Source organism: Magallana gigas, chromosome 5 (genome assembly GCF_963853765.1).
Source record: "Magallana gigas chromosome 5, xbMagGiga1.1, whole genome shotgun sequence".
Lineage (NCBI taxonomy): Eukaryota > Metazoa > Mollusca > Bivalvia > Ostreida > Ostreidae > Magallana > Magallana gigas.
The window spans coordinates 16,059,229-16,131,317 of NC_088857.1; the positions used below are offsets into that span (position 1 = coordinate 16,059,229).

Here is a 72,089-nt window from a genome sequence, read left to right on the forward strand (position 1 = left end):
ATCAATATTCATAGATAAAGTGAAAATCACAATTTCAAGGATACGTAAATTTGTGGCCAATGATCCTATCAATACAAAATGTTAGTAAAAATTGCACTTCAATGAACATTTGAATTTATGGATCAGCTTAAAAATGAAATACTCGAAAAATTGGTATTCAACGAATATTGATGAAACCACAGTAGTAGGTTAACCCTTTAGCTCATTCGGTAGAGCGAGTGTTGTTAAACAGATGGGTCTGCAGATGAGTCACTCATATTCTCTTATACTGTTAGTGTTACATAAGATTACTTTACAACTGATCGTATATATTTATTGTTTCAGGTATTAGGTAATCACCCAAATTATCCCAAAATAAGGAAAGAAATCCTAGAGAAGGCTAGAGCATCCCTGCGAGTGTGACAGACTGCACTGTTAAAACAAAGACATTGAACAGACACCCATGACTACTCATCCAGTGAAGCGTATCACTTCCTGTCATGTGACAGCCACTGCTGTGATAATTTTAGAGATCTTGAGAGACAACTCCGTCCAGTCAAAGAGAACTTAATATTGTAACTTTTTTTATGTATAAAATAAATTATTTATTGAATTTATCATCATTGTTGACTTTAGAAATACCCCTTAAAGAGTATATTTTTAAATTTGACTAAGCCAGACCTCTATTAACATAGAAACAGTTTGTTGTACAAGTAGTGTAAAAATGAGGCTTCTTTTTAGTTGGATTATATATATATTATATATATTTTATTTCAGAATGCAGTATGCACCTTTGAATGTTTCTCAAATCTAATGTTTAGACCTGTAAGTTTTAAATATCCAAGGATTGTGTTATATATTTGTATTCTTATCGGTGCAGTGTATAATTCTTATCAATTATGTCATTGACTAAATGAACACTGCATGATCTTAACTCAAGGATTTAGAGAAAAAACACTAAAGCAATATTGCAGATAATAATCATATATTATTTGATACATGTAATAAAAGAAGTCTTATTTCCCGATCAAATTTGGGTCAATGCTGCCACACGCCATGGTACAGTACAGGTATTTGTCATGGCACTCTACCCCACAGTGATGGTGGTAGGCTAATTGTGAGTCGGCTGACTGGTTGAAGTGGCAGTGTAGTGCGTACAAAAAGCCTGTTACTTGCATATTTCCATTACAGAGGGATACACAGCAGTCCTCAAATGCATTCCCACACCTCGCCCGACACTTCACCACCCCAGCCTCTGTAGTGGCCAAAAGTACCAGCAAACTTACCAGGATAAAATTCTGCATCTAAAAATTAAGGGCGGGACAAAATTGCTGTAAAGCTGTTATAGTGACAAACTTATCTCTTTATTTTATATATTTTTGGGGATAAGGATGGAGGGGATATGTTATTCTATTCTCCTCCCTTTGGCAACACATAGTACCATTATTTAGAAACTTTATCATACATTTCAATTTAGGTGTAATTAGCATTACTGGTATGTTTTTAAATGGTTGATTCATTAGTCATGGACTTAAACCTCCCTGAAGAGGACCAGGCTTAGTCCATCCCAGGTTAAGGTAAGGTTTGCGGTTACAGGGAGATAACTCACACATTTTCATTGTGACGTAACACCAACTACCCTTTATTTCAGTTATGACGTCAAAATTTATATGACGTCATAATTGATTTCAGTTTTTTTTTATTTCGCGGGTTTTTTTTAGTTTCAATGAAAAAATAAGAGGACACAAGCAATTTGTCGATTTCCACGAAAACGAAATCCGCATCATATGGTTTTGAATAGTGTTTTAGAAACATCAGATTACACATGTTCTAAGATACGTTTTTCTTGAAATCGTTGGACTTGGAAAGGTTTTAAATAAGATGTTTTCGTTTACATAATATTAGTCCAAAATTAAGACTTTTGTTGCATTTTATTCTATTTTTAGATAGTTCATCAGAAATTAATAAAAGTGATTCATGATATTAATAGTGATATTATTTTCGAACATTTTAAGCATAAATAACCCCCATAATAGTCACATATAAAATGTACATATTTTCACGAAATTGTTGACATTTCATCAAAATGAAAATTGGAAATCATGAACTTTGACCTTTTGTAGTTATAAAACGGGACGGGCAAATTTCATTTGAATTTCGTGAGAAAAAAGACTTTAGTATAGTGAACAAAATGGTATGTAACTTTGGTACAAACTCTAAAAAATGCAAGCCGCAAACCTTACCTTAACTCTTGCCAATATTTTAAGCCAGTTCGTACCTTAATTATTTCAGCTTGATAAACTAAAGCTTGCAAGTAAAGTGATTTATTCAGTTACCGTTATACTCTACTCAATGTCAATTGCCTTAAAGGGATTTAAACCAGCAACCTTACTTTGCCTATGACATGTATGTGTGCCAATAATATGGTGTGCAACAAATTTAATCGTTCATTATGCATGGTTCTTTTTTTTTTATTATATTTGGGAGTAGTGAATTAATGGCAAGAAAGGATGTATTCAACAGAACTAAGACATAATGCTGTTAATAGATGTCATATTCAATGCATGTGTGAAATTATATACATGTATTTAAATACAAGTACTTGCTTTGTTGGTTTTAATGGCTTTAAGATTGGATTCGTTTGGAAAAAATATTGATTCCTTTTAAAATTGTGATATACAAACAATACTTTATGAAGTGTCTTGTAGGAATTGGAGTTTTATGACCTAGGTACAGGAATAATGGAAACTTTATTGATTTAAAGAAAGGTATAAAACTTACCTGTTCAAGTTGGTACAGTTTGTATTGATTATCTGACGATCTTGACCTTTAACAACTGTCGGAGAACAGGGTCTTACTGATAAAGATTCTTTGTTTTAAGAAAATTAGCGGTAACGCAAGTGCCATTAAATGGAAATAAGGTGCCATGGGTGGCATTATGTCTCTTTAATTTTGCAAGGACAAAGCTACCATTTTGTTGAAGAATCTTGTGTTTGAAGTGAAATCTAGATCCTAGATCCAAATATTATTTTTTTTTTAAAACCTCGTGTTTTTCCTTGTTGCAATAAAACAACAAAAATCGATTATCAAAGATCAATGATATTTTGATTTATTGAGAAAAAACAACAAACATTTTCAAAACAAAGACGTGAACACATACTTCAAAAGTAAAACACAAGTCATTAAAAAGAATCAAAAGCATTAAGTTACGCTATCAAAAGTTGCAATAAAGTATAGATCTAAATTCTTAGAATTCAACTCTAAGATCCATATGACAGCTAGTGCAGGCTAACCTAATTAAGTGCACTGAAGCTTTCAATTGGAATTGAGTTGCTGTATTAATTATAGTTTTTGTTCTAGCAATGTTTTGCTTAGGCATACAAGGGAAGGCTTTAAAAAATGATTTTAGAAGTCGGGTTAGAACTGAGCATTTAATGAAATGATGCTAAATTGTGACTGTTTAAAAATTTTTTTTTATTAGTTTCTAAGAAAAAATGATGGCATTGCTGATATGAATAATTTCTTAGTAGTAAAATAAAATTGTTCATGATGTCTGTGTATAATTATAAAGATCTACATTTCTGTACAAAACTCATTAGGTGTATCGGTAATCAATAAAATATATCCATGATTACACTTATGCAAAGCATATAAAAGTACTACAATTAACACTGTTGTAATGATGTTGAAGTCATACCATAATTACCGTAATTAGGTAAAATATTTCAAAAAGACAATGTAATTGTTGCTGGATTTTGATGCATTATAATACCAGTAATTAACATACTTACATAGAAAAATACTACAAAATATTTCTCCACCAAAAATAATGCTGAATTCAAACTGGTACTTCTACAAACAATTCCAATAAGAAATTATTTAAAACCTTATCAGAAAAAGGTATATAAATGAAATGGGTGAAAAAATGTCATATATTTCCATGCATGTACACTATATATTTATACTTAAAATCCAAGTTAATATATTTATTTTGTTTCCTTCTATAGATATTGAGCATGCAGTAATAAGTATATCGTATATATTAAAGTTTACCCAATAGAATAAACTGAGGTATTCATGATTATATGAAAAGAGGTTTAAAAAAAATTTAATATGAATTATTATATAGATATGTGTTAATTGTTAATTAATAGAATAGAGTCATCTAGTAATCCACATTCATCCACATCCTCCTCTTTCAAGTATGTCACATTTACGGCTATGTGGCAAAAAGTATTAAAACAAGGTAAATTCTCGGTTAGTGAGGCTCATTTCATTCACAAATCTGAAAGAAAAAAAACCATGCTGTGTATGAGAATTTACCTAGAATATTGTTTACTGTAGATTCCTTATTTTATGTGTCACTGAGTATACTTAATTCTGTGATTCAAACATTTTGCATCAAATTGCGAGTCAGAATATAAAATCTTGAACACCAAATTTCTATCAAAGTTTTATTTAGTTTACATCTGACAGAAAAAGAAAAGCGAGGTTTTAAAATGCAATTTTACACGGATATTAATTCCCAGCGTTTATTTAGGAATCTACAGTATTGGTTTCTTGACTTTTAATCTAATGACATATATACAAGTATACAAAAATTAAGGGATTAAGTAATCTTGGCATGCATTCTTTATTTTAATTATTTTCATAATAGCCATATAATCAGTAATTATGAAACAATACATGAATAATCTACCGGTACTAATAAATACCTTGTCATTTCACTGTTGACATGAACATGGCGAGGCACATAGGTCCAGGGCTGGTTCTTTCTCAATGGCTCCTCTTTACTCCACCATCCAACTTGTCTAGATGTTTGAACGGGGAATCTGTATATCTCAAAGGGCTCTAAAATTATTTGATGGAGATAAATGTACTATATATAGGTCCTGCTTTTATTTTATTTTCCTCTGATTTTATTTTCTTCTCCCATTCAACATTTTGTTGAATGAGAGAGGAAAATAAAATCTAATGCTATGAGTAAGATTTGTATAAGGATTGCAGTGATTAACTTATTAATATAATTTGGATCATGAAGCAAACACATATCTGCTTGAAATCCACATTCCTCCCCTTCAATAAACATAACTGTGCAACATGGGTGTTTGGATTCCTATATTAACAGTAGTAAGGGAGAACAATTTTGAAAGCTACATGTAGGAATGTTCTCTGTGGTATTATCATTCAGGTTCTTAATAAAGAGACACCGAGTTTGATAGTCAGAATTTATAACAGTCTGAAGTACTTTGAATATTGGCACCAGATAGTTCAATTGGTTGAACACCTGACTAGAGATTAAGGGGACCTGGGTTCAAATCTTGATCTGGTCTGTTATTATTTCTCTCATCCCTTTACACAGTTGGAAAGCACCTAACTATAGAGATCCAGGGGGCCTGGGTTTGAATCCTAGTCTGGCCCCTCATTATTTCTTCTAGAAAGAATAATCTTACCGTGACCAACCGGGTCCGTTGGACATCTGTCATTTTAACGATAGAACATTCTATCTATATTTCTTCCATCACAAGCATTAATTTGGTGTTGTGACCAACCCCCTTGAACTGACAGGTGAATTCCTGCCAGATGAAGAGCCTGGGGTGATCTTCGGGGATGGAGATCATTTAAGTAGGTGGGTAGGAATGTGATATATGCATGGTTAGACTGGTTTGAATACCGGCGCCAGATATCTCAGTTCGTAGAGCAACTGACTAGAGATGCAGGGGGCCCAGGTTTGAATCCCAGTCTGGTCAGTCTTTATTTCTCCCATCCCTTTACACTGGCATCAGATAGCTCAGTTACAGCTAGAACACCTGAGATGACCCGGTGTATCGATCATTATATAGACGTCTCCCACCCATTTACGTGTGTAAGAATTTAAAGCATATTATGAACCAGTTGGTTGAGTCAAGCAACTAAATTTCTCCCCCTTAATTTTTGCATATGGGCCTACACTGTCAAAAACAGATACATATATAACGTTATGGAACGTCATATATGTGCATGCATGCATGCATGCATGCAGGCATGCAAAAGTTAACGCATGTCGCTCTTATTAACAAACGAACCTTTTGGAGAACGTATATGCTTCGTTCTCATCCTCGTGTATTCTACGTGTGAGCCCTGTGGTCCAGGTCCGTAACCAGACACCTGATCAATCGGTACGATGGAACGCCTTGGGGGGTTCTTCTCTGCCAGCGGGGGTAGTGCAACAAATCCGATTTGTGTTTTTGAGCGAACAGGGTCCATTTTGGCTTGAATTGTTGCCTCACGGAGTGTATTCTGGTAACCCAATTGGGATATTCCAAAAAACGACATCGCTACTGTCTTTTCTTTTTGTAGGTTAAACGATTGAAACCTTTATTAGCGGCATGCACTCGAAGTTGCTATGAAGTTTGTTGACATCCACGACAGAGGATTAATAGAAATGGAATTTGACAAAGCGATAGAAGTCACGTCAAATGATAAAATGTAATTTCAAATAATGAAACAGACACAAACACATTTAACATGCATATTTTAAGAAATATAAAACATTTTTTTAATTTAGAATTTTTTGAAAAATAAAGAAAAATCGTATTTAATTATTTTTCGTTTCGTATAAAAAATATTGGATAATCGTCTGGTCAACTTCCGGTTTCCAATTTTCTGTTCCAGCACATTCTATATGAAGTAGAAATTTATAAATCCGGCATCATCGACATTCAAAACTCCTCGTATCAATCATGAGTGGTTCGTTAGCTTTCGACGAATATGGGAGACCTTTTATCATCATCAGGGACCAGGAAAGGAAGTCACGATTAACAGGAATCGAGGCCCATAAAGTGAGAAAACAGCATGACTATATTTGTTTACAAATTTATGTTTATGGAAACTTTGGCAACTGAAAGAATGTTGATTTTTGAATGATCCAATTTTCTCAAAACTACGCCGAAGATTCATATTTTGTTAACTGATCATTTCATATAATTTATCTTAAGTTTTTTTTTCATAATTCCCTGCGTCATGTTATGACAAGTTTTGACAATCCTTTTATTCAATGCCGTGTCTAATGTGTACTATTAATGGCATTATCCTGTTATTAGCATCGTGATGCTGATAATTTTTGACGTTATTTTACGTAACGTCAGAAGCGTTAAAATTATCAATGAATACTCTTTATACCTTTTTTATACATCAGGATGATGCATCTGTGTAGAATATTACAAAACATAATATCACTTATGTGCATTCCAGTACTTCATCGCAAAAACACTAAATATTCATACTTTGGCGAGAATGTTTCGTCTCTCTATATATACTCCTGTTATTGACATCGCGATGCTAATAACAGGAGTATATATAGAGAGCAAGAATAATTTGTCCCTCTATCTATTCATTCTTAAATGGCTGGAAATTATTAGCATCGCGATGCCAATAACAGGAGTATATATAGAGAGACGATGTTAAGAAATCATTATAAAAACTCCGTGAAGGGAAGTATTCCCGGGAAAGAGGGTTTCTTTTGGGGGTCCATCAGAAAAAAAATGGGGCTTGGTTTTTTTAGGGGGGATGTCACTATTACAGTGTTCAGTTCATCCGAAATAAAGCTGGAAATTATTAGCATCGCGATGCTAATAACAGGAGTATATATATAGAGCGAGAATGATATCTATTCACTCTGAAATGGCTGGAAATTATTAGCATCACGATGCCAATAACAGGAGTATATATAGAGAGACGATATTAAGAAATCATTATAAAAACTCCGCGAGGGGAAGTATTCCCGGGAAAGAGGGTTTCTTTGGGGGGTCCATCAGAAAAAAAATGGGGCTTGGTTTTTTTTTTGGGGGATGTCACTATTACAGTGTTCAGTTCATCCGAAATAAAGCTGGAAATTATTAGCATCGCGATGCTAATAACAGGAGTATATATAGAGAGCGAGAATGATATCTATTCACTCTTAAATGGCTGGAAATTATTAGCATCGCGATGCCAATAACAGGAGTATATATAGAGAGACGATGTTAAGAAATCATTATAAAAACTCCGCGAAGGGAAGTATTCCCGGGAAAGAGGGTTTCTTTGGGGGGGTCCATCAGAAAAAAACTGGGGCTTGGTTTGTTTGGGGGGATGTCACTATTAAAGTGTTCAGTTCATCCGAAATAAAGCTGGAAATTATTAGCATCGCGATGCTAATAACAGGAGTATATATAGAGAGAGCGAGAATGATTCGTCCGTCTATATATTCACTCTGAAATGGCTGGAAATTATTAGCATCGCGATGCCAATAACAGGAGTATATATAGAGAGACGATATTAAGAAATCATTATAAAAACTCCGCGAGGGGAAGTATTCCCGGGAAAGAGGGTTTCTTTGGGGGGTCCATCAGAAAAAAAATGGGGCTTGGTTTTTTTGGGGGGGATGTCACTATTACAGTGTTCAGTTCATCCGAAATAAAGCTGGAAATTATTAGCATCGCGATGCTAATAACAGGAGTATATATAGAGAGCGAGAATGATATCTATTCACTCTTAAATGGCTGGAAATTATTAGCATCGCGATGCCAATAACAGGAGTATATATAGAGAGACGATGTTAAGAAATCATTATAAAAACTCCGCGAAGGGAAGTATTCCCGGGAAAGAGGGTTTCTTTGGGGTGTCCATCAGAAAAAAACTGGGGCTTGGTTTGTTTGGGGGGATGTCACTATTACAGTGTTCAGTTCATCCGAAATAAAGCTGGAAATTATTAGCATCGCGATGCTAATAACAGGTGTATATAGAGAGAGAGAGCGAGAATGATTCGTCCGTCTATATATTCACTCTGAAATGGCTGGAAATTATTAGCATCACGATGCCAATAACAGGAGTATATATAGAGAGACGATGTTCAGAAATCTTTATAAAAACTCCACGAAGGGAAGTTTTCCCGGGAAAGAGGGTTTCTTTGGGGGGTCCATCAGAAAAAAAACCTGGGGCTTGTTTTTTTGGGGGGGATGTCACTATTACAGAGTGTTCAGTTCATCCAAAATGGCTGGAAATTATTAGCATCGCGATGCTAATAACAGAAGTATATATAGAGAGAGCGAGAATGATTCGTTCGTCTATATATTCACTCTGAAATGGCTGGAAATTATTAGCATCGCGATGACAATAACAGGAGTATATATAGAGAGACGATGTTAAGAAATCATTATAAAAACTCCGCGAAGGGAAGTATTCCCGGGAAAGAGGGTTTCTTTGGGGGTCCATCAGAAAAAAAACCTGGGGCTTGTTTTTTTTGGGGGGATGTCACTATTACAGAGTGTTCAGTTCATCCGAAATGGCTGGAAATTATTAGCATCGCGATGCCAATAACAGGAGTATATATAGAGAGAGCGAGAATAATCGTCTGTCTAGTAATTGTCCCGTTATCGACATCCCTGTGTAATGACAATGCATTTAAAGTCCGTGCATTTAAACTTCGTCCAAAATTCACGCATTCTTCTACGGAATAAAGAGCAAGAATGTAAATTATTTACTCACAAACCCATCATTATCAATATAAATTATGAAATTTCTTGACATATTATTCAACGGAATAAATGGTATACATTACATACAAGAAACAACTTCGCATTTGACCTTTATTCCGTAACAAAGTTGATTTTAATTATAAAACCCCAATGCCATTTTCCTTCACGATATAAGCATTATAGATTGAAATGGACTCGATATCCGACCTTTACAGTTTATTCCGTAATGAAATACTTTTAAAATACAACTTTGGTGCCTGATTCTTCATCGTAATATGACATGGATTAACATATATCTCAATATATTTTACATTTATTCCGTAGTAGATCATTACAAAACAAAATGTTACTGTTGTTACACTTTAAATACCGTTATGTACAACACAGAGAAACACACAAATATATACATTTTAATAGATTCAACAAATAATAACGTGAACTTTATACTTTCCCTCTTATAAGATAAGTATTATAAAAGTATTACAATTGGGCCTACAATTGACGTTAATAACGTCAACAACGTCAAAAATTATCAGCATCGCGATGCTAATAACAGGATAATGCCCTATTAATAAAAACATTCTTCCTACATATCTCATTTAGTATGCATATCAAAATCAGATTATATTGTTTTCTATTTAGTCCCACATAATGGCAGCAAAGTCTGTTGCTGGAGTTCTTAGAACTTCTTTGGGACCAAAAGGTTTGGACAAGCTTTTGGTGAGTCCTGATGGAGATATAACTGTCACTAATGATGGTGCTACCATCCTGAAACAGATGGATGTCCAGCATCAAATTGCTAAACTTATGGTTCAGCTATCACAGTCTCAGGATGACGAAATTGGAGATGGTACCACTGGAGTTGTTGGTAAATAGGGTCATTTCTCTGTACAGTTTTTATTGCTTCTTAGCAAAAAATGCATTAATGCACATTGCTTGTGAGAACACTTATGTTGTCTTGCAAACTATGTCATATCTTGTGTTTAAGACAGTTATTCCAACAATGCTAGTCAGAGCATGTCTATAAATATGCTTATAATGATGTTTAAATTAATGTTCTACTTTCATTTTATCATCAATTTCATTTGCAATTTTGGTAGTGTTGGCTGGAGCCCTTTTGGAACAAGCAGAAAAGCTCTTGGACAGAGGAATTCATCCTATCCGAGTAGCTGATGGTTATGAAATGGCTGCCACAGTTGCTTGTGAACACTTGGAGAAAATCAGTGAAGGTTTCAAAGTTACTCCAAAAGACAGAGAGGATCTCATCCGTTTGGCCATGACAACCCTTGGCTCCAAAATGTAGGAAATAGTTATTGTTTACACGTTTTGTTTTAAAGATATTTTCATTAACTTGTTGTATTTCACATGATAGATTAATGAAAGTGCATGTAAAAATAGAAGATGAATGCATGAATAAATGGTCCAAATAATTTCATAGTAGGATAATGTAATTTATGTTTGTTTATTGTAATTTCAGTGTAAACAGATGCCACAGACAAATGGCAGAAATAGCAGTAGATGCTATTATGTCAGTAGCCGATTTTGACAGAAAAGATGTTGATTTTGAACTTATCAAAGTTGAGGGCAAAGTCGGTGGAAAAATGGAGGATACCATGTTGATCAAGGGTGTTATTATTGACAAGGATATGAGTCATCCACAGATGCCTAAAGTGAGTTTAGTGTATTTTATAACAAAAAAGAAGTAGTACCTGTTCATGTATGAAGTTTAATATTGAAATTCATGTACATTTTTCAAAGTGGAAATTTTATGAAAAAAGGTTAGAAATCTATCATTGACTTATTAATATTTTTAGCTTTAATTGAGTATAGCTTTTTGAAATGTAATCTCTTTTCATTTTGATTTCTTTAATCAGCTTTTAATTTTTTATTTTTTTTTACAGAATATCAAAGATGCTAAAATAGCTATTTTGACATGTCCCTTCGAACCTCCGAAACCCAAAACAAAGCATGGGCTGGAGGTGAAATCTGTAGAGGATTATAGAAAACTTAGAGAATATGAATTACAGAAATTTGAAACCATGGTAAAACAGGTAGGGAATATTGACAATTTAATAAAAGTCTTGCAGATATTTTGATAATAAAACAAAATGAATTTAATAATTATAAATGATGTCTAAAATTTCATTTCTAAAGAAATTTTCAGATGATCGCATTGTTGGAATACATTGTAGGTTAAGGACACGGGTGCTAATCTGGTCATCTGTCAGTGGGGATTTGATGATGAAGCCAATCACCTTTTACTACAGAGAAAACTACCTGCTGTGCGTTGGGTAGGAGGCCCAGAAATAGAGGTATGATCACTGAAATATCTGGATATTTGAGTAAAATTGTGAAGTACACACATTGCAAATTTTAAATCTTGCTATTATATTTAATAACTTGTGAGATGTATGAAATCATAATTAAAGATAAGTGTTTGCAATTTTTTATATTCTCATTATTTGATACGAAAAAGTTTGGAATAATAGAATATAAAATAGAATTTTAAAAGTAATGTACAGTACTAATTGTTTGTAACTTATCTTCACGTTTTGTTAATACAGCAGTTTCTTACAAACATAAAAAATCAATCAAACTTGATTTCTGCTATTTGTTTTTCAGTTGATTGCAATTGCAACTGGAGGCAGAATTGTGCCACGGTTTGAAGAACTCACCAAAGAGAAGCTTGGAACAGCAGGCACTGTAAGGGAACTGTCATTTGGTACCACCAAAGAAAAAATGTTGGTCATTGAAGACTGCAATAACTCGAGGGCAGTGACCATCTTCATCAGGGGCGGTAACAAAATGGTAAGTTTTGCTAAGTTTAGGTAAAAGTTTATTCAGGAAGAGGGCAGTCAATGAGCATTTCCAGGACAAGCCATTTAAGTAATCTGAAATTTTGCAAATTCTATTTCTGAGAGTTTTGGGCTGTTTACAACAGATTGTTGAGGAAGGCAAGAGAAGTATACACGACGCCCTGTGTGTGATCAGGAACCTGGTGAAGGACAGCCGGATCGTGTACGGAGGAGGAGCTCCAGAAATCTCCTGTTCTCTGGCTGTCGCCGAGGCTGCCAAGAAGGTGAGTAAATTAAAAGTTACCTACAGTCCTGACATAGACTATCACTCTCATTTAAATTTGCATTAAGGAATAAATCAAAACACCCACCCACCTTTAACCATTCTGCAATGCATGAGGAATTCCAGTTTGTGAATCCTTCATTAACTGACTCAGACATCATGCAAGAGGAAAACACTTCTTTAACCATGGTTATGTTCTCTTATGGAGCCTAAACACTGATGAAAGAAGTACAGCCTTCTATAACTCAGTTTCACTAAATGAAAGTGTGAAATCAGTGACAAACTGTTTAACATGCTTCTAAGTTATTATCCCACCTTTCTACAGTGTACTTCAATACTGTTTTGAATTTCTGTGTATTGATAAAAACCAATATGAACTGGATATTTCAGAATTTTATTTTGCTGCCGTAATGTGCTTTGGTAATATGAGCTTGATATTTCAGAAATTTTTTTTGCTGCCGAAATGTGCTTTGGTGATAATCCTGCATGCGACTTCTAAAAATGACCAAAATACAGATAATTTTATTTCATTAAAAAAGATTATGCACAGAATGACAATAATGTAGTTTTGCTTTAATTTAAGCCACAAAAATATGAATTACAAAAGCTCAACAAAAAATTGATTTGAATAAGAAACAATTAAAACTTCAATAACAAAAATTACAGCATTTATTGCTTTAACTTTTCTTCCTATCCAGTCAAAAATCTGTTCCTGATATGTTCTGCTCACCATATTTCAATTTTTTTATGTGGTGTGTTTAAATCAATAATGCACTACTTATAAAATTTTCTTTGTAAACAATATATTTCTTTTTAAATATGCAATAAAAAAAGGTTTTGCCTTTTTATACCATGTTATTATTATGTATGAAAAGAACAACCAGATTTTCAGTATTTTATTTGATTTAATGCATGAGGAATTCCAGTTTGTGAATCCTTCATTGACTGACTCAGACATCATGCAAGAGGAAAACACTTCTTTAACCATGGTTATGTTCCCCTATGGAGCCTAAACACTGATGAAAGAAGAACAGTCTTTTAACTGAATGAAAGTAACAGGTCTGTGATGTGTTCTTGCATGTATACATGTACATTTATACTTTGTTCTTGCAGATCTCTACACTAGAACAGTATGCAATGAAATCCTTCTCTGAAGCATTAGAGAGTGTTCCTTTGGCATTAGCAGAAAATTCTGGGTTTGCTCCAATCCACACTCTAGCAGATATTAAATCACGACAAATCAAGGAGAAAAACCCGCGGCTAGGAATAGATTGTCTCAATAAGGGTACCAATGGTAAGTGTTAAGTGTTTGTGATTTAGTGCAAGTCAAGTAATGTATGTGTGGTTAAAGTATAAAGTTTCTGTTTCCTGATAAAAGATGTTTAATTTCCTCAATTGCTATTTCTAATACAAAAGTTAGGTATTCTCTATACACATTCATTTTTGAAGCATTCAGATGTATAACTCTCTCCTCTGTACATGACAGATATGAAGACACAATCCGTGATCGAGACACTCTCATCCAAGCGTGCCCAGATCCTGTTGGCTGTCCAGCTGACAAAGATGATCCTTAAAATTGATGATGTCAGAGGAAGCGCAGATCAGGTAAAAATGATGCCTTAAATCTTTAACATAAACATGGTCTTTGCTACAGATAACAACTACAAGATTTTTGGTTCTAAAAGCACTGGTTTCTCAGTGTTTATAGTTTTGGCCTATTTTGAAATAATCTTTAATCGAAAAGGAGACTTGTTAAAAATGAGTTTTGGTAGATTAGAGTATTCAGTATTTCTGTATATGGAGACATAATCTGGCTACTGTTGCATTACAGATGTGATGTTGGTAAGTATGCTAGATTGCAGTGTGTTATTATTGTTGTACTTCACTTATTCATCTTTTTGCATTTATAGTTTAAATTTTTTGTAGCTCATTTCATCACCTTTAAAATCCATTTTTATGCCTTTAGTTACAATGTACTTGTATTTAGTTTCTTTAATCATCCATTGTAAAAGAATAAGGAAGATACCGGTACATCTTTTAAAATATTGGATTCTTTTTGGGTTTTTTTGGGAAAACGCAAGTCCTCTTTAATGGCCACACCGAATTTCAAACAGTTTGTATGTGACACTACTCTTTAACCGCTTAATGGAATTTAAAGAAAATATGTTGGGATTTAGAACTTAAGATCTGCATAATACCAAGAAATTTTGATTTCATTATTTTTCTGGGAATTTTGGCCCTTTTGAACCGAAAATTTTGGCCCTGATTTGAATATAGAAATGAACAGTTTGTAAGAGCAACTCCTCTTAAACTGGATGGATTGGAGGGTCTTAAATCTTTAAAACTCACTAGCATTTATCGGTACTCTTCCCAATATTCATACCTTACATTTTCACTGTGTGTGATACATGTTTGTTACCTCATGTATTCCTAGTGTGCTACTTCTTGTAATCCTTAAAATGAATAATCACCAAAGGGTATCTTCTCTCTTTTTCACTCTTTCCCTTTAACCTACAGCTCCTTCGATCTCTACATTGACACAGTAATTAACAAACTACTTCTTACCTTTCAGGTATAGACAATAGGACAAGAGCTTGTATATTTATTTTTGTGACCAGACATTGTGTTGAACTATTGGAGAGACTGAGTTGAATTTGTCCACGGTTTGACACGTCGATTGACATGAATGTGAATTCCATGCAACATTTTCCCAGCGACTTAGTACTAGTATGAGAGGCCCACCAGTTCAGTGTTGTCACGCTCCAGTGACTGTGTTCACGGTGGGGTGCGAGTGAACTCCTTCTTTTTATACATTAACATATTATGTATGTATCTGATTGCTTGAACAAATTAAATGTGATTGTAAAAATGTATTTGGCGAGTTGTGTTATGTTGGGTAGTTTTGATAGAAAATGAAATGAAAGCCGTTAAGCCAATAGCAATGCTCGTTCTGTATTGATATATATATGTCCTATTATATCGAAGCATTTCATAACTAAAGTGGCTGATAATTAAGAAAACTAAATTAATCATAGAATGTGCTATTATTATTGAACAAAGCACGTACAAATTTCTTATTTAGACTGCAGTAATTCTACGAATTATAAAGAAATACAGTTAAACACGTTTATAGCGAACACGCTTATTATGAACTTACGCCTACAGGGAAGGGGTTTTCATTCCCTGTGACTTTACAACACGTTGTAAATTTGACGGATATAACGAATTATGCTTTTAACAAAGTAAAATCGCCCGTCCCCGGCACTTCATTATAAGCATGTTTTACTTATTATTTTGATTTCCTTTGAAAAAAAGATTTGTTTTCACGAGGGTATAACTTCCAAGTAGTATATTGCAACCTTACTCAATTCAGGCCAAACTCAACGGTGTTCTTTACTTACGGTCCTTTCGGATAAAACATAAACTTCCATCGAAGATTCACATCTTTTAAAACTTTAAAGAAGATTCATGTTTTCATTTGACAAATGAATTGGTAAAAACATGAATTGTACCGGTATGTAGCAATTCTAGAAATAAATGACTCTAAAGCTAAACTATAGTGAATGAATCGTTTAAAGAAACCTACATGTAGTTGGAAACGGGATCTATTCACAAAAATACACTTAAAACTTAAGACAAACGTACGTTTACGTTTATGGTGCTATTCACAAAAGCTGTCGTAAGATAATAACGTTGTCGTACGTCTGTTACAGTTGTAATTGCGTCTAAGTTCTTATTTACCGACAATGCTCATGCGCAGTAGACATTGTGGAAAAATGACGTCACGCTGTATTTTCGCTCATTTACATTCGCGGAACTTTTTTTTGCGCCTTTGAGCACATACATATATAACGAAGTTGCTTCTTTTCTTTCCATACGCCTATTCTAACGTATGCATGATTACAATTTAATCCAAATGTGCCTGACGTTAAAAATATTTCTTATTATAATACGACAATTCCCTGTTTTATAATACTGTTATCATATTCCTAGGAATAATTTTGTTACAAAAAGAAATATTTTTAACGTCAGACGCATGTGAGAAAATTTTATTTTTGTGTGAAATAAGGAGTTGCAGTTCCTATGCTAATTTTCCCTAAAGGAGCTGCAAATAAAATAGAAAAATCAAAGTTACAGAGTTCGATGTAAATCTTTTTTTCATGCAACGTTGTACATAAAGCAGTTTAATATTTTACATGTATTAGGAAAGTTTCTACTAACTTATTTAAGACCATGAAATAAATTTGAACAAATGTGGCAGGATAAGCCCGCTATATAAAAGGGGAATCCTTATCATTGTGAAAAAAATGCCTCCTTGAAACAAAATTAATTTAATCTTAACGTTTAGAGTAAGACAATTTCTTGAAAACTGCCATTTCCGATTTTTGTTAACCGGGTTTTCCAACGGAAAAATCCTGTTATTAAAATGGTGAAAATGGCGGGCGGGTGGGCGGGCGGCTGCCAAAAGGGTACCCTCATTGTACGGATAACTCCTCCTACAGTTTTCAAGATAGGAAGTTGTTCTTTTGCAGATCAATTGTACATATATCAGAGGTGTGCATATTGCTAGGATTTTGATTTCCGATAATTTATCGAAAAAATACCAGCTTTTGAACTTAGCCATTTTTTGGCAAAATATTGCATATAGGGTACCCTCATTGTACGGAGTACTCCTCCTACAGTTTTCAAGATAGGAAGTTGTTCTTTTGCAGATCAATTGTACATATATCAGAGGTGTGCATATTGCTAGGACTTTGATTTCAGATTATTTTATCAAAAAAATACTAGCTTTTGAACTTAGTGATTTTTTGGCAAAATATTGCATATAGGGTACCCTCATTGTACGGATAACTCCTCCTACAGTTTTTAAAATAGGAAGTTGTTCTTTTGCAGTTTAATTGTACATATATTAGAGGTGTGCATATTGCTAGAATTTTGATTTCTGATAATTTACGAAAAAAATACCAGCTTTTGAACTTAGTCATTTTTTTAGCAAAATATTGCATATAGGGTCCCCTAATTGTATGGTTAACTCCTCCTACAGTTCTCAAGATAGGAAGTTGTTCTTTTGCAGATCAATTGTACATATATCAGAGGTGTGCATATTGCTAGGATTTTGATTTCTGATAATTTGTGAAAAAAATACTAGCTTTTGAACTTAGTCATTTTTTGGCAAAATGTTGCATATAGGGTACTCCATTTCACTGGATACGGGTTGACATGGATTAAGGATACAGTTCACATAAAAGAAAACCCTGTTTGCTGTCACAATGACAGCTTTTCACTTGTTTCAAAGAGGCATATATTTAATAAATCTGACTTTTGGAAAAAATCATTAATACCTTTAAAATTAAAAAACGACGTATTAAATTTTCCCTCATTAATGTATGTCTGTAGATAAGTCGAGTGGTTACGCAGATAGAATAAACTAAAACCTAGTCTTATATTTTTGACTGGGTTCGAATCCTGAAAAAGTTGGATTTATTTTTTAATTTTATTTCTTTTAATCGCATGGAAAATAATGTATAGAGGTAATTTATGAATGTCAGAATAAAGTTATTTAAACTCTTATCATATTTTGCATGCCTGCTTATTTTTTTTTCAACATTACTGTGTGAAGTCCCCGTTATAAACTTGAAAAACATTTTCTTCTGAATAAGAGATTTAAAAGACAATGTACATAGTAGGCATCAATGTAGAAAGTTGATTTTTCACCCTTTTTATAAAATAAACGGGTATGCTGATTTCAAAGAAACATGTACAGGTTGTTAAAAGCAAACAAAATCATTCTAGAAAGTTTAAATCGGTGATGAAGCAATAGGTGACTGAAAATATGAACGGAAAAAATTGTATTATTTTACTAGACTTAGCGTTTATTTAGATACTATAGAAACATAGGATGATTATAATTACAACTCCGACGGTTTTGAAGAGCCAAATTAAGATTTATTCATGTATCTCAAGAATGATATTTTAAACACGCTGGACAGTAGATATCAAATTGAGACATGTTAACATTCGAATACAGAAAACATGTATATGGTTATCTTTCTAACTGAATTTGGTGGCTGCCGTGTTCGATAGAAATGCGCGTAAAATGTTTATTTTGCCTCCGTACGAAACATACCCTCTATGTAAATATAGTCGTCTACGTAATGTGTCTATATTTTGATGTTGGTCTGTTTTGGCGATAATATAGCAACTAAGTGTTATCACCCACGTTGGCGTGTCCGTTGATAATTTTCCTTTCCATATTTTGAATTTTTTTGAAGGTCGTCCGAGGAATAAATGTATTATATATTTTTAAAAAAAATTTCATGTAGAAAAATCAAAAAGAATTTATTAAGTTAATGACTATCATTTGATTTTTATTAAAATTATTGCCTAAACAGGATGAATTTTTGTGCATAATTTAATAAATCATGAGATCATGCTTCTTTGTATTAACATTTGGCGGTCGAATGTTTGAACCTTGGGAGCTAAGAAGAAACGTGCGAAGGTATAAATATTTTGGTCTTTTTAATAAGTTTAAAAGTTGTTTAAAAAAAAAAAAACACTGGTTAGACACAAATTTCTTAAAAGTTGCGTCTACCTTAGATAATTAAATTGTTTCAGGGGGACCAGAAGGACCCATCTCTCTAGATCAGTGCGTGATATGTAGTACGCTGATTACATTACATACTGATATATGATTTGGTGTATGCATATGACTATCGTTTTACTGATTTAATGCATTTGTAGAAATAAAAGAAAACGACTATATTATCAAATAATTTTCGTAGTTTTGCCTAATACTGATTCTATAAGCCCGGAATTGATTGCGCGTAATATATCTCTTTTTCTATATATGTGTAGGGTTTGTACTGGTGATTATTTGTTGTATGCTCGAATGATTATAATTGTGCTTCAAATATGATTAAGAAAAATAAATTCTGACCACCATTTATATATTTTGCAACACGGGATACAAAAGGAGTTCTGGCACTGTCTTCTCGTGGTAAACCATAGCGCGTTATCAAATAGGAGTTTCTTCTCTTAATTTTGCTTATGACGAAATGAAGGTAGTCCCTAGAACTGCCATAACTCAACTATAAACATATCAATTATAGACTTACGTCAACCCAGTAGTAGACGTAAACTTACTACTGTTTTTTGACGTAACGTCACACGTACGACATTTTGTGAATAAGCGAAATCTTGACAAAAAAATCTTACGTCAAACTTACGTCTACGATTAAACGTACGATTTTGTGAATAGATCCCCAGGGTGCAGACCATGGCTTTAAAATTTACCAGTGGAATAAATTGTAGTAATCTACAGCATTTATAAAGAAATTTGGTCAAGAATTGAAAGAAATTAATGCATTGTGTCTGGAAAAAAATAAATTTTAAACTTCAAAAAGAACCGTGCAAGTTGTAATCCACAGCATTTATGACCAGAGTTTGAAAATTAAAAGAAATCCAAAGAATAACCCGTAATTTTGAGTAAAGAATCTAACGTATTGTTGATTATATCCAGGGGATCCGTTCCTTGAGCAGACGGTACATGGCCCCGGTCGCTTATGTGATTTACAACAATGTCGTTATGACAATGGTTTCAATTGGATTTGGCATGCTTCAGTAATCCAAGCTCTTTACCAACATCATAACCAATTTTTTTGGAATTTAGACTAGATTTATTAGACGAAACGTTCAAAAGTTGAATTTTAAACCTTTAATATACCAATTTATCCATCCGCGATATTCAACTGCTTTCCGAACAATAGAACCGAATTCTGGAACTCAATTTACAAAATACCGTCCCTACCTGGCGAAGATAACTTCTTATGAATATGGAAAGTAAATATTATGTCAAATAAATCTATTTAAATGTTTTCTAAATCGTCTATTGATCGATCGTAAACAATTCCATTCGACTGATAAATGATTCTTTCGATAGACATAGGTTAGTGGTATTGAAATGGAACATAAAAGCATCTTTGTGTACCCGACTTTACTCAACTTCACACGGCTATAGACCTTGTTTGTAAAAAGATTTGGAGGCTTCCCGTGTGTAGACATGAATAAATCTTACTCTGTCACGGACTGGGCAATGCATGATGGCGATTCTGGGACGGATTCGGACCAAAATCGAGTGAAAATCTGGGCATTGAATTTACAGGACGACAATGATAGCGTCGACTTTGATCCAGGTAATCAGTGGTAATTGGATATTACCAAAAGTGTTTTGTTCTAGATCTGTTTTACGTTGTTTTTTTGTTTTTTGATATTGAATTTTGACAAATTTTCTTGAATAAGTGTCAGTTGAAAAGAGGCTAGGCGCGTATATTTAAAAAAAACTTTAAAATATTATAGCCAATATTACAAAGGAAATGGATTATTTCTAGCTGGAACTGTCCAAACAAAGACAAAATTTCACCTCTAAAGAAATTTGAAACTATGTCCCAGGCCTAACAAAAATCTAAATTTTATAGTCAAGAACAAGAAAAAAAAGATATTGTTTTAGGAAGACTTTCTTTTTCCTATTATGGAAATTTTGTATGTTACTTTTTGTTTGTTTGGGGTTTTTTTGGTACTATGTACGCAGTACGTTTTTTTTTTATTCACTGCCTGGGGGTTCTAATATGTAAAGATAAATACAAGTACATGCATTCGGAAACCAAAACTGCGTAATAAAGTGCGGTTTGTTTATTTCAAACAATTTTGAGACAATAAATCTATCGTGAAAGGTAAGAAAATACATAAGTGCAACTTAAGCATTATAGTTTTTGTTGAGTTATATCACCACAATTTTTTTTTTTATTTATTGATGTGCTTTTTAGTTTTGCCTTCTAACTAGATTATAATTCATATCGTATTTAAACGTTAAACACCAAACATTAATTAAATCAGAAACATTCAATTTAAATCAATGCAGCCATGTTTTCAGCGGGATTCTGAAGGCATGTTGGAAAATACCTTATTGAAAAACGTAAAAGTTTTTATCTCGAAGCGCCCAATTAGAGACCATGGAGGTATAACAGGATTGCTTTCAAAATACACAAAGATAACAACACCCAGAAGCTTATAGACAGCTGACAAAAGCGATGTACAAATCTCAGACAGAACTTAAGATTTTCAGACCTTTGTTTTTAAAAAAGCTACGGAAGCATTTTAGAAAACGCGGGTTATGTATTTTTTCTTCAATGTGGCCACCTTCATATCCCGCAAATATCACCAAGGAAAGCGTTTTATTGTTTGAATCATTTGCTTTAAATCGAAAAACTATTGACGCAAAGTTGAAAACCAAACCCCATATTTGCAAATTTTGTGACTTCATACAATATCTCTTCGACGATCGTTCTACCTCAGACATGTTTGATATCTTCTATTTAATTATAATCATTGCATGTAAAACTGTTTAATTGAATTACTGACTTAATTAACAAGCTGCAGTGAAAGACGTCTAGCGTGCGGTTATTCAATGTCGAAATGAAATTTCAACAGTTTTCCATAGGAAGAATCAGGCATGTAAATGTGGTTCATGATACTGATTTGTATACATATGTAATAGCGGAATTACTTCATAAAAAAACATGAGAGTCGCGAGTTTTTCGCGTTTTAACTCTTATGACTGATTTATTTTCTGTTAATCCACGAAGATAACCGCAATCGGCTTTGAATTCGTATAAATCAGGATTTGCGAAAACAGTGATTGATCTCAAGGCGGTCCATAAAATTGTCTCTTTCTCTCACTGCAGGAGAATAAAATAAAATGCCAGCAGTTTTGTAACTGCATTCCATAGTTGAGTAAAGGAATGGGGGAGGTAAAGCTTTCAGATGTTTTGGGATTTGGTGAATTTGATGTGTTCATTGTACAGACATGAACATAACGCTGTGCCGGATAATTATACCAGTGCTAGGTTGTGTTTTTCCCCCAGTCCGTCTTTTACTTTTTTAAAATCCGTATGTCTCATGATAGCCCGTTGCCTAGACTGACTAGTAACCACTTTTGTTGGTGGTGTTTTTTACATGACAAATAAGACCTTATAAAAATGATATCGTAACGTGATTTAATCTATCATAAAGCTCTTTGGGCTTTATTTGGATTTGATTAAATGCCCGACTGTAATGATCACCCCATAAAAAAATTATTATCTATTCCTTGAACAATTAATATCCTTCATACTTTTGGTAGGGGTGATATGTATGACACGCCAAATTTATAAAAATTAGCTAATCATACATGTAGTTTCACATACGATAAACTAGGTTTAACGGTTGTAAACTATAGTTTACGGACAAAAAACTAGTTAACAACGTTAATCTCAATTTCACATCTATTTAGGGTTCGTAAACAATAGTTAACAGTTACCTATAGTTGAGGGTTTGTAAACTATAATTGACAGTCGATCGATAAACCTAGTTTATCATCTGTGAAACTTTTATTAACGCTCTTAATCTGTATATTTCATATATGTAAACCATAGTTAACACTATCATCTATGTTTCAGAATTGCAAAACTATAATTGTCTCTGAAAACAACTATTTGCAATTGCAAAACATAGTTTATCTGATAAATATAGTTTCACAATTGTACAACTATGATTAACAACTCTTAATTACAGTTAACGAATGTAAATTCTAGTTTACAGATGCGAATCAAAATTTAAAAGCAAAATTTCTTGTTAACGTTATTTGCAAACAAATAAACTTAGATTATTATTCGTAAGCTATAGTTTACAACCATAATATAAATTTACAGATGAAAACAATAGTTAACGAATCGTGAACTATAGTTTGCGGTACGTTTGTAAACCATAATTAACAGTCGATAAATCTAATTTATCAACTGGGAAACTACTTTTAGCCCATTGTTGTGAATTTGGCCTGCCATAGATACATGTATGGTTGAACAAAATGTCCAGAGCTTTGTCCAGAGAGATGAACCGGTGCTGAACTTTTTAAAAAATCTGTTACTTGGGCACTCTCGATAGCACCCTTTTTATGGCAATCGACATCATTAAAGAATTCTGTCTTGATTTAAATGCTAGCTGGATCCAAATAAGAGTAATTTAGAAGCAAGGATGGGATCATACATGCCGTAATACAGTTTTTAAAATAAAAAGTTACCTTTTCTGTTGGATTTGCAATAGTTGATTATTGTAAACCAAGTATTGTCATCATGGATGACTACTTATATATACCACTGTAATAAAACACTTTTTGTTTCTAGTTGAAACTGTGAGCTAATTTTGGTATACCCTTATAATTTTTATACTGGTATCTCATCCGAGGCAAATCTGGTTGATGAAGCTATAAGAAGCATGGTCTGTCATAAACGGCCAATGATATACAGTTTCGTTTTCACGTGTCTTAACCTTTGCATACTTTTTTTTGACAACATGGAAATGAACCGCGAAAATCTTTTCTACATTTTTATCCCTATAAACTGGTTCATATGTACTGTTGGTACTTTCGAAAAACAACAAATCGTAATCAACGATTGTAATAACGCTTTGTTAAAGTTCCGGTAAGATTTCTTAATCTTTTCATGTGCAGGTTTCCATGAAATTAGCTCCGATCGGTCTACCGATAAATGTATTGTCAGGGTTCTTTTTACAGTGCGTCGCCGTGCAATTAATTGCTGTACTTTCTAGTACCAGTAGATAAGATAATGAGATAGTAGTGAGTGATGTTTGCAACTTATCACACCCACAAAGCGTCAACATTTCAGGAGAAGCAGCAACAGATAAGAGGTAAGCATTGGTCCAGAAATCTCAAAACGGGCGGTAATCAAATAGAAGCGTTGTTTAATTAGAGGCTTTAGCTGCAAGTCTCCAAAATAACGCATCTTATAAATGATGTTTCAGTTGTAATTGCAGTTTTAATTAGCAATCGAAGTGCTGTTGAATTACACGTACTTGCGCATATACATATCCTTGAATATGAAGTGCTTACTTATCATTGTTATATCCTTTGTCACAAACTCCCTGCAACCGACGATCCTTGTTGTTTGTGTAGTACAACGAGGTTCTGGAAAATTCCAACATTGTGTTCGAGTAGGGTGTTCAAGATTATGTAGCGATTGCGCTATGTGCAACGACTTCTGTACGACTCAACAGCCATGCATGGCATTTCGAAACGATTCGACAAAATATTTGTGGAAAAAATACACCAGAGATTTGCCGAGACCTAGAAGATCTTGTTCCAATTCTGTAAGGTTATACGTAATTTCAATCGTGTTCGGACGGATGCCTAACATCTTCGCTAGTCAAGGGTTTTCGGCCCACTTCGAAGTGGACCGAAAACCCTTGGCTAGCGAAGATGGATGCCTAAAAGCCTGGGCATTTTTAAGCCAATGAACAAACTTAGAGGGATTCTCTTCAAATAAAACCATATTGGGATCAAAATTCTATACTTGGCTACACGTCTTGAGACAAGTCATCACCACCTCTGATGTGTCTTACGTAAATCGTAGGAAAGGTTCAAACAGCATCTTTCCGCCATATCCCATGCATCCTCTTGTCAAGAGACCATATAAAAAGCCCCCGACTCTTGCTGCAATGGCTGTATGGAAAATCAGGACTAAGTTAAAGCTTTTATCAATATTTATTTTATAAACCGGATGGCATTTTGTACAGGGGTATTTCTGAAAAGGAAAAAAAATACAACTTGCATGATATGAAGCTGAACAAACAATCGACCTTCTCCTCGACAGTTTTGAAGACGTTAAAAACGGCCTGGATAACCACGTAATCGATGACGATTATCCCTAAAGCTAAATAATTTCTCTACTTTCTCGGACACATAAAGTTTACCTTACGACTGTCCAAAGAATCGCAACGTTTAAAGTCGGGACGTGTTGGGACCATTGGCATTTTCAAATCTGATAGCCAAACGATGCGAGATAACTCCAAAACTAAGAGGAAGCCATTGTATTGTGCTTGAATTTTAAAATTGTTTTTATGCCCGGCTTTTGCCACCATAAATGTTTAATATATTAAATGCTGGCCCCAAAAACTTCTATTTTGTTCTTTTTTAGAAGATTCAAAACGACATGTATTATACTATAACACCCTTTGACAAATAAGAATCCAGTAAAAGTTACCAGTTTTCTAAAATACATCAATAAGTCACATTGGTGCCATCTTGTGAACAACAATATATATATTTCTTTGGTCTTTTTAAGAACGAGCCAAGTTGGAGAACTGGCCCCCGAAGGATGATGATGACGAAGAAGATCTGAAACAGAGGGAAGAACAGAGTGAGAGTAAATTGTTTCTGTCGGTGGATGAGAAGATGAAGACAGAAGAGGGGAAAGAAGGGATGGAGCAACCGGGCGCCGACCACGCTAGTTCGGTACGTGACTTGATTATTAACTGTGAAATGTAGCATAATGAAGTAGCCCCTAAGGATAGAACAATAATAGGAAACTACAGAAATGTTTGCCGACATTTTTACGCGAACTATCCAAAAATAAACAGAGATTAATTTTGGAATTTATAATTTTTCCAAAATGCTCCGATATCACAACTGCAATATTTGTCATAAATCTAGGACATCGATAAAACTACTGTTATATAAATAAACGTTTTTTTTGTGCGATTTCAATGCTTTTTGACCTTTGTAAGAAGAGATAGTAGAAGTGTCCGCGTAATTTTTGAACTCTCAAAATTAAGTGTGACTGTTACTAAGAATGTGTTTAAGGGATTGTGAATTTTCAAGACATTTGTGCAGTCCGAAACATTTTACTTTTACTCTTTTAACATTTATCGTACCTGAGTTATACTTAACAGCCTGTAATTTTTTGTAAGCCCACTTTGCAGCTACAAAATTTAAGTAATTTTACTATGAGCGGATCTACAATGTTATCCCGGCTGGGGTGTTTTCTGAAGGATAATTTTGCCTAAGGGGGCGTCCAATAATTTTTATTATGGGATGGGGCCCTGACCCTTCTCCTGAATCGCGGATGAATTACTGAGCAATCCTCCTGATGTCTGTACAGTCTGTACCATTTTCAATTTCAGCCGTCACCATTCCCCGAGGAGATCGGTAACCCCGCAGGCTGTGTACGGAGGACCCTGGCGCTCGTAGAGTCTCTCTCCTGACCACTGGACCAATGTACAATGGAACCATTTAAATCCACTACGGCCAACTTTCGTGGATTGCGACTTTTTTTTGTTGTTTACTTTTTTTCTCCAAGTTATTAGTGATGTAATTTCGTTGATTAATTCTTATGAAAAAAGAATGTAGATCTATCTTCATAATTCGTTGAGGATGTAAATCTTTTGGTTGATGGGTATCGTATACGTACGTGAAAACAGCCACCATGAATATTATGAATATTTATGATTCTAAAGTATGACATGTCAGGAAGTACGACATGGCAAAGACCAAGGAAGGAGACCAGGCAGAGCTTTAATTTGTAATTCCTTAATGAATCAGGCCACACTTTGTTTTGAAAAAAAAAACATGTGCAAATGTTTTTGTTGTATATTGTTACTCCTGTTGCATGTTTAAAGTTTGTGCAATATTTTTTTTTTATTTGAATTAAAAATCTTGAACCTCAAACATTGTTTTATCTCTTATGATTAAATTGACATTTAACAAGATTGATAACTTAGTTCTTTGACCCAATTAAACCTTTACATGGATGTTCCAAAGTGTATGATCAGAAATCTATCTCTAATTATCTCAATCTTTTAAAGTCCAGTCAACTTTGATGACAACAATAAACAAAAAAAGATTGTTTTTTACAGTTTAATGCATATCTATAAGCAATGTTACAAATAGCTACAAGTGCTCATTACTAAAATCTACTTAGTTCGTAATACAGAACATTCTAAACAATTGTATCTACAGACTCCGGTTTAACTGCAAAATAACTGATATCATTGATAAGTTTGAATATTTGAAATTCTACAAATTTGAGAATGAAGGTTTTTTTGTCATTGTTATAAGTTAAGGGATATATATAAATTAAGTGCAATGAATACAAATGATGACTTTAAAAGACAGTTAATATTTGGAGTTGTCCCCCTTTTCTTGTAGAAAGTAATACTTTAAAACGAAAACACAACCATTTTCACTAACATAAATTGTTCTGTTCATCAGCTATGAATAGAAAGTGCTAACAAAAAATGCAAGACAGAACTGCGGACAGAAAGCTCTCTGTTTAAGACTTTATTATACAGAAGCATTTTGGAAGTTGTGAAAACTTTTGTCATCAATCTGAAATAAGCCCCTTCAGAACAAGAATCTTGTTTCCATTATACAGAATCTAAAACCTGCTAACCTCTGTTATTCCTAATGACAAATAAAAATCTGATTAAAAACAAAAAATGGAAATGTGTAACAGATGCTTGGAACAAAACACAAACTTAACAATAAAGGGTAAAAAAAGGAAACATTTCACAGATGTAGTAAAAAACATGGTGTTTAGTCAAACTGTGAAAAATATCCATCTTTCAGTTGTGTTGAGGATTGAATTTTTTTTTGTGCAGAGAGAGAGAAAAAAAATGTGATATTGTCGAAATGTACAAAATGACAACATATCTGAGAATACAATGCACATCATACATTTATCAATGAGCAATTACAATCATTAATAAATATGGCCTCCCAACATTTTTTGAGAAAATTTAACTTATTTCGGTTTTTTTTTTAACACAAAGTATTTTTGAAAATATACTGTAATATACAATACATATGTTTTTCTGATCCTGTTTTCTTTTATCTACATTCCAAATATTGATATTTCTAAAAAGTATACTATACACTGCGAAATACAAAAAAAAATTACCAAAAGAAGATTGCCTCCCTTTATCCGTTAAGCATCAAATCTTGAAGCACAACATTAGAGCAATTACGAAAAAGCTTGCCGACACTGCCATATTAACAAGGGTCACATGAATCTCCCAAATGTTTTTTCTCTGCTCCAAAAGAATACGTGGGAATAATTGAGAGTCAACCTAAACATTGAATTTGTAGATGAGAAAGACAAAGGAATAGTGATTAGTTAACGCTATCTTGTGAGTTCACGCTTTCCGTTTGGGCTTTTGGAGTTGCGGTCCCTGAATCCGTCCGAGACTTGGCGCTTTCCTTGAAGTTTAGTTTTTGTGTTTCTATCTGTAAATATAAAAACCCCAAACAAATCAGCAAAGTTAGCATTAATAGATACACGAGTTTTACAACATGCAAGAATTTTACCATGAAGAAGCAAAGAAGACATTCTTAAATTTTTCAAATTGTCTTTCTATTCTGAAAACTGTCACTTTTTAATCCTCTAATGTTGAAATTTAAAAGCCACTTTTGTAGGGGTATTTGCATTTCCCATGTCAATGGGATGTTGACAAAAGTACAGACTTAACTCACAAATATGAATAAGAAAAGTCTGCTTTATTTTTATACCTGAAAGGGGTGAATTCTATTTTACCCCATATTAAGATGTCTTAACCAACATGCTGTTATATCAACATACGCTTTCATGATTAACATTTGATGTTTGCATAGAAATGTTTCAAGAGCTAGCTAAATAATTTTTCAAGCCAACTGTAAAAAACAGCCATTGCAATGTTTGAGCCCGACATTGTGTCATGCATTCCACAAAATGTCTTATTACTGAATCCACTTAAAGCACATACACTGGAACATCTTGCTTCAAATAAAGCTAAAAAAGGAGACCAATAGCAGCTCCATGTGTAATCCTGCTACCAGGAGTCAATATTTACCTGGCAAGCCCCAAAAGATAAAGTTAATATTTATCCTTTCAGGGCATGTTCTATTGCAAATGGTGATCTATTCTAGGATATGATAGATAATTCTTTTTGCGTCACAAGAGTGACAAGACTGTCTTATGAGTTACCCCCTCGACTTTGATTAACCCTATATTACGGTTCGTACATAAGACCTTACAGGTAATGAAAATTTTTTTCAAGGAGATAGTTACCCACTCTTTGATAATCTTATTTAAAACATAAAGAATCTCCCCTTTACCTTTTGTAGGGAGTGTGGGTTTTCCCCTTTAATTCTAGAGAGTAGTTAGTGGTATATATGGTTAAGTGAAATACATGTATAAGAAAGTACAGATTATTAAACGTTTAGCATTATTAAAAGTATGAAACGATTGGTTTTTATTTGATTAATCCCTAGCTAGGATAAGTGATTTAACTTTATCCTATCCAACCCCTTCTTTAAGGTTATTAAAACCCCCTTGGCCACTTAAACACCAAATTCAAATTCTTTCCCATAATAAGGCTTGTGTGTAAAAGCAAGAACTATTCAGCAGATTTTTGAGATGAGACAAAAGCATGAAATATTTGAACAAGGTTTATCATACATTCCATATCCAAGACATATGCGCAAAATGTGCCTGCCCAATAAAATCAGACCTAATATGGATATACACAACTATTTTGATAAGTACTACTATGCTTTTATCAGTGATTTAAAAAAAATAATACTTTTGATTGATTGAAGTTACCAAGGCAGAGATATGAAAAAAGCCACAAGTGATGACACAGCATAGCAAGGGGAGATAAATACTATACAAACCACTGTTTATCTGGAATGGGAATATCCTTTGCCATCTGACCCTGAATAAGAATGGTGGTTGTCAACAAAATGTTTGAGCAAATGCAAATTTTTATGTGGTATACAAGAGATCCCAATACCTTGATGAAAATACGTTTCACAGCCTGCTCAAGAAATTTAATGAAAACAGCTTGCCAAATGGCAATGATAAAATCTTGATTTCTCTTTTTAACCCAAGTCAATATGTTTACTCCAAAACATATCTACACAAAGGGCAAATCTTGAGCAAGCTTTCCTGAATTTTCATAGGAAGGAGGCACTTCTACCCAGACTCAAACAGAGAATGAGAAAAAGGTCTATACACAGTGAAAGAAAAGTCTGATTGTGCAACCAGGTATATTCTGCTTATAGGCATGATTGCCAAAACAAATAGCATACAGATCTACAACAAATACATGTTTTGAAATTAGCAAAACTAAGGGAGAGTACTCTATTCAACTCAGCAGCTACTCTGAAAAGGAACATGAAAGTTGTCGTAACTAAGCACTTACAACACTTCCCATCATCCTTTACTGTTGGACGATGATCGACTGTTTAATCGACTTTTTCTGCCTATATCATGAGAACATTTGTAAAAATATGTTAGTGTTAAACAACTGAAGGCATAGAAACACCATTAAGCTTGAAAATGCTTATCGGTCGTATTAGTAAACTTTAGTATTCAAAATCTTAATCAAATAATCACAGGACGTCATGCATTGAAATCTGTCTCGACAATCAAATGGTTATTATATTTTTCAAAAACTGCTCAGAAATATCATATTTCAGAGTATCTGAGTTGTATTATCTTAATCTGCAAGAACCAATTGTCTCCCTACGGCAAGTACATGTAATCAAAACCTTGGACGCCATCGAGTGCAATCAATGTCAAACCACACAACTAATACTGTTGCTGTTTGCAGACCATGGAAATTCAGAAAGCATTTTCGAAACAAAAATTAACATATTATTTTAGTTGGAGAAAACATCTCATAAAAAAACTTAATTTGTTGTTAAAATGTCATGGTATTTGCATAGACAAAGCGGGCAGTTTAAAGCATTTAAATTTGGACAAGAGATTTTATTGCTGAACTGCTCTTCATGTTGAAATAACTATAATTGGTACTCAGGTTTTCTTGATTCAATGTTTTGGTTACCACAGCAGACACTCCCTCCCTTCCCCGCAAGATAAAAAAAATAGTTACTTTTTAAATTTAAAATTCCCCAACCCAACTTAAAATCAAAGTTAAACAAATAAGGGAGTAAAGAATTCTATCTATAAATTGAAACCCCTATAATTACAGTATAATCTTCCAAATTACACCATCAATAGATTTATCTGTTCTAAACACTCCTGCAACTTGTAATGGGATGAAACAAAATGAAATTGACACAAATAATTGTAATCTTTTTTGAGATCATGCTTTTAGTTGTGTTAAGAAAATGCAACCTGAATTTCATTAGAAACAAAAATTGGACAGCGAAAGCCTCACAACATGCAATACAACACCATGCAGGTCATTATATTGTGGACTTACGACTCCTCAACTCAAGCAACAGTATGAATTGAGCTAGAATGACTGAATCGGCGCCGTCTGGTTGTTACATTGCTCCTACTGCGGGGAGAAGATCGGGAACTGCATGTACCTGGATGTGGAAGATCATTCAGCGATCCGATCGGATACGGCATGATTTTGATTGGCACTTTGATGTCCCCTCCTCCCGGCTTGTAATGGACGTTGTCCAGGGAGTGGACTTTTGCATCACTCTGATAGTGCCTGGGGTCGTTGACAATGGAGACATTTCCTCCTGTTGGTTGATAGTGAGCATTATCCAGGGATCCAACTTTTGGCGTTGCCTGCCAGCGTGGAGTTTCGTTGATTATACTGACTTCTCCACCTCCCGGTCTATATGTTTTGTTATCTAGAGACCCGACCCTTGGCGAAGCATTCCACTTGAGTCTTTCTTCATGTATCTGCACCTCTCCTCCACCGGGCCGGTAATGAGCATTATCTAAGGATCCTACCCTAGGGGAAGCATTCCACTGGGTCCTCTGACTAACAATTGTCTTATTTCCTCCCCCAGGTTGATAGGTGATATTGTCCAAAGAACTCACTTTAGGGTGTGCATCCCAGACAGGCTTTTCATTCACTATTGACACATTTCCTTGTTTTGGCTGGTAGTGAGCATTATCTAGTGATCCAACTTTTGGCTCTGCCTTCCATCTTGGTCTCTCATCCACAATCTTCACTTCTCCTCCCCTGGGTGAGTACGTAACATTATCCATGGATCTCACTTTTGGTGCAGCTTTCCAATGAAGCTTTTCCTCAGGTATTTGCACTTGTCCACCACCTGGTGTATAATGCTTGTTATCTAAAGACCCGACTTTTGGAGCAGCTTTCCAGTGGAGAGGTTCGCTTGCAATCTGGACGTTTCCTCCTCCCGCTCGGTATGTCACATTGTCTAGAGACTTTACTTTGGCAGTAGTCTCCCAGCGCGGAGTTTCGTCCACAATTCTCACATCACCACCCCCTGGTTTATGATGAACATTGTCCAAAGAACCAACCTTTGGGGCTCCCTGAAATTTTTTGTTCACGATATGAACGTATGCACCTTCTTCTGTGGTTTTGGGATCCTCCCATCGATTCAAATCATTCACTCTCTTACGGTATATACTGGGGAATTTTATATACTCAATCCCGTCGTAGCTTCGAGGTCTCTTCTTACTCCTATTGGCGTGATTTTCGTCACGCGAGCCAACTTTTGGTTCAGCTGACCACTGTAATTTGCTTTGGGGAATTTCAACATTACCTCCCCCCGGCTTGTGGTGGGTGTTCTCAAGAGATCTTACTTTTGGTTGAGCTTTCCATCCTAGATCAATGGCAGGTAGCGGGGGGAATATGTCCCCTGATTGTGTCTGGAAGGTCCTGTGTTTAGTCATCATAATTATGCTTCCATACCGTAATTATCCAACAGTTAGGAAAAGGTCTTAAAGTCTGAACACAAATCTCTTATTGATTGGAATCCATTCATGCCACAAGGACTGACATTATATAAGCCCAAGTATGAAGTCGATTCAATAAAACTTTTGAATGAAGTCAGTCTCACTTTAATATTTAGTCCTTAAGATATTATTTTTGCAAAGTAAAACAAAACAGACTTGCAAGCCCTGTCTCTAGGTATCTTTTACACGTGGTAACCAAGGGGGTCTATAGAGAAATCGAGTACTCAAACACTCATTCACCGCTTCGTTCCAATGAAAGTTAACCACAGTCTGCTTGCTTTCAATACACAACAGATAGATCACCCTGATTCGGGATTACGTCACAAAGTTTTATGAGGCTCAGAATTAATATTCCAATCACTGATATATTTTAACTGTATTTTCTCCCTTTGTTCAATCAATACTATCCTACCCAATAGTCAGAGCCATTCAGGTCGCAATACACAAATATTTAAATCAAGCGAGGCCTGTAAACCTCTTAATGCCTCCGATAAGTTTGTCAAATATTGAAATAGCTTCAAATCCAATTCTTTTGTACATGTGGTTTCATATCCATAGGACACAGCAAAGACTCCATTAAGATATTAATATCTTAACCATATTCCTTTTTCACGTAACTGTTAAAGTATACCTTAAGCAATGTAATTAGATGTCAATTAGACTTTCCGTAAAGTTCCCGATACCTCAATCTCCACATGAAGCACCGAAAAATACTTTGTTACCACCCTATTTGCAAAATCAGAATAAAGATAGGTGATTTAAAATTCTCTATGCCTTCAAACAAATTGATCTGATCACATCTATACATTTAAAAAAAAGATGGTCTAGGGCACCTGTTTAAATAGTCTAGAGGAAAGTGTATACCCATTTAAAGTCTTCCAGAGACTACCAAGCTTAGTTTTATCACCAAAAAATAAATTTTAAATACCATGTAGAATCCCTTTCAAAAAATAAAATGAAAATTGTCGGGTGAAAAAGTACAATACAATTTGTAGAGTGCTAATAAAATGCAACCAAAAATAAAAACACGCGGTCGAGATGTTTAAACTGCCTAAGATTTTTTTATAAATATAGATCTGGCTAGAACACTCGAATTATCGTTCCATCATTTTCAGGTCTATTTATTGATTCCACAGAGCTTTACTTTAGAGACAAGTACTCTATAATTTTGAAACTGGTAGCCGTAAAAAGACTTCTGGATTATGTCATTTATCCCTACACAAAACCAAAACTTTCACAGGTAAAAATAAAGTTGCATTTTAAAGACAGCTACCTGAGTCGTCAGTTTTTGTGTCAATTCTTTCGCTCAGTTTAGAAATTATGTTAAACAATAAGACCAACGTAATTTCTATTTGCGGAGCCTGCAGCGAAAGCTCTGGATCCAACAGAGAAATCCATACTGCAATATACTTTTAATTTAGAAAAATAAACTGAAAAACTGATAGAGCTATTTACTCAGTAATCCCTGAAAAGCCTTGAATTTGCAGAGTATGGCCTTTTCCCCCAAAGGATAATTACCAGGTAACTTTGCTTTGACTCAACTATAAAATGAAGAGGCAAAGGTGTATAAAATTACTACCAGGTATTATTAAATCAATTGGCAACAAAGAAGTGAGTATTACAATGTAAATGTTTTCCTTAGATTTTCAACTAGTACAGCAATGTCTTACAAAAAAATCAATTTAATGAAAAGGAAAAATTTAAGGCAAAGCAAATGTCACACCCAAAGACTATGCAGCAAACTGACTAAAAAATCAATATGGTTGCAGCCTAAATGATATAAAGACTGAAATGAAATGCATAAGAAGCTGTTCTTATAAAAAAGATTGCTAGAAACCTTTCCAAATCCATTAATGGTTCACTGGACTGATGTGTATTGGACGATAGCTTTAATAGCTCACAAGCCAAGGAAACTCCCATTCTTTACACATTATTTCTTTTGAATTGGATAGGGGAGGCTTTTATTTAGTAGTTTTCCAAGGCAGTCATTTAATTCTTAAAACCAACATTCGGTTAACTTTCATATCTTATCCGCGTGTGCCAAGCAAAGACTTTGTTAAGAAGCTGTGTATTCTTCGATACCACTAACAAACACTACTAAATACTGGGTAGTAGGGTTTGCCCTTCAGGAACTACCGAATCTTTACAAATGGAAACCACTGTTTGCGTAGGACAGAATGATTATGCACTATTTAAAGACAATAAATTATATACCCTTTGGCAAACTTTCGCTATCAATATGAAAATATACTGTCAGACAATATGACATAACTTTTTTTTTACAGTCCCGTATCAATTTTAAACCAAGCAGCAAGCTGTGGTGTTGAATTTAGTAACTATGGAGTTGCTTAGAAACTAATTACGTTTTGAAAAAAAATCTATCAAAAGGACATGCCATCATTTAGCATATTTAACAAATAAATAATTAATCTAATAAGCAACCCTGCCAAAGTCTTGGGTGCCTTTTTGAACAAAAGATTAATTAGGCAACGGAACAAAATAGCCGAAACCCGAGATGCCATATTGTTTCTATCGTTTAAGGCATAAGGTTGATATATAGTGGATATAATGCAATGTTTGAACTGGATTAGTCAGAGAATTTAATATACATCTGATGCATCAAATTTTCCGAAGTCTTTCTTTACTTTTTACCCATCGTTTAAGGCATGAGGTTGATATATAGTAGATATTAAGCAAGGATTGAACTGGATTAGTCATAGAATTTAAAATACATCTGATGCATCAAATTTTCCGAAGTCTTTCTTTACTTTTTACCCAAAGTACGAGTTTTTACTCATTCTAAAATCATGACTGAACATGCCAATCAATTTCTCCAGATCTTTTATAGGGCCATCATGTTTTCTTACCTGATATTTTACTCAGTTCTTTCATATAGTTAAGAATGATCTAGCAAATGGTTGCAGCGCATTGACAACTGCTCAAATCTTGTGTATAATATTTATGTATTACAAAAGATGTATGACTGCAAAATGACTTCATAATCCTGTCAATTGCATAAAAAAACAAAGTATTCAAGGACTTCATGATATTTTTATATAAATGTTAAATAATTCAACAATTTTCCTTTGATGAACTAATCCCAGCTAAATCAAGATATACATGTATTTTGTGCAGATTGAATATTTAAGGACATAAAAGGTTTTACAGTTTAATATATAAATGAGATAATGATACAAAGAAGTTCACTTCGATGAACATTTCTTCCAAACGAAGACCCAAGATATACATGCATTTTAAGGACCTTGAATATCTAATAAGAGGAAGGTTTTATGAATACATGGAGTACATAAAACATGTTGCCAAAGCAAACAGCATCTAGCACTCTCCACCAATTTACTGTTCAGGCTGTATGTTTTACCCCCATTACCTACCAAATTGTTTGTCAATGTTAGCTTTGGGCTCATACATTTAATTTTTCAATCTGTTCATTTTTGTTGATGGCATTTATATAATAGCTGAATAAACTGAGATGAAAAATAAGGAAAATATTAGGAAAGGTTTAAAGAATACGCTTTTCTATAGAAAAAAATGTCATATGCGGTGAACATGAGATTTTGATTGTTGGGATACATTTAATTAGAAGAAATAATTCCGCTTAAGCTGTAACAAATGGTAAATTTTTTAAAGCTAGTGCATGCATACCAACAAAGATTAATGAAAGAATTTAATGGTTCATGAAGAGTTTTTTATTTTTTTTAACACAAACAAGAACAGTTACCGAAAGGATTTCTGAATTAACAAAGGCCAACCATTTCAAAACGTGTCAACCCCGTATATCACATTTCATTAAAAAGACAATCGTCTGTGTTTTATTTAGAAATTCTTTTTGAAAAGTAACCAAGCTTATGAATTCCATTAGCAGATAAGTACATCACAGAATAATATGGAAACACATTCACTCCTTATCTTTACTGGAACTAAAGTTATTATTTCCCTTTTTTGCGATATCTGATCAAAATTCATTTTTAGTCTTTTGTTTTAAACGCGGGTCTTTCTGTACAAACTATGGTACCATTGAGCATTTAAAATTCTATATCGCTGGATCATGGATCCTTCAGCACTCATGCTATCAAGTGATCTCTAGCCTTCTCATATAACCATGTTTCTAATACACATACCAGTGGTAATATTTTAGTATAAACATCAGAAGTAAAAGCAAACATGAATAATTTTTTTTTCATTCAATGTGTGTTTAATGAATTACTAAATTGACAATTTTGAATTCAAGGTCATTTTGTGGGGGAGAAGAAAACATGCAGATTTCTAACAAAATTCTGTATCAAATTATACATGTATATTGATTTAAAACTTATTGTTTACACAAATGCTTCCATTTTGGGTTTGCATTAGAATGCCTAGACAATGGATCTTCAGTAATTAATCCAACAGACTTCTAATCAATTTTGGGCATTGTATAAATAGCTCAACATATTTTCTGTTGATCATCATCAGCATCAATACTCCATTAAATATATATATAGCAACACAGTATACACGTACGTACTAAATAAGCTTTTAACATGTTTATTGAAATTAAAAGAAGATAGAGGTTTTGGACACTACTGTAGATTCCTAATTAAACGCGAGGAATTAATATCCGCGTAAAATCGTGAGAAGCACCCTTCGCCGATTTAAAAATCTCGCCATTATTTTTTGAGAGTTAGCTTATAAGAAATAAGGAAAAAATTTCCGAGTTTGCGATTTTATACTCTCGCAATTTGATACAAAGCAGCGGGATTGCGGACAAAGTATTTGCGTAATATAAAGAATTTACAGTAATCAATTCTATATGACTCCATATTTTTCTGACGACAGCCCAACATGAATTCAGAATATAAAAAAAAGACTTTGAACACCGCAAATTCAGATCACAATTCTAATTTCCTTTATAACTGAAATACATATCTAGGAACTAATTGTTACATTAAAAAAATCAATTTTTTTCATTCATTTGTTAACGTAACTAAAAGCTGTAATATGGATCGGTATAAAAATGACATTTAAAAGAAGTGATGAATGAACTAACAATTGAATCTATCAAAAGAATATAGATTTGGTATCAAATGGGTCATAATCACTGTTCATTTCATATGATTATTAAAGATTTAAATATTCACGCAGTCAACACTATGCTAATAACACATTGAAATCAGGGAGATTTTTTCCTTCAGAGAAAAGAAAAATCATCTCAATACTGATCAAACTCTAAACAGTGTAAAAGACATGGTTCAAAAGAAGAATTTTTTAACATTATCATGATACTTAGAATATCATTTCTGCAAAATAATGGCTAGGGCAAGCTAATTGGCTCTTGGCAAAAGTCATAAAAAAAGTCCCTACAACTCATCAACGGTTCATCAGTTCTCGAATTCTAGCCTCTATTTCAGCATCCTCATCGTACTCGGGATCGTAAGGATCATCGTATCTGTGCTTGGTTTTCCACAAGGCACTAATCTTGGACTCCTTTTTCCAATTCAGTTTTGTATTGAATATCTGTGGGTTGTTTGCTCTTGGTGTATGCTCAGCATTTTCCAGAGAACCGATTTTAGCTTTTGCTCTCTGCTTAAAATCATCACTGAAATGTGGCACTTTGAAGCTCGATTTTTGAGGTGAATGGCTAATATTGTCAAGTGATCCAACCTTGGGCTTTGATTTCCATTTCGGCTTCAGGTCAATTATCTGCACATCACCTCCTCCAGGGCTATGGAAAACCCTCTCTAGAGATCCAATTTTGGATTCAGCTTTAAAGTCGTGTGGAAAATGAGGGATCTCCACATCTCCACCTCTTGGCTTATAGTGGATGTTGTCAAGAGAGCCTATCTTTGATTTTGCTGTATTCTTAATAGACTTTGGTGAGGAATGTGTTGATCCTGGAGTGAAATGAGCATTTCCAAAGGCCCCAATGTCTCCACTTCCTCCATATCTTGATTTCAGGGGTGGAAGCTTTAGACTGTGGGTCTCAAATTCACTGATATCTGATCCGTTTCCCATATCTGATGCAGGGTGACTTCTTGACTTTCTCTTCTTGTAATCCACGTTATCCAGCGATCCAACCTTGGGTTCCACCTCCCAGTGGACATGAAAATGAGGCACTTTTTTATTTGAGGGTCTGGGTGTATACTCTGCATTGTCTAATGACCCTACTTTTGAAGTTACAGTCTCTAAGTGATTGTTAATGGGAGGAAGGTGAGGGTAGTAATAATTTCTATCAAATGACCTCTCCATAACTTTCCCCTTTGAAGACCATTTCCAGGGTGGCTTGACATATTTATATTTGGTTTCTCGATTTATCCGGTCCTCTTTCTCTTCCAGTGTTTTTAAATCATTGAATTTTTCTCCGGAAAAATATGTGTGTACAGGCCTTTGTTCCACAACAACGTAGCGGCCATCTTTTCTTTTGTGAACGGACACCACTGGAAACTGTTCCTTGATTTTAGAACGATTCGGTACATAGACAACAGTTTTAATTGGTGGTTCCTCATCTTCGATTTCATCACCTATCACATTGTGTTTCAAAGCACTTGGAAGACCAGGATAAGGATGTTTAGTTCGCCGTTCAGTTCTCGGAGAGGGTGTAGTAGCCATGCTTTATGCTGGGTATTCAATCAACATATACCATATTAAGGTTCCAAAAAATTCATGACAAAATTTTTTTTATTACATCCGATTGAATGGACTTCCAGTTGTACACTCCTCGAGGGAAAAAAATCAAAATGTCACTTGGCCTTTTGATTTCTCTGAAGACTGGGTGCTTATCACTCACTTATGATACACATTTTCTTATCGAAAAGCCATAAAGCCTTCAAACTGCTACAAAAGCACAGCTTCAGACACATTTTAAATTTCACTTATTGATTTTTCTTCCTCTTATTCTGATAGGCTAAAAAATCGACTTGACTTTTCAAACCAGATATTGGTACTAGCTATAGGTCTTCGATTGGTATAAATAAGTGTAATACTTTATAACCCCACAATTACTATTACAATACTTTCCTGTGTATTTAAACCATTGGAAATCATTAACCTTTGAAGTTATTCTCCAATAAGCATTAGATAAATTTCTTTAAATATAAGCAACAAACTATACCATTAATAAATTTGCATGTTCGCATTGTCCACTTCCAGAACATTAAAACCATTAACATAACACTGGAATTACACAGAACACATCAATATTAGACCTAAATGGAAGAAGCCGTAGAACTAGTTTTTCTATTGACCCAAATAATTAATACACTTATAATTCTGACCCATAAATTGTTAATACTTTTAACCTAATTCCAGATCAATTAAACACATCTGATTAATATCTTTTGTTAATTCTTATTTGCATATAAAATGGATAACATAATTCTTAACAAAGTGTAAAAAGCTTTCAAGAACTGCTAACACCAACTATCATAAGACTTGAATAAAACTCAGAAGACAGCGCAATGAAAATTACGATGCACTTGTCTCTCAGAACAGTCTACAACAACCAACCCTTCAAGAACTTTTGACACCAACTATGGATAAATCTCAAGTTGCAGACAAGACTAAGGTTGATTTCAGAAGACAATGCAGCAATAAATTATTATGCACTTTACTCTCAGCACAGTCTGCAAAGATTCCAAGTTAGGCCAGTTTCCAGAACCTTGAATTCAAACACCCATTGTCTTGAGGGGGTCTTTAACTGATGTCATTTAAAAGCTCTGTGCCAAAGATTGATGAGTCCTCAAGGCCAGTAAAAAGAATTTCCTTGTCATCACAGATCAGCAAAAATCCATTCCTCTTGAGGATCTTCAGGTCACAGTTTATGAATCATTTAGTATTAGATCACATCCTAAGCAGACTACTTGTCCAAAAACTGCAGGATCTGTCAACACTGGTTTCTCATCCTTGCCAACTTCAACTTTTTAATATATCTACAGATTTAATGATGGTTTGATCCAATTTTATTGCAGAGGCATTTAATATAAGGTGGAAATTTCACTCCTTCATAAGTATGCGTTGATCGCCTTTCAATATTTTCTCCCCATTATCGGCAGAAGGAAAGTGGTAATCTTGGACTTATTATTTATTGGGAGTCACCCCCAGCTATCACATATCGAAATGCCTATTTGTTTTCTGTGAATAATGTGCGGCATATACACACACAATGGCAGTCACCCGCGATCTTACATAAATAAAGTTAACAATGTAATCATGGTCACCAGAAAAGTGAAAACAATTCCAAAGAACCCAGCCAATTCTATCAATGTTAGATGGTTCTAATAATAAAACCATTTACGTATATTCTTCTGCCCATTCTAAATGGTTTTTATCTTAAACGTTAGCCTACAGTCACAGATTAAATGTGTATTTGCATTTTATGTTATTCAATTACTTAAAACACCAACTGTTCAAAAGATGGCATACCGGTATTGAATTTCATTGTAGGAAATGATTTCAACTTAATTTTTCCTTTTAAGAAAACTAAGCAGCATGCATATGGCAATTTCTAAAAAGATGGATAAACAACAGAAACAAGGCCCATTTAGTTTCAATGACTTTCACTTTTTAAATTATTACAACATAGAAATAAGATTTGAATTTCTTCTTGCTAGGCCACACTTGCAGGTAACTGCTAATCCCAAGATCCCAGCAGAAGTTCTGAGGGGATCTCCAGATAAGCCACTACTGACACTTCGTCGATATTTCACCCAATAAAAAACCGAACCAAATGCGCTATCATCAGGGACCACCGGTAGACAATGTGTTTATCTACGAATTTGAATCAAACAAGACCGCTTTCTTTTAAATACACATTATAATATCTGCGGTGACATTTGTGTTTGCACAGGTATGTGACCTATGTTTATTAATTGATTAAGCTGCCCCTGCTGCTATAGAACCTGAGAGAACCCATGGGGAGATGAAACACTTGAATACTTAATAAGAGTCCAAATAAAGAATATTCCTACACATCCCAGTTATCTTTCCCACCATAGTTCACTGAACTCACAAACTTTGGGACTAAACATAAATCACTCTCATTTTGGAAGGAACTTTTAAAAAAAAAATATTAGTCATAGCCTTTTAACACTGATAAACATTCTTAAAACACTTAAGTTTTTGTCTCATTTTTTGTTTTAATGTGAGCTTCTTAGTACATACACCATAGTCTCCAAATAAAAGAATATTAAATGATTTTAAAAGTTGTTTAACACAACCGGTGTAGTGCAAAGTAAACTTACTGTGCATTATTCAGATAATCAATTTGATAAGTTTAATGAGGACAAATTTAATTTTACATTTGGACATCTGAAATATTTAAATTTCCAAATGGGTATTTTTAATATTCATTGAAATAAGATAAACTAAAACAGCTATTGTGATAGAAAAAAAAATCATTAATAGATGATTTGTAGATGATTTAAGCTGAGAGAAAAATTCTATGAATAAAATACAATGTTAATAACATGCATCTCCTATACAACTAGAAAATGTTGTCTGAAGATCAATAATAACCAACTTTCTCCCTATAATTGAAATATTGACAATTGATCATTCTACGGGCTTAAAAGACAGGTAAATCAGAAATGCATTTAACTGAGATTTGACATCTTTATCCACATGAAACAAAACCCTCATGAATCTTCCAACAGACATATTAAACCATACAGAAGTTCATGTCTTTATCAACATGAAACAAAACGTTCATCTGTAGGAAGCTGAATTGCTGCCAGAAATAATTAGCAACCATCTAGAGAACAAAAAAGTACAAGGTCAGTACATATTGACTTTCTTATTTTACTTTGGTATTGAAAAGTTTCACCTAAGTGCACAACAGTCACTTCTAAACATAAAGGCTGCGGTCTGCTATTGAATTTTTGACTAAAGAGAGATAACTCAATCAAACTGAAGTATCTTCCCTGTATGACCGTATGTGTCTTAAACATTGATAGAGTTTCCATCTGATAATTCAAGCTTGTACGATCTTGTAAACACTGTTAGTGTTTAGAGGAGAAATGCCTTAAATAACTGTGAAGGCGAGAATATCAAATAAGCAAAAACAGTACATGAAAAACACAAAAATCAGAGAATACAGGTACAAATGGCACAACTTAAAATCTTAATTAATATTCTAAGACTAGCCTTGAACAGGCTCTGTCTAAGAAGAAAATAGATGGTAGGAAAATGGAGGACTATGTGCATTGAAAGAGTAATCTCCCTTCCCTTGGATCTTTCATTACATGTTAGTAATGGCAGTTCTTATGACAGAATAATATCCCATAAACCTTTTGATAAGGTCAGCTGTATAGCACAAGATTAATCATGTAACTTGAAGATAAAATAAGTATAACAATGCATGAAGGCATTGAAAGGTAGAAAAGAGGAGAAATGAAATATTGCAGTATAAGACTGAAGGAGAGTCTTGTTCATGAATCAAATTAGGCCTTATGACATTCCTTATGACAAACTAGTCTTGTTCATAAAAGTTAAGCCTTACAACATTCTCTAAGGTAAACTCTCTCCTTCAATTCTTTATCCTGCAGTATTTGGAGCATCCTACCTTGACGTTGCATTTTGACCTTGACCTTAAGATGTGACCTTTGACCTACCTTTTTATCACCCCCTCCAGGTTTGTGAGCTGTTTTAGATTCTACTCTAGGTTTAGCTTTGTCTTTGAAGTCTAGTTTTTGTGTTTCAATCTGTAATAATTAAGGTGACTTTCAAAATATATCATCAATATATATCAACAAATGAAGTGTTTCATATTGTAAAACTGACTGGGTTTGAGAGCATTACATTATCGTTCCAAATCATAATTCATAAACTATTTACATATATCCACTGGTTGAGCTATTGTGAAAACAAGCCCCAAGCTCACATATTTAATATCTATGTAATCAAGGCGTGCCCTCCCATCTGCATACTGTGGTACGTAACACTTCATTTGTAGACTTCATGCATATCTCTCTCTCCATAAAACGCTTCTTCCAATGAATGGTTCACTGACTATTCATTTACTCAGAGTACCAGTGCCTTTCTAGGCAATAAATTCACAAAAACTGACCGCTTTTCAAGTAAGCAATTCTATATACCTATATAGGCTATATGTGTTATTGTATTGAGTTAGGCAATGACTCTAAGAAAACAGACCGCTTTAGAATAACCAATTGTACATGTACCAGTAACACAGAGTACCCCTGTCACCCACCTTCTTGTTGCCTCCCCCAGGTTTGTGTGAGATGTAATCGGTGGACCCGACCTTTGACTGGGCCTTGAACTCAACTTTGTGACTCTCGATCTAAAACAATAAGAATAGAAATAGTCAGTTATTCATATAACCAAACAACTGAAGTCTCTCTTGTTGACAAAAGGTATAATTATTTTTTTTTATTCTGTGCCTTGTTCATCTGAAATCTATTGAAATATGGTTTTATTAATGGAAACATTTTGAACATAAAACAAAAAGATACCTCAAATATATATTCTGAAAATAAAAATCTGCAGACTGCAGAAAACATACCTGACTTCATGCAATTAAAGTTTCAAATGAAAATGAAAAAATATGAGAAAGTTTTCAGAGACATTTAGGCTTTGATTAATATAGTACACTAATTAGTTACAGAATGTAATGAATTATCTAAAAACAGAACAACATAAAAAGCATTAGAAAGATTCCACACCAAATTCTGTATGTGATCTTGTGTCTTTCCATACCCACCCTTACACTCAAGTTTGATGAAAAGCAATTTTGTGTGCTTTCCTTCTGAATTTTGTTTTAACAGACCAAAAGAAAATTTATGTTTAAGTACTCAGGCAAAGTTGCCACATTACATATAAAATGCATTACTGTTACATGGACAAGTAATTAATCTTTGCCACATAGTAAATTCTAAGATAAAGAAAATGGAATTGTTCCATTTTACAAAGGAAACCAAATACATGTACAGTACATACTGGTTAATAAAGTCACTGCCTGCTACATCGAACATCAGAAATTTGGCTTGAGAATTTTTTCATTTTTTTGGGGGGGGGGGGGTTAATTGCTTGTCTATAAATAAAGAATATAACAAGCTCACATACAGAATCATCTGCATTTACACCACCAGTGGTTAAAGATGTTGAATAACAACCAGACACCATTGATCAGGGTGACACAAATACATGACAGTATAAATATACAGTAATGCTGGTTTTGAACTCAGCTGAAAACAATAACAAGATGATTAAATTCACAGCAGAATAGACAAAAGGATAAATACAAAAACACAACAACAACAAAAACCCAAAACCAGAGAAGACTTGTGTACAAACAAAGTAGTTTGATTTAGAACACACAGAGTGGGTAGTTATAAGATGACACAGACAGACTGACAGACAGACAGACAGTCCGTACATGAATGTTACCACCCCCAGGCTTATGGTCCTTGTTATCTAAGGAGCCCACTTTGGAATGAGCATTCCATGTAACGGATTCATGGACAATCTGAGAAGGCAAGATGCATGGAAATAAAACAAAAGAAGGAAAAATGAAATGAAAATAGTAAATGATACCATTGATGATCTTGCATACAAAATTATTATTCCAACATGTAAGGGGAACTGGCATGCTTTTAGGATGTTGACTACATGTATATTAGATACATTTCTGAATATTACACATATTAGTACTGCTGGTACAATGTAATATAATTGTTTTGTTTAACTCATTCCATTATATGCATGCCAACACCACTGATTTCCTGATCTTATAACAATGTTAATTTTACCATGTTATTACCAGCTTATATCATATCTAAATGTATATTAAGTACTAAACACATTCTAGAGAGACATAATATAGTTCTAATACATTCTTTATTTACAAAATAAATCTCTTAAAGATATCTGATATTTTTCTCTTTTCCGCCTTAGAAATATTATTGTCTCAGTGATTAAAAAAAACAAAACACTATTTTGAATATCTTCTGTTCAATTTTGTCAAAATATACAGGGACTTTATTAAGTGATGGTACAACCCAGTACAATTAACATACAAATCGAGGCTTGCTGTTGTGGAGAGGACTTATATATATATAGTCTGTGCCTACACCCTGTCCAATCTATTCATGTTTTTTCATAATAAAAAAAAACTTAAAAAGGAAAATAACTTCTTGAAAACATGCAAATATATTAACAAATTTTTCAAAGATTTTATTCCTAGCATGAAACTATTAGGTTTCCCAAAGAGGGTCAAGTTTTAATGGTAGTCTTAGTTAATATACATACAATCAAATTTTTAAAAAAGCATATACCATAAAAAATTATATCGTATACAATTTTTAAAATGATCAGAAGAGCAAAACTTCTGTTTAACAAAATGGAATTTGGTATACTTTAACTTATACAAGAAATATTAGGGGGAGAAAAAAAATTGATAAAAAAGAGAGTAAATAATACATATAGCTGTAATGTCATAATTTCACATATTTTTCTTTTCAAGTAAAACAGACTCTCCCAAATTGGGTTATTTTTAGTCATAACATGCAGGCAGAAAACAGCATGTGTTTCCAAGACAATTTCATTAATTACAAATTCACAGACAAAGTTTTGCAAGCTGAGCAGTTTTAGTATGGCCATTCACAGGGCTCCTAGCTAGCTCCACTGTATACTCGTACTTCATCAAAATCCATAATAACACAGAACCTACGGCTTAAGGAGAGGCTTGAAAGCACTAGCATGAAGAGTGGTAACCATTTTATCTCTTGCGGATAACGCTTTATTTGGGCGAGATAATGACTTCCTTACAAATCAGTCTGATTTTATGTTCAAGAGGGACAAACTCAAATGGATGCTTTTATGACGGTAAAATGTCTGTCTACATATTATTGGATGAAAAGTTTCAAAAACAGGAAAGATAGCGATGAATTTATGTCTTGAATTGAGGAACAAATTAAAAAAGAGGATGGATTCCTTAAATAAATAAAATAGCTTGGACAATAAGTGGCACTGTAAATTTGACACGTGTAAAACATGTATAAAATGGGAAAGCGTTAGCATACTTTAATATTACCGCCGCCCGGCGAGTGTTTGGCATTATCCAAAGAGCCAATTTTGGAATTCGTCTTCCATTCCAATTTCTGTGACAATATCTATAGAAAAGAAACAAAAGCAAGCGGTGTGCAAATTAATGAAGCCAAACAAAGGCATCTGGAGTCATGCTTCTCTGAAACCAAAAATTTACTCTACCTTTTTACCACCAGTCTGAAAAATCACCCAAAGTTTTAACATACAAAGACAACTTATTAGTAGAGTGCTTTCAGGGCATGCACATTCAAATTAAGATAAACAAAAAACACTAAACTTCATTATTTTTAGTTGATATTTAAACACTTGGTCATATTTCTCACATAAAAGTCTTGTTTCCTTACGCACCAAAAATACAATACATTAAAACTGAAATCAATAGAGCTGATATTTATGAATTTTTTGGCCAAGAAATAAATTAACAAGCATCATTCCTTGTGAGGGATATACCTTTTTCTCCCCTCCACCTGGCCTGTGGTCCATGTTTGCTGTGGAGCCTACTCTACTTGAGACACTGGAATAGTCTGTCTTCTTTGTGGCAATTCTCACCTATTACAAAATATCCCAAAAAATAATAATTTTCCCCACCATTTTTTGTCAAACTTTCAGATTTCTAGAGATTTCTGGTTTTTTAAAAATGAATTTTACTATTTCTAGCTCTTGCTGACATATCATAAATACATGTACTGAGGACTTTTTGTACCCCTTCTAACCTCCCAATTTTGCAAACCCCTTCTTTTATATCTATTTTGTAACCCTTCTTTCATCATCACTTTGTACCCCTTCTTTCATCCCCAGAGGTGCTCACCTGTCCACCCCCTGGGGTGTAGCTGGTATTCTGTAGAGATCCGATCTTGGAGGTGACGTTCTTGACATTGGGTGCTGGTCCTTTAGGGGTGGTGGGTTTTGGTCGAGCTGTGCGAATAAAATTTAATTCATTAGATTTAACTGATGTTAAATAGATCAAGCTGAACTGTATCTATATAAAGCCTACTAAAAACACTTCATGGGCTTGCACATTAGTTATCACTTTTATACTGAACCACTCTAAAATCAGTCTTCAGAATCATCCCAATGCTGTACATTTTCTATAGTTGCATATTACTGTACAGTAAAACACGGTTATAGCAAACACACTTATAGTGAATTAACGCTTACAGCGAAGTGATTTTTATTCCCTGTGACTTTATTTCAAGTTGAAAACTTGACTGATATAACGAAATACGCTTATAACGAAGAAAAATTGGCCGTCTACTGGGACTTCGTCATAAGCATGTTTTACTGTAATGATTTAATCAATCATGTGAACAAAGAAAAGATCCTTTGTAAATATAGAGCATATGATTAATGAAAAACTTGCTCAAAGAGACTTCAAAAAAGCAGATATAATGATCCATTAATAAAACCAAAAAATAATGATATTACTTTGTATATCTGATATTAATTACAATAATTCAGAACCAATCTTTGAACCAGATGCATCAAAGGTTAGTCAGACCATATTTTCCATGGTATCATAAGTTCTTGACAGTGAGAAGGTGACTTACGAGATTCTTTCCGGGGTGAGGTGCTGGAGCCAGGGGGTGTTTTGCCACCCACATCTACTCTGGGAGAAGCTTTGACCTGAACCTTCTTGTCGAATATTTTGACCTGTCCACCTCCCGGCTTGTAGCTTGTGTTCTTGGAATCAATGCCGTACTTCTTCTTGGAGGAGGCTGATGGAGTCTATAACAAAGAGAGTACTTACACATTTATTTGCCGTCAAATTAAGGCTTGATTGTCAACTAATTCACCATCAGATATACCAAATGTTTTAAAATATGATTTTTTTGGTACAAATTACTACATGTATTTAGTAAAGCAAAAATTCCTATATTTTACCTTTTAAATTTTGGCATTTCTCTATATTTGATAAAGAGCTCTTCTTTTTAAGGAGATCAATTCAGTTTAAAAATGGTCATGACCATTGAGCCCTCTTAAATTGTTATTGCAAAACATGTGGTACATTTATTTGTAATATCTGAATGCAATTGACAAATTTGCGGCTATGTGTATGTGTTCAAATTTTCTATCCTAGAGTTGTCCATTTTTTTTTGAATTTTATACCAGTTATTCCTGGAAGAAACAGTCCTGGTTCAAAAGAAACTGTGTATATTTTATTATGCATCAAACCAGCATCTGCCAAATGAACTATAAAGCCTATGCTACGTATCATTTGGTAAGAGTCATAAGACAATTTGAATAACAACACAATACATACAGTGTATACTTTATGATTGAGTGACTTTCTGTACCTTTCTGTCACAATTAAAGGTGTAGACCTTTAGTTACCTATTATTTACCCAGAGAAAGGTAACCCAGGTGTAAGTGGTAGATACAGAAGTCAAGAGATCTCCACAGGCATCAAAGAGGTCATAAAACTCAAGATGTTTCTGGTCATAAAATGTCAAAAGATACCTAATGGATCAAAATCAAAAGCCATTGACAATAAATACAACAGCAGGCACTCTATACATTTTCATAGAGTACATCCTGGTGCAGTGGTACCCGTAGTGACACATTCATTAAAAATACACATCTACACAGTGTATATATAGGTGACAGCTTTTTATCTATCAGAAATGTGTGAAGCAGGATATGCTCTAATAAATAAAATTTGACAGTTTTTTGGGATGCTATCCTGCTGTTTGACATAAACCAGTGCCTGCTGCATGGAAATGCATATCCCCCCACCCTACAGTGTATTTCTTTTGACAAAAAAATAAAGTTGATAGTACAGTTATTGACCAATAGCCATGTCAACTAATAACTCACCAACTGGTACACGAGAAGGTTTATAAAACACATGTACATAATATGTATGTGCATAGATGTTAAGATTGTACCATATGTACTGCAAGAAAAATAAGCGAGACCAATATTTAATGTCCACTATGTTAAAGCAAGAAAAAGTTTGATTCTTTTTTTGGGTTTATGGTCATTTTGAGAAACTTTTATTCAGAGAATGTCACCATATGGTTGAAAAAGAGGACACACTTATCAAATGGCGAGGTCTCTTTGTCAGACTCATTTAAAGGTATCTGATGGATCTCGTTTATAAAACATTATTGGTATCACATCTACCAATAGTATTTTATGAATTTTTTTTCATGGATTCAAAAAGAGAACAATCTGGGATGGCATCTGATTACCAGTGCTGGGGTTATACGTTTAAAGAGGTATACAACCATTAATTTGCAAAAAAATCTTTTTACAACAAAACTTGATTTCTTCATCATAACATTATTCCATCCAAAAGTCTAGATATTCTTTTTTAACCAAGAGGGATTGGATAATTAAAGGAAAAAATCTAAGTAATACTCCATTTTCTTGGTGTCTGTAAATGGGTTTTCCCTGATGGATCAGGATTATTGATTTCAACCTCTGCTAGGTGGTACATTACTATCTTACTGTTTGTTCTCAACAGAAAACAGCCGATAGAAATGATGTTAACTGATGCTAAAATCATAATTTAATCTAAGATTAGAGATTCCCACACAAAGCCATCCTTAAATCAATGTATGACTGAAGCTTTGGTGTTTCTTTCTTTCTTTACTATCACAAAATTCTCAGAACTAATGCATAATGTTGAAAAGCAGTTAATACTAGCTGGTAAATTGTCATAACATCCTCTTTTATCCATTATTTTTTCTATCTATCCAACCGCTAAATTTTTTCAGAAGAAAAACAAAACAATAGAAGTGTAAAGGTAAAAATAAAATTTACCTGGGTGCTCATTTTTCTTCCAAAAGTGTCAAATATTCTAGCAGAATTCAGAATCAGTTAGCATTTGGTCACAATGGATTTAAAGGCAACATCTCTGATATATATACAGGTCTTATTACTGATGAAAAGTAAATACAAACACTTTCTACACAGAGACACTTGAGAAAATCCTCATTACTGTCTGTCAACAGTTCCACTGGGTAAACAGGACAACAAGTTAGCAGCAAATTACCATACACACCCTAAAAAGCACACACAACCAGCAGTCTCATGGACTGGAAAATAAAGTTTTAGAACTGCCTCCACATAGGCAAAGAGAAAAATTGAAAAATGTTTCAACAAGTGGTTAAAAAATTTCAAACAGCTTTCACAGGTTGTGAAAAAGGGTATAACTGCCTTTAAAAATTCTTGTTAGAACAAAAAAAAGTAGAATCCCAACAAAAGAAGCTAAATGACCACTGAAGTAGAACAATAATGGCTTGTTTGCGAGGCATCAATCAAAACAGATTTCCACAAGACAAAAGGCAATAGTGAAGAAAACCACAGCCTCTGACCGACTGACCACTGGTTGAATGCATCAGTAGAATGGGCAGCTCTGCATTAACCTTAATGAGACCACTGACAAACACAGTGATTGCTGGCTGCATCAGCCTGCCATTGTTTACATACTGTAGCTATTACCACTGGGGTCATATAGCACTGTTGAATACTGAACTTCTGGCTATCATTGCATGATTTCCAATCTGATTTCTACCATCTTTTCCTTACTACTTTAATCAATGACTATCCGTTGGCCAGGGCTATTTACAGTACAGATTAAGATTTTTTCCCCTTGGGTAATGAACAGTCAATACTAAATTGCAGTCAAAATGGATGTTCTATTATATCAATAACTTTGATTACTGATGCTGAAACAACACTGTGATTGTTGGGTTGACCTAGATAATGAGCCTGAAGCATTTTGTTCCTCCCTCTCTCCTTTACACAGACATTTTACATCTTTCCCAACATGCCCCTGGTTTATCAATACAGTGCCTGCCAACAGATCACATGTCAATTATTCATAATTACTGCATGTTAATCAGTCTGTTTTTCTATGAGGATGATCTCCATTTGCAAAGTACAAATTACGCAATGTGCAATTACCGGTACCGGTACAAGTTCTAATTTAATCAATTACTACATGTATAATCAAACTTTAATAGTTTTAAGGAGTACATGTGCTTTGGGTAAAATATTGTAATTATATCCAACCAAAGTATTCCCGAAATAAATTGTAAGACATATTCGTCTCTCCAAACAAATTTGAATACGTATTTTACATGACATGTCAGACATGAAAAGGTAATGATAATGCTTTACAAGAACCACTACGGTAAAGTTCAATTATTTCCCAGATGGCTTTAGCAGAGATGACAGTTGATAAGGTACAAGTAGATGACGGAGCAGATGAAAGTCAAACAATCAACAGGTACCACTTGACGTATCACATAATATCTCTGATATCGGGCCAAAACATGATACCCATCCCAGTCCTGTGCTTATAAAATATTCATGTAGTAAAAATGCCATCCCATTCAATTCATTAGATTGTTATGCTCTTTTTATTACTGGTATGGGTAATATCAATTTCAGAAATCAATTTTCATCACAGATGTAAAAATTTTTTTTTTACAAAAATTTCAATATACCAGTATGTCATACACTAGATACTCAAATTATATTCTATTCAGAAATTTTCTTTTTATAGAATAAATCAGTAACTATCAGTAACTCTTTAATGTTGCTGTATTTTGCATTTCTTGTAATGTTGAAGCCTACTTGGTATTAGTTCAATGACTGGTATTTGAATCCTTGAGCCTTTATCATGTTGAATTTCTTGTATTAGAACCAGTAGTATATTGTTTCAGTCTGACACTCCAAATTGGTGTTATACATGCGTAACTTACGGGTGCAGCCAATGAGAGACCATTTTTTTTCTAAATGACCTATTCCTATAGTTGTGGTAAATATGGCAGGTGTACCATTATTAAGAGAAACAGTGGTAAAATATAAGAGTCATGTTGCGTACCCTTTTTCCCGCCTTTTCTTCGTCCGTCCCACTAGCCGGTGATGTGACACCATTAGCAGCCGATGCATCTACAACAGGATGTAATAGAAGTTTTATTCACGTAAAACAAATCAGCTCACATTTAACATGAACAGATTCGCTCATTTGACATTATTCATATTCATAATTTGTAAAATATGGTTAAATTGTTTCAAGAAATAATAAATTTTCTATATTGAAAATATTATTGATCATTAATGTTTCATATATGTAACAATAATAACATTATTTTTATCAATTTCACATTTAGGAAAATAAAAAGCTTTGAAAAGAAGCAATGAAAGAAAACTAGTCATGCCATGCAGTAAAGAAAAACCAAAAACTGATATTTAAATCTGCAAAAGAAGGGAAATGCAAAAGAATGAAATTGCAGATGCTGCAAATGATACACTAGTGACAATAAAGTCTGAGGTTCTACCTGAGGTAGCATGCTTAAATTTTTCTTTCTAAAAAAAAATGCTGACTCTCCATGCAGTCTTATAATGACCTTGCAAATGTGCAATGTACTTATACAAATACATTGTAAAAAATTAGAACAGAAAAAAACCCACTTACACCACTGAAATTTAATTAAACAATTAATTTCAAAATGTTATCAGAATTAACTCAGAACTTGATGATTAAGCAAGTGCACTATTTTATCTTTAATTATCAGTCTAATTAAAATCTTCAAAGTGTTTTCATCTTAATTAGTACCAGTAAGTGAAATGCCGTTTTAATTCAACAAAATAGAATTTAGCGATGTGAACTGGTGTTTCGAAATAGAAAAAATTGATATAAAAAGCTAGTTGGTTACTTCAAAAAAGAGGATTAGAAGTTGTGGGAAAACTGGAATAGCTAGAAAATGGAGTCAGATATACAATGTATTAAGTCAAACAGAAACACTAAAACTTCTAATAACTCTCAAGTGATTCTCCAAACTAAACATACCATAAAATTATGATAAAATGACTGTTAACTGAAAGAGAAATAAAATTTCAAAATAACAAAAGCATTCACAATATGTACTACACCATTCAAAAGGCAGGCTGCAATATCTCTCATCAAATATGTATTGGAGTTCTCTCTCTTATACTCAATAATGCATGCAGAACAAAAGCATTGCAGCTATAGCAAAAAAAAGGTCATTCAAAAGCTAGGCCAAAATTTTATTTTTTCAAAATTAAAATTGCATGAAAGCAAGTTATTTTTTTGAAATAAAATCAACTACTAATGCAAGATATTGCGCCCTTTTCATATCAACATACCAGATATTCTATCAAAGCACATGACATTTCCTTCTTTTTAAAATAAGAATAAAACTAATCACACATTTATGCAGGCAGAAAGAAAACTAAACCAAAATACCTACGACAAAAAGAAGAAAAAAAAGCATTTCATTTTACAAGACAGTTCAAACAGGGTTGAACCATTCATTCAACTGTCCTATAAAATATGGTCCATGATGCACACTCCAGTCTTAATTTGTTAAGTGGATGAATAAGCAGCATGGAAGAATGTTTTGGTGCTAATCAGGCCACAAGCTTACAAAATATAAACCTTTTTTGGGTTGTAGAAGTTTGGTGGGTCTTGGGTTCCTTGTTGTGGTCATTTGGCCTCGCATTGGACTGGGGGTTTGCCTCCTGTGAGCTCCAGGTCTTGGGGTGGATTTAGAGCGGGAAATCAGATCCTTGTTGTCTTCCACTGTAGACAACTCCTTCGGTTTCCGTGGGGATCTTGCCTGCCGAGTTGCAGACTGACTCCGCTTAGCTATGTCTGCCTTCTCTGGAGAAGGCACCTTGGAGTTTCCTTGTAATAGCTCAGTTCTTTTTACAGTTTTACGAGCAAGACTAGCACTAGTTTCCTGGGTCAATCGGCTTGTGATATGACTGTATTTATTATCCTTAGGTGTTTTTTCAGTCTCTGATTTAGCACTTGTTGGTTTACTTTCAGTTTTGGCAGGCACCTTTGCTTTTGGTTTTGGTTTTTCCTTTTTCTGAATGACTTCTTTTTTCTGTTCTTTACTTAGGACTGAAACATTCTTTTTATCTTTTTCAACCTTTGTAACATTTTTTGTCTCCTTCAACACTTTCTCTTTCTTTTTAGCCTCCTCTGACTTTGCTTTTAGTGGTGTTTTTTCCTCTTTTTTAGGAGGGGGTTTCTTTTCTACTTCCATTTCTTTAATCTTCTGAACTGCCTCATCTTTTTGTTGTTCAGGTTCAGCAGGAGGAGTAACTTCTTCTGATTTTTCAATTGAAAGGTCTTCAGTTGCGCTTTCCTCTGTTCTAGATATAGATGGTGGTTCTTCCATGCTTAAATCTCTTTGTTCAGGTATACTTTCTTCAGCCACAGATTCCACTTTCTCTATGGGTTCCTCAACTGACACATCCTTTATTTCCTCTGGAGGTGGTTCTTCATATCTGTCTGGTATGCATTCTTCAATGCCACTCTCTGTTTTGTCTATTGAAGATTCTTCAACAGAAATGTCATCGGTTTTCTGCATGCTTTCTACTTTATCAATAGCATCATTCAGAACATTTTCAACCATATTTTGTGCTGTCTGCCTTTGTAAACTAGCCTCATCATCCATAAATCCAACACTGGTTGTCCTCAATGAATCTTCTGTTTGAGATTCATTGAAGCTTTCAGAAGGAGACTCGGCGGGAGCATTCCCTAATGAGTCTTCGAAAGTTTGTCCCTCATTGTACTTTTCAGATTCCTCTACCATGGACTTTGACATGGCATCCTCTGGGAACCTATCTTCTAATTTTTCTTCTTCATCAAGAACAATTGATCCTTCCATCATGGACCCTGTCATGACATTCATTTTCAGTGAGGCTTGACTGTCCTCTGATGTGTTTGTGTCTTCCATTGTGGATCTGGAGTTATCACCTTGGATTTCTTGATTGTCGAAAGTTTCTCCTTCATCCATCACAATGGAATCTTCCATCAGAGACCTTGACATAACATCCTGTTGTGGGACTTCGTCAACAGTTTGACCATCATCCATTATCAAAGAACCTTCCATAACAGATTGTGTCTGTTCTGTGGGAAGATCCTCAATAGTTTGGCCTTTATCCATAACAAAAGATCCTTCCATAACTGAAGTGTGTTCTTCTGGAAGATCTTCAATTGTCTGTCCTTCATCCATTATTAGAGAGCCTTCCATTGCACTACCACTCATTGGTGGTGCTATATCATCATCTGGACTTTCATCAAATTGGGCAACTTTAACTGGTTCAGCATCCTCAATTGTTTGTCCTTCATCCATAATTAAAGATCCTGTCATTGCATTGCCATCCGTTGGTGGAGCAACTTCATCATCTGGGCTCTCATCATATTCAGCCTCTTTACCCTGTTCAGCATCATCGATTGTTTGACCTTCATCCATTATTAGAGAGCCAGTCATTGCATTGCCATCCATTTGTGGAACAACTTCATCATCTGGGCTCTTGTCAAATTCAGCTTCTTTAACTTGTTCAGCATCATCAATTGTTTGTCCTTCATCCAATATTAGAGAGCCAGTCATTGCATTGCCATCCATTTGTGGAACAACTTCATCTTCTTGGTTCTTCTGAAATTCAGCTTCTTTAACTTGTTCAGCATCATCAATTGTTTGTCCTTCATCCAATATTAGAGAGCCAGTCATTGCATTGCCATCCATTTGTGGATCAACTTCATCATCTGGGCTCTTGTCAAATTCAGCTTCTTTAACTTGTTCAGCATCATCAATGGTTTGTCCTTCATCCATTATCAAGGAGCCTGTCATAGCATCAGATGCTGTAGGAGCAACTTCATCAGATGCTGTAGGAGCAACTTCATCTTCTTGGTTCTTCTGAAATTCAGCTTCTTCAACTTGCTCAGCACCCATCTTAATGTGTTCCATATCACTTTCATTTACTGGAGGAGCTATTTCAATCCCCGGACATTGCACATGTGATCCAGGCATGAAATCTGATGCTTGTTCTGGAATTTGTCCTTCTGTTTCTTCAGGCTTTCCTTGCTCTTCCTCTGTCTCAGAAATTGTCTCCTTAGTATGGAACACTGTATCAAAAGCATCTTGGGGCATTTCACTTCTTGGTGAGGCCATCTTAAGCATTTGGTCAGGGTCTGGGGTAATGGACCTTTCCTCCATGTCTGATCCTTCACTTTCAATAAATGTCTCTGCTTTATGTGGCTGATGTTCTGCTTGTTCTTGAGCAAGTTTGATTGAATCAGGTGGTTTGTCTACAGTCCCAGCAATTTCACTTTGAAACTCATTTACATGATGACTTATGTTTTCAAGTTCACTTTGTTGAGCCATGTCCATTTGTTTTTCATTCACATCAAAGCCCAAGCTTTCAGTTTGGTCGACTGAACAAACTACATCTTCAGGAATATTTTCACTTTCTCTACTTTCTTCTTGTTCAATTAAGTCTTCGACTTCTTGCTGTTTCACATCTTCCCTCTCAAAATCTTGTTCTCTCTCAATATCTTCCTCTCCCTCATCAGGATAATAATCATCCTTTGGCTCCCCATTTTCACCACTATTAAAGTTACTCTCTTCCTCCTCATCCATTCTATCATCACCCATCTCTGCATACTGAGACCCAAACTCACTCACATTGCTTTGTATTTCTATCTCACCCTCCTCACCCTCACCAATATCAACCATGCCAACACATTCACTTGCTACCTCAGTATGAGGTTCCATTGTTGTGGTTAAAACCACATCTGGAACTTTTTCTTGTGGGCATTCAAGGGGCTTTTCTTCCACAACAATTTCATCCACACTCACTTCCTCTTTCACCTCCCCTTTTGTAATTTTGTCATCTTCAACATATTGTTCTTCCCCCATTTTCTCAGACTCAATGGTATTGTCTGTTTCCTGATGAGATTGAATTTGTTCATCAGAAGCTTGGGGAGCAAAGGAATTAAAGGGGGCTGAAGCTTCAACATCTGGTTCCTGACTACCTTCCCTCTCATCCATACTACTAGACTCTTTCTCACCAACATGCTGACCCTGGGTCTCATCTTCTACATTTTGCTCACTTTCATTCATACCCCCCTCCAGAACAGAATTGTCCTCTTGAGGTTGAACCTCATCTACAAAACCACTACCTAACTTCATCCTTTCATTCATGTCATCTTCATCAGCCTCACTTGAATGATCTCTCTCTACTTCTTCACCCATTTTCTCATTTCTTTCCTCACTAAAACGCTGATCTTCTTCAGCTACATACATTTCTCTTTCCTCAGAATTTCTTGCACTGTCATTTTCTTCAGTCGTGATATCTGTTGGTCCCATTTCATCTGCTTCAACATGTTTGGAACTTGGGTCAGTTACTTGTGGTTCAGAAATTGAGGCAGCTTCTGTGTTAGTTGTAGAAGCTTCCTGTTGTAAAATAATCTCTGCTTTGTCATCTTTTATCTCTTCATCTGAGACAACCTCTCTCTCTTCACTAGCTCTGTAGCTATCAGGGCCATCATCATAATCTTCATCACTGTAGTCTCCATCATCAGTGTAAACCTCTATTTCTTCATCATCTTCACCATCGTCTCCTTGATATTCAAACTGACCTCCTCCGACATCTTCACCATCAGAGCCATCATCATAATCCTCTTCATCCACACATTCTTCCTTGTGTTTGTATTGAGCCTGTGGTGTTTCATGCTGTTCAACCTCAACAGCCTCTTCTTGTGGAACCTCTGGTTCAGGTTCTTCAATGCATGAACACACACCTGGAACAATTTGTTCGTCAAATGCATTTCTGTCATGGGATGAAACATGCTGATATGCAGGCTGGTTAGTAGGATCCTCATGGGACATAGGCACATTTTCCTCCTCTTGAGCAACATTCGAATCCATCACATCATGAGGAACATAAGAAAGACTAGGGTTCATATTTTGTGAATGATCAAGATCATCCACATTTTTCGAAAGACTTTGTTCTGGTTCATTATTATCACATTGACATTCCATTTCAGAAGCACCTTGATCTTGGTTATAATTATCCATTGAGTCTGCAACATTAACACCCATACCTTGGGGTAAAGTTTGCCCTCCTTCCATTGTTGAAACGTCCTTTTGTCCAACATCCATTGAAAATGGGTCTAATTGCCCTTCACCTTCAAAACGAGATTTATTCAATGAAGAACATTCATACAACTCTGAAACAAATGGATTTGTAGAGTTAGTAGTTCCATCCATTTCATCAGAAGTCAGAAATGGATTTAGATTAGTCATACCTTTAGGAGGAGCAGGGGATGAGGCTTCATCCTTCCCACCAAAATCTATTAATACTCCATCATTGGATGGTGGTTGATCAGGGGCCTGCTGATCTGGGACAGTGGCCATGTTGGCTGGTTGGGTGAGGTCATTAGATGGCACAGATTGGTCTTTTGCTTGCAAGTTTGATAGATCACTTTGTTGACCAAAAGGTTCGAAAGGGCTGGCATTGGGGTCTAGAACTGAGGCAATCTTGCTGGCAGGAGCACTCTGAAACTGAGCTTCGAAGTCATCCATCTTGTCTGGTGAATTCACACCATTACCATTCATATATTCCATGCCATTGGTCTGTTTCACATCTGAAAGATTACAAACGTACAAAAAGATAAATAAGTAATCAATGTTATATACATTTTGAAGGATTACTATCCAAAAACGACTGAATTGAAAAGTAAAAACAACTTAATCATTTGTTGAATGTAATTACAAGTCAAGACAAGATTTCTAGGAACTTAATGCTTTTCTAGATGGAAAAGACATTGACCAGGGTCCAAGTTCTGAGGCTGCTGCAACAGAACCTATTGAATATCTGATCACAGGTCCCACTATCATTAAGACTCAAAAGGAATACATTTCAGCCTCCCTCCGCTGATCACTAGGATTGAAGTTCAATACCTCCATAAAAATCTGGCCAACATTTGATTAGACGACTGCAGGTTCAACCACTGGTCAGAAAATTGTCATTATTCAAATAGCCAGCAAATCAACTTGAACAAATACATGTAATTACTCCCAGTAATATCCAATTCACAAATGCCAATTGCAATTACTACTGTTCAGTTCTGTAAACAGTTAATTAAATGGAAAACAAATTTGTACTTTCATTTCATTTGGTAAATTGGAATGTACTGCATGTTTATGAAATATTAAATGCATGTAACTGAACCCCCTAAGGTTGAGTTAGGTCATTTTCCGTTTTCCAAATAATCACTCCTGAATAAACTTCATTCACCCAACTTGTCAATCCATATTTGCTTCTGTCTCAAACAATCATTCCTTGTCAATTTTTATCATGTTTAATAAGACAAAAACATGTCAAAACCAATATTATTTCAGACCTGCATTCAATTTTTGAAGAACACAACAAATTATAAACTGTTGAACAAAAAAGGTAGTAAACCCATCCGATGAAAGCTAAATTGGTTCTGGCACCAGCTTTATGAGCAGGGAGAATAGAATCAATAGTTATGCTGAGAACCATAGATGAACTCCAATTTAGCCGAGGGTGCACACCATCCCTAATGGAGACGGGTTTTACTGAAAAAAAAATTCTTACACCTTCCTTCAGGGAATTTCCTAGCTTTTTTGAAATTTATCTAAGATTTTTAAGAGATATCCTTATGTGTCTGAGAGCTCACTGCAACAAAGCAAACTGCAAGCTAACCCTTAATCATGGGTTTCCATGCAGTAAATTATCTCTTTTAAAATAAAGTTTGAAAAACCATTCATAATTGCACCAAAATCTTATTAAAATAGCAACATACGTATAAAGATATATGTACTGCTACAGTGATACCAAGAATTTCATACTGAATTCTGCATAAATTTTGCTGAAAATAACTCCCTTACTGGTCCTCTCTGAAAATGTCATTTTCATTGATCATGAGTACTTATACAGCCCTATGCAGACAACAAAATTTACATGTAGTGTGCCACCGGGTCCTAACTCATGCACATTGTTTCAATCAACTTATGTTCCTCCTAAGTACTATTCCAATCCTTGTATTTGTATTATGTATTTCCTGATGATGCTGGGGTAATATTACTCTAGTATCATTTCATTTAAGAACACAGCAAGTGAACAAAATCCAGAACATCAGTTTAAGAATTATAATAAAGATTCAAAATCAGTATATCCTACAATAAAATCGATGTAGAATGAGGCAGAAAGTGAATGTCATTAAAACAGCAGTTATGTGCAGCAGTAGAAGAGAATAAAACACAAACATCAACAAAAATATATCACGTGGAATTTTTCTAGAGCCTTAAGGACTGCGCTGCACATTATGTCATCATTCTGCAGCGTTTTATCAGTTTATTGTGAAAATTGTTCCACAGATCAAAGGCCTGAAACAGCAATTCATTTCATTCAGCCACAATGTGCATCAGTCTACACTGCCATCAAATTTCCTGTAAATAGGTTATAAACACCAATAATAAGGGAATAGTAAATTTTAACAACGTTAAATCTTTGTCATATCCCCTTTTAATCACTTTTGCATCAATATGCACTGGATATCAATCATGTAATCAAATTGTTACATCACAATGCAATGACGTCAACAAATTTGTAATAAAGTAAATAATGCCCTTTACCAAAGGATGTTCTGTGCCAAGTTTGGTTGGAATTGACCAAATGATTCCAAAGAAGATCTTGGAAAATGTGAAAAGTTAAATGCTGACAATGGATAGAACAGCTGACTAAATGAATCTGTAACTCAGGTTGGCTAAAACCAAGCTCCAATAAGCTAAAAATCAACACAATTTTAACAATCATTCAGTTATTGTTTATGGTAGAATTAATATTCAAAGAATTCATGAGTCAGGAGCAATACTAAGAACAATTTATTGATTAAAATTTCCTGCATTGCAAGCATAGAAAATCTTCTTCTTTACCCTAACAAACACTGCAATAATTACTGAACTCATTAAGATATTGACCATTATAAAATAACAGAACTATTAGAACTAAATCCCCTCAGCACCTCAGAGAGATCAACCAAAACTCTCAGCCATCTGCATAAATCCTCCATCTTGACCTCATCTGAGGTCATCCTTAGAACTCGCTGGGTCTGGAATCCGTGAGATCAATACGTCTGGCTGTCATTATCACAGATCAACTCACAATGTCATTAAGATATCAGTAGTCTCTACACAAGGTGTTAGACAGGTAATCAAAATCATGGCTTTGGAAACATTGTCCATTAAAAATTGTTCAGAAGAAGCATCAGTGTTTATGCATGACAGATTTGTAAACAGAAAGCGAGCATCCTTACATTACAGTCCCCATACTGGATCTTGAAAATAAAATGTGACTCATAATTGTTCGGCTAGAGGTTTAATTGTGTCCTAATTAGGTAGCCTAGTTTGGGTTTAAACTCTAGTCCATCTGAATCAATCAACAGTGCAATGCAATAAATCAGCGTATTTTCCCATAATTTCTTTCTGTTGTTCAAACCCTAATTCATGTACTGAAAAAATATTATATGCATTTCATAATTCCATCATAGAACAAAAATTTGAAACACTGATAAACAGCCTAAAGAATCAATGTAAATTGGCACAAAAAAGTACTTATGAAAGAAAACTTTGACAGTTTTTTTTTAAATTGGTATGGACGATTTATTAATATCAGGATACAAGAAAAAAGTTACATAACAATACAATGTATTAAATGAAGAGTTGAAAATTAATAAGAAATATAAGTAAATCCTCAGAAAGAAAACTTTTGAAAACTTATATTCTGATGACCTTATGCTTTCTGGAAAAAAAATATCAAAGAATGTAAAATTTGATCTTTGAGATCTATACTGGTAAGTTTACTAGTTTTATCAGTCTAAAAAACATTCAGAATGTGTTCGTTTCAGCCAAATACAAATCTGTCTTATCTAAATGATACCAGACTACCGGCATACATTATCTACAAATATCAATGCATTTCATTTTAGCATGATGTTTAATAAAAAATCATTTCTAGAGCTGTAAAATAACAACTAATTTCAATGATGTACAAAACTTCAATGTTCCTAAAGAATGATGTATTTTGTCTCTTGCATAAAATCTAAGTCAACAAACATGCATTCAAGATTTTTTTTGCAAGAATTTTTAAAATAACTGTAATATATATCTACTACAGCCACCTGCCTTTATGAATATTATATGAATGTATGATCCAAAACACCTGTCTCTCAAAATAACCATTGATTACATTAATTATGATTTTTACACAAGCCTGTTACGTACCCATCCCCATCCCATCACAATTCTAAAATATTAGCATTAGCCATAATAGCTTAATTTTCTTATTTAAGCCCATTACCAAAATCCTCTTTTTTTTTTAAAACTTTGCATGAAAAGATGACATTTTCAAATGAATTTTAGTAAAAAAAAATATTTGAATTCCTATTCTTGAAGTCAACAATGGTTAAAGAGTTGTTTATAGATACAAAATTAGAAAAGAGGTGCAATTAAATCCATTATAAATTTTTTTTTGCAAAAATACCCAGAATAAATCAATATGCGCCATATTTACATCTGACATAATCTGTAGTCCATGCGTTGACATGCAAATAGCTTCCTAGAGCTGTCAGTGTCAGCAATCAAGTTGTCTCAATATCATCGGAAATCCCATTTTTCCATGTTTTACTTCCACAGACAATAAATTTTCCAGGTATTGTCGTCAAAAGCAAATACATGTTGGCACTTGATTTTAATTCTAACACAAGGACGTTATATAACACATACCTTTTAATAGTTATTTAGTTCCATATCATATGACTGTCTGTGCGTCTTAGATGAATCAACTTAATAAGGTATTAAGAAAATTAAGAAACCCTTAACTTTATAATCAAAAAGATTGCACTGGTGCTTAATAATCATTTAGCTTATGAAAATGAAAGGTTGCATGTTTTTTTTAACAGGCAAATATGATGATGATGAATCAATATGATGATAAGAAATCAGCCTATCGTATAATGTTGAAAACATACCCATGTACAGTTTTCTAACGTGGCAATATACAAGGTCATCCACAGAAGCTTCTGACAGTGTACACAATAGCTTTAATGTGGGTAACATGTACTTTCTTAAATTACAGAGCATACATCGTCAAAATTATGCAATTGTAAATTTACAAAGTTCCCTCAGTCTTCTTCAAACAAATTTTGCTTGCAGCTTCCCTGATGTTTTCATAGCCTTCAAGACAAAAAACCCCACACTACCCAAACTAATCACTAAAAAGACAATATTTCAGAAAGAAAACAAAAGATATTCATCAGAGATAAACATGTCTGAAAAAGTTGCTGAGGAAACACATCAAGCCAAAGAATTTTTTGAGACAGAGCAGAAATTTGAGAGAGAGAGAAAAAACTTCAATTAAAAGTCGGAGAGTTAAACAGGAACAATAGATCTAAGGCAATACACACACAGTCTCTACCTCCAGTGGCTGCATCCATCAGCAGACGATGAGTAATAAGAGGTATACCCACTGCACTAAGATGAGTTCCAGGTTCTCTCCCTGTCCTTATCAGTGTAAAGTCATTTTCAAATTAAACCTCTATTGATCCGTGATAACATGGAGGGCAAATGCAGCAGCGATTGAATGGCTGCCTCGTTCACAGACTAAAATGATGTAATTGAACAAATGGTGTGACTTAATGTCATTGCTGGAAGTCCATTTCCTTGGATTTCCACAGATCTGATCTCAAGTCCTGGCTTGCTGGATATTAATTAAATGAAATATCCTTTCAATCAACCGATCAATAATTTTGATGCAGTCTGCAATTCTTTAGTGTGGCGTTAGTTACCCCCTAAACATATTTCTACTGCATGTTTAATGAGTTCAGCATTAGAAATTGCAGGTACTGTATATGATCATTGCAAAACAATGATGCCCTGAAGAAACAAAAACAAATGATTGCAGCATCTGAATTTAAAGTTCCAAGTGCCGTATCTTGAATAATGTTACAATCTTTCCTTTATGTGTTAACTTTTTTTAATAATCCATGGAAAATTAAGACTGTAAATGGCCAATCAAACTTCTGGGATCATGAAAATATTAATTTTGAATCATTACACGATGGAATTTTAATAAATAATACATTTTTTTAAACACATACTCAAAGATTTTCTAAAAATACAGTAAAACATGGTTACAGCAAACATGCTTACAATGAATTGACGCTTACAACAAAGTAATTTTCATTCCCCGTGACTTTATTCTATGACAGATGTAACGAATTATGCTTATAACGAAGCAACATAGACTGTCCCTGGCACTTCGTTATATGCATGTTTTACTGTATATTCTTTTATAAAGGGTACATAACTCTTACTTCAGCATTAAAAGGTTGATTATATTGGGAAATGGGTCAATATAATATTCCATTGGAATGAGGCTAAAATTTAACAAAAAACCCATTATGATGTCAGAATTTTACATAAACACAAAAAATCAGTAGGATCTGACTTTTCCAGTGCTAATGATATATGTATCAGGATTGCCTATTTTTACATAGAGAGAAGGAAGTACAAGTTGCAACTTGGTATATAAATCAATATCAGACAGAGGTCCAGTTCACTCATCTTGAATTGCGATATGAAGCTCCAAGAAAGCTTTGTGGTGAAAATGATTAAAAGAATAGGCTATAACAGAGAGAGAGAGAGAGAGAGAGAGAGAGAGAGAGAGAGAGAGAGAGAGAGAGAGAGAGAGAGAGAGAGTTAGTTTTGGTTCCCCCACTCTGCTTTAACCATGACCTTCAAACACCATGCAGTCAAAAATCTAATAAGAAATGTATGATATAACTGCAAAACTTTGGACTTTTAAAATTTTATAATGTATCAAATGAAAGAAAAAGTCAATGACTGATAGCCTGGTAACATCATTTACTCATATTTCAATGGGGAATATGAATAAAACAAAATGATATGAACCATTAAATCTTGAACAGAAATAGATGAACTTCATCAATATGTGAAATAGCTGTAGGTGATAAGCCTACTAATATCCATTTTACATTAGAGAAGAGATATGCTGCAGTTCAAGACAAATCAATATAACATAAATGTTTGACTCCTGTGCATGCCAATGCAAAATTGATAGGTCTGCATTCCTTTCTTACATGAAATGTATCATCTCTAGTCAGAAATTATTCCCATATATAAGAAAAACAACATTTATTGATCTCATCCATCCACTGAATCTGCATGAAAAATACCAATTTGGCTTGACTGACTACATCTCTAGGGCACTGAAATGACAAAATTTGACACCTTGTCCATTTTACAAATTTTCTGAAGTCCCCTGTATAGATTATCACAGAATACAATTCCATCATAGTTTGTGCTTATAGAGTTCATCTCTTTGGCATGGGAAATTGGGATCCCTTACATGTAAATACTCTTGAATAGATGAACAAATAAAATGCATCAATATTTAATACTGAAAACTGGGTTATAATTGAGAGAATTTTCATTCAAATAAGAAATAGTCCAAGAAAAACCAATAAACCATTGAAAATTACAACAAAACATAAGGAATCCATAAGCCCTCAATTCTCTCTGTTGTTTAGTCAAAAGAGCATTCAGACAATCAAACTAAAGAGTGAGCTTTAGCATTCACTCTAAAAAAAATTTCTTTGAAATCCATGACTTTGGTATCTTTTTTTTGTAATCCTCGACAGTAGCAGAAGGCTAGTTTTTAATCAGCCGAGAGCAAAGGGAAATATCATGGGTCTGTATTGATTAGTTTCTGTGGACTGCCTCAGACAATTATACTAGTAATACTCCCGGATACAGAAATCATGGACACACACACAATTCTAGCTGTCATGCAATTCATAATCTTTCATAATGCTGGGAGGATATGAGGATATTTGTAGCATGTCTGAGTAAGGTGGGGGTGAAAGGGGGAGGTGTAGGTGTAGGTAATCCAGGTGACTTGAGTCTAAACTGTCACCTGTATCTTTTATATAGGAAATTTTTAGTTCAAAATATGCTAAAACCATACACATTCTGCACCTACAAGTAATTAACAGTGAGAATATGCACAGACCTAACTTGAGAATTTTCAGACCTTTTTAAACCTTGTACCTGGTAGTCAAGGTATACTTTCACTTCAGACTCACTAATGACAAATAAAGCTACTGACATTGAATATTGGTATATTGCTTTAAATCACTATTTAATATTTTGTAAATACATATATATACTCGTCAGAACTGTAAAATAACCTTACAGGAATTCTGTTAATTCCTCAGTCAGACTAAATACAAACTGTGTCTGCTTCACTATTGATTTTCTATCAAATTTTTCCTGTTAATGGCATGAAAGACTGTGTGTTTTAACAGCTGAATAATACAGAATAAATTTTCCTTTTTTATCCAAAAGAACATTCTTACCTTGTAAATCTAGGCCCTGAAGTTGGGATTCTGGTGATTCAGCCATTCCTTTGAACCACAGACAGAGAGAGAGGGGGAGGGTCCACAGTCTCTAACGCAGACCAGCCAAGCCTACGAGTGAGCACACTGGATGCAACAGAAAGCGTGAATCGTTTTTCTCCAATATTCAATGACTAGTCTCAGAGAATTATGGGATGCGTTTGAGCAGATGATGGAGGGGTAGCGGTTTCTTCCCTCAAATTAATACTGTCTAGTCTCGGATGACACTGGAAGAGAAAAAAAAATTGCCTCCGTAATAATCACATTATTAATCTGAATTCAAAAGGCTTAAAAAAGGCATGCTGTAAAAACGAAAACAGACAGAAAATTTCCTCTTATAGCATCTTTTACATTAATTTAGCATGAGAGCTACTTGGGATGATGTGAAAACTGACTCATCTCCACTTGTATATATACAATTGCATTGCATGGTACATCCTTGTCCAAAAATTCAAGATGTGATTTGTTTATAGGGTATAATTTTATAATGCAGAATTTAAAGTAGTTCTGAAGCACAACTATCTCTCATCATAACAGGAGATTGAAAAAGATAAGGAAACTTTCTCTCTGAGCTCTTTGTCTGCCTCCTTGTCTAATCAAACTGTCTGAAATTTAATCAACCTTTTGAGGTCTGATTAGCACCCCCTCCCCCAGTCTTCTTCACTCCAATGTATTCTCAAAATCATCCAAAGAACTACCACCATTTCAAGTGCATGTTACATAATTGCCTTTCTTCCTGATATATCGAAACTGACACTTAACAAGCTGACTTAAAGTGCAAAGAATGTCTCGTTGTTTGGTCCTACACTCTGTACAGTGCTCCTGGGATTTGTCGGTACGCCACACGTTTGTTTACCCTGTCAACAGATCAGACTCATAGTGATGACCAAGATTTGTCTTCATTTCAGTGCAGATACAATTCTGGTTACCAAAAACCATGAATGAGTCACATTAATTTATGCGTGTGTACCGTAATTCTTCTACATTTCTTGGTATAAAATCGGTCACCTGAGCAAGGTCTCTTTGACAAATGGCCACACAAGACCTGACATTCACATATCTTGAAAATGTGAATCACTCCTAGAGTCAGACATGCACTTTTACATACAATTATTAAATAAATATCTTTTTAGCATTGGTATACAAACACCTTTTAATATATGATTCTAATCAATATCACTCAGAGAGAGAGGGAGAGAGCGAGAGGGAGAGAGCAAGAGAGAGAGACACACACACACATACAGACAGACTGCACCATTTAATAGAACTGTCTCTCTGTGAGTGAGAGAGAGAGAGAGAGAGAGAGAGAGAGAGAGAGAGAAAGAGAGAGAGAGAGACACTACACCATACAATAGAACTGTATGTGAGAGAGAGAGAGAGATACAGAAGACATGGAAGAGAGAGAGAGAAAGAGGCTGACAGATGAACATCTTGACCTAGTTAGTGAAATTTAGTAATGCTATAGGCACTTGGCTTTTTCCAGTGAGTTTCAAAAATGCAAGGATACAGATTAGAACCCTATGCAAGATGGTCTAACTTCAGTATTCACCCCACTGAAATAGTACCAGTAAGGATTAAAATTTAAATATGGTATCAAATCAAACAATATGATTCAAAATAAAACCAACAAGATCTGCTTCTGAACTTCAATGGGTATTTTTCCTACAGGAAACAGTTATGATGGTTGTGGTGATTTTCATTTCTAAGATCCATAAACATGTACTCGATACAAAAAATGGAACCTACACATGAATCAATTTGATCATGTACACCAGACCATATCAAATTACTGTTTGGGGACACTGATGGTTACAAGACTTGATTAATGATGACCTAGCATGAAATACAGCCATTGCTCAGACTAGGTTACACTTGTACAATCAATAAATTAAATGAATTGTCCAGCAAAATAAAAAGTTTGTTGTGACCTGGTTAGATGAAACTACTAGAGATATGGCATCATCTGTCCCCTAATTGTACAGCAAGATTTCTCCAGGGGAAAGAAAAATTTTGCGGATAGGGCTGCCATTGACTCTCTTCATTGATGTAGAATTTCTACAAAATGAACGCCTTTGATCTACTGCAGCACTGCAAATGAATATATAATGATTATGTACATATGGTTGTTTAAAATTCAAAATGCATGCACAGATGTTTTCAGGGAATGTATAACTGTCTGAGAACTAACAACTTTTTGTAACTATAGAACTCAGCCATGTTTATGCAAAAGAATTTCACAACTATAGACCACTTTTTGAACGGGTAAAACTGTTTGAGAAAGCTTTATTTAGCTTCAAAATATAACTACTTTGTACAATAGATCTGAATGAGCAATCTTCACAATTGAACCACTAGTAAGTGCACGGAATCTGACTGCTATCAGACAAAGAAGAGATAACATTAGCCCACCCAAATGATAAATGCCATTTGATAAACAGCTGAATAAAATCATGTAAAACAATATACATCACATTTTATATCTAACAAAAATGTATGAAGCCTTGCAAAGCTGATATCAAAGTAATTTTACACTGTACATTAGCCAATATATATAAGAATTATACACAAAATGAAATGTCTTAGTCATAGCCTAATAGTCCAAAAACAATATATGCTTTTAGAAACTACATGCATTATCTAGATTTGATCAATTTACATGTACTGCTTCATTCATTAAATGGTCTGGGTTGCATTAAAATCAATTTATGATGTATGATATGATATACAAAAAACAGCTTATGTCTACCAGTAAAAGTGCAGTCTTACAGACCAATTGCACAACAAATTTATTGAACTAAGTCTGATTTAAATTCATGGAACCTTATTCACCCTTACCGATTGCAATTGTGACAGTTGATTATTTCTTGTTTACATCTCCTCTTTCAACTGTATGTACATGTAGAAGTCACCTAGCATTCTAGTGAAGGGTTTTAAAGTTAGACTTATACTATGTTCTTTATTGTTGATGTCTCCAAGCCCCTATGAAGGTTTAAAAAAATTGAGAACTTTCTATATGATACTTGATGTTTGTTAGCTTTGAGCGGTGATATTTTTTATCCTTTCAATGCCTTTAGCCACAAGGAGATTTTCAACAACAATCTTAAACTGCTTACCACTATAACAAGAGCAAGATTTGATTGCAACAATATTTCTTAAGTAAAATTAAATGAAATTTATACCAAAAAAGGTCCTTTTATATACCAGTAAATGTACTAGAAATAAGGATTTGCACCAATTTTCTAGTGATTCAAGTATGGTATTGAAAACACAAAAATCTCCAGGTCACATTCTTGCAAGAACATGAATGCAGTAGGCATATGACTTACACTATCTGGCATCATTTGACAGATGGTGCAGAAGGAGAGGGGAGGGGGATATAGGTAAATACTGATAGACAAGGATGTGGAACTTTAGGTTCAAGACATAGAAAGACAATTTGTTTGGTGGACAGACAGTTGTAGAAAACACTTTAAGACAAGAGGGAAATCAGTTGGTTAATGAAGGAAGCAAAAACATGAAGTAGACAAACTTGGAGGTCTACCAAAACAGAGATCAAAAGAAGTTTATAAGCAAGAACAATAGACAATCTGGAAGAAAGCTTAAAAACAAAGAAAAAACAGTCAGGAGGGTTAGGCAGTTTGTCACAAGGATTCAAAACAAGGAAAACATCCTGTGTTGGCCCAAATTAGAAATCAAACTTAACTATTAAATGAGATGCTTACCATTAGTTTGTCAATAGCGATCACAGATAAACCATAAGATCACGGCAGACAATGTTCAGGTAGCCATATGACATTGTTCCTGCACTCCATTAACTAATGGCTCATTCAACAACATCTGCAGTTTGATGTCAGTGATGCATGGTCAGATACCAGCTCAGAAATCAATGTCTGATAATCAAATACACTTCAAATAATAAATAAACAAGTGTTTAGTTTTGAATGCAAATAGGAGGCACATGTCTCTTGGCCTTTGATCAATATAATACTGTTTGAAATAAATCTAAAGAGTTTCTCCACACACTTGTATGTTCTGAACCTGTTAAAAAAAAGTGAGCTAATGTTACATTCACACTTAAATTGCAAAAAGTACTGTAAGGAATTAAAAATGTTGTGTTTTGAAATGGGAAACTGTTGTCTGAACATTCCACACCTAGATGCTATTGATTACAAGTCACATGAGCATGAAGCAGAATCAAAGAATGCAAACAAAACATGGCCAGCAGGAATGTTACTGTGACACGATGCCAACACCGCAGATGCCACGTGAAGATGAGGCACACTTATTTATAGAACATTGTTTACAATTCTCTGTCACACCAAACTCACTGCAGAACAATATCCCCTCTCAGAACCTGCTGATGATTAAACAAACCAGAATGATTTCTAAGACAGAAAAAAAATCTCTTCTAGCTGTTTCAATATTCTGTCAAGGAGTGATACAGCTTCTGCAACTATGTTGAAAAATTTGAAAAACATTGGAATGCAGACCATACACTTCTTGGCATTCACCAAGCTAATTTCTTAGGCTGAGATTGTAAGTCATGATAATTTAAAAGAAATGTAGTGAACTTGAAATGGAAGAGAAGTCTGAACGTACTTCAAGCACACTTGCCACCACTGAAGTTTTATCTTTTTGTTGAAA

At 34.4% G+C, this 72,089-nt stretch overlaps 7 protein-coding genes across 24 annotated transcripts in view; 3 read left to right on the forward strand and 4 right to left on the reverse strand.

Moving 5' to 3' along the window:
• LOC136275696 (tetratricopeptide repeat protein 21B-like) overlaps nt 1–414 on the forward strand; it is a 6,581-nt gene extending 6,167 nt beyond the window's left edge. The window contains exon 16 of the mRNA XM_066085444.1: nt 325–414. Coding sequence (XP_065941516.1) covers nt 325–402 — 78 coding nt within the window. The 3' untranslated portion in view covers nt 403–414. The remainder of the gene's footprint in view (nt 1–324) is intronic.
• Nucleotides 415–4,198: 3,784 nt separating this feature from the next.
• On the reverse strand, nt 4,199–6,404 carry LOC105318293 (sperm microtubule inner protein 11). Its single transcript, XM_011415335.4, has 3 exons — nt 6,045–6,404; nt 4,695–4,830; nt 4,199–4,264 (listed from the first exon to the last, which is right to left on the reverse strand). The coding sequence occupies exons 1-3, from the start codon at nt 6,292–6,294 to the stop codon at nt 4,216–4,218; spliced, it is 435 nt and encodes a 144-aa protein (XP_011413637.1). The 5' UTR covers nt 6,295–6,404; the 3' UTR covers nt 4,199–4,215.
• Nucleotides 6,405–6,590: 186 nt separating this feature from the next.
• Nucleotides 6,591–15,424, forward strand: LOC105318294 (T-complex protein 1 subunit epsilon). Of its 2 annotated transcripts, XM_011415336.4 has the most exons (12): nt 6,591–6,800; nt 10,116–10,341; nt 10,574–10,772; nt 10,951–11,143; nt 11,375–11,524; nt 11,666–11,785; nt 12,096–12,281; nt 12,415–12,552; nt 13,665–13,845; nt 14,038–14,156; nt 14,383–14,393; nt 15,124–15,424. In XM_011415336.4, exons 1-11 carry the CDS (start codon nt 6,702–6,704, stop codon nt 14,386–14,388), a joined length of 1,617 nt encoding a protein of 538 aa, XP_011413638.3. In that variant the 5' UTR covers nt 6,591–6,701; the 3' UTR covers nt 14,389–14,393; nt 15,124–15,424. The 2 variants fall into 2 exon arrangements, with proteins under 2 accessions (XP_011413638.3, XP_011413639.3); XM_011415337.4 differs by lacking the exon at nt 14,383–14,393.
• A 5,046-nt stretch (nt 15,425–20,470) lies between these two features.
• On the forward strand, nt 20,471–26,985 carry LOC105318295 (uncharacterized). 3 transcript variants are annotated; one of them, XM_066083999.1, is made up of 4 exons: nt 24,046–24,064; nt 24,157–24,290; nt 25,724–25,893; nt 26,562–26,985. In XM_066083999.1, exons 2-4 carry the CDS (start codon nt 24,227–24,229, stop codon nt 26,640–26,642), a joined length of 315 nt encoding a protein of 104 aa, XP_065940071.1. In that variant the 5' UTR covers nt 24,046–24,064; nt 24,157–24,226; the 3' UTR covers nt 26,643–26,985. The 3 variants fall into 3 exon arrangements, with proteins under 3 accessions (XP_011413640.2, XP_011413641.3, XP_065940071.1); XM_011415338.4 differs by lacking the exons at nt 24,046–24,064; nt 24,157–24,290 and adding an exon at nt 20,471–20,743; XM_011415339.4 differs by having other exon boundaries at nt 23,992–24,290.
• Nucleotides 26,986–28,157: 1,172 nt separating this feature from the next.
• LOC117680391 (microtubule-associated protein 2) lies at nt 28,158–59,058 on the reverse strand. Of its 15 annotated transcripts, XM_066084335.1 has the most exons (12): nt 54,582–59,058; nt 53,004–53,071; nt 48,715–48,892; nt 47,976–48,082; nt 47,618–47,716; nt 47,330–47,344; nt 47,143–47,232; nt 45,498–45,587; nt 44,313–44,402; nt 43,714–43,803; nt 30,088–30,128; nt 28,158–28,662 (listed from the first exon to the last, which is right to left on the reverse strand). In XM_066084335.1, coding segments are annotated over exons 1-12 (5,331 nt in total). In that variant the 5' UTR covers nt 59,044–59,058; the 3' UTR covers nt 28,158–28,661. The 15 variants fall into 15 exon arrangements, 14 of the variants coding, with proteins under 14 accessions (XP_065940407.1, XP_065940410.1, XP_065940411.1 ...); XM_066084338.1 differs by lacking the exon at nt 45,498–45,587; XM_066084339.1 differs by lacking the exon at nt 43,714–43,803.
• On the reverse strand, nt 30,088–35,697 carry LOC136269469 (uncharacterized). The gene is made up of 2 exons (XM_066084343.1): nt 31,753–35,697; nt 30,088–30,678 (listed from the first exon to the last, which is right to left on the reverse strand). The coding sequence occupies exons 1-2, from the start codon at nt 33,047–33,049 to the stop codon at nt 30,629–30,631; spliced, it is 1,347 nt and encodes a 448-aa protein (XP_065940415.1). The 5' UTR covers nt 33,050–35,697; the 3' UTR covers nt 30,088–30,628.
• Nucleotides 38,368–42,399, reverse strand: LOC136275398 (microtubule-associated protein 2-like). Its single transcript, XM_066084344.1, has one exon. The coding sequence runs from the start codon at nt 39,713–39,715 to the stop codon at nt 38,477–38,479; it is 1,239 nt and encodes a 412-aa protein (XP_065940416.1). The 5' UTR covers nt 39,716–42,399; the 3' UTR covers nt 38,368–38,476.
• Nucleotides 59,059–72,089: the final 13,031 nt, after the last annotated feature.

Coding starts and splice junctions, on each gene's coding strand:
- LOC105318293 (XM_011415335.4), bottom strand. CDS start 6,294: ATGTCGTTTTTTGGAATATCCCAATTGGGTTACCAGAATACACTCCGT. Junction 4,831..6,044: donor GCATATACGTTCTCCAAAAG/GTTCGTTTGTTA, acceptor AAATAATTTTAG/AGCCCTTTGAGATATACAGA. Junction 4,265..4,694: donor GTCAACAGTGAAATGACAAG/GTATTTATTAGT, acceptor TTTTTCTTTCAG/ATTTGTGAATGAAATGAGCC.
- LOC105318294 (XM_011415336.4), top strand. CDS start 6,702: ATGAGTGGTTCGTTAGCTTTCGACGAATATGGGAGACCTTTTATCATC. Junction 10,342..10,573: donor TGGTACCACTGGAGTTGTTG/GTAAATAGGGTC, acceptor CAATTTTGGTAG/TGTTGGCTGGAGCCCTTTTG. Junction 11,525..11,665: donor TTGAAACCATGGTAAAACAG/GTAGGGAATATT, acceptor AATACATTGTAG/GTTAAGGACACGGGTGCTAA.
- LOC105318295 (XM_011415338.4), top strand. CDS start 20,611: ATGAATAAATCTTACTCTGTCACGGACTGGGCAATGCATGATGGCGAT. Junction 20,744..25,723: donor TAGCGTCGACTTTGATCCAG/GTAATCAGTGGT, acceptor GGTCTTTTTAAG/AACGAGCCAAGTTGGAGAAC. Junction 25,894..26,561: donor GCGCCGACCACGCTAGTTCG/GTACGTGACTTG, acceptor TTTCAATTTCAG/CCGTCACCATTCCCCGAGGA.
- LOC136269469 (XM_066084343.1), bottom strand. CDS start 33,049: ATGATGACTAAACACAGGACCTTCCAGACACAATCAGGGGACATATTC. Junction 30,679..31,752: donor GAATGATCTTCCACATCCAG/GTACATGCAGTT, acceptor CTCATGATATAG/GCAGAAAAAGTCGATTAAAC.
- LOC136275398 (XM_066084344.1), bottom strand. CDS start 39,715: ATGGCTACTACACCCTCTCCGAGAACTGAACGGCGAACTAAACATCCT.
- LOC117680391 (XM_034473154.2), bottom strand. CDS start 59,043: ATGGGTGTTAATGTTGCAGACTCAATGGATAATTATAACCAAGATCAA. Junction 53,072..54,581: donor ACTTCTACAACCCAAAAAAG/GTTTATATTTTG, acceptor ATCCTGTTGTAG/ATGCATCGGCTGCTAATGGT. Junction 47,717..47,975: donor ACACCCCAGGGGGTGGACAG/GTGAGCACCTCT, acceptor ATTTTGTAATAG/GTGAGAATTGCCACAAAGAA.